Below are 72089 nucleotides of genomic sequence, written 5' to 3' on the forward strand. Positions count from 1 at the left end.
CTCCTCCACCGAATTACAGCGAGGCTCACAAGACACGACCAGAGTTGAGTATCACGCCGCCCTAGTTTCACGTCCTCATCACACGGAGCAACAACAACAACAACCACCACCACCACCACCAAAGAAACAAGCAACACGTGGCGGTGACATCACCACACAGCGCTTTGTGCCAGGCTAGGTGCAGGAGGAGGTCACGGGGCAGACCCGGGCGCCACGGATTGACTTGCTGTGCCAGGCTAGGTGCAGGAGGAGGTCACGGGGCATACCCGGGCGCCCACGGATTGACTTGCTGTGCCAGGCTAGGTGCAGGAGCAGGTCACGGGACAGACCCGGGCGTCACGGATTGACTTGCTGTGCCAGGCTAGGTGCAGGAGGAGGTCACGGGGCATACCCGGGCGCCACGGATTGACTTGCTGTGCCAGGCTAGGTGCAGGAGGAGGTCACGGGGCATACCCGGGCGCCACGGATTGACTTGCTGTGCCAGGCTAGGTGCAGGAGGAGGTCACGGGGTATGACTGGCTGAGGTGGCTGGCATATGCGCCGGTTGTGACGGTGTTCTGAATTTTACCCGCCTGGCGCTCCGCTCGTTGTTGTGAGCGTCGCTCCTCCGCCCTCCGCTGTTGTTGCTGTTGTTGGAGGGCGACTGCCTCCAACTCCCCGGTAGCAGTAGCGGCGTCCTTCACGAGCCTCCTCATCCACGGAGGCCGATCTTGACACAGGCGAGTCCACTCAGCTTCACGTCCGCCTGTACCACATCAGCCCGTCTCTTCTCCAGCCCGTGCCGCGCCCGTCTAGCTCCCGTCGATCCGGACAAAACAGAAGCCGCTTGGCCATGCGGAGGTCTGGGCATGCGGGCTCCGTGACACAGCCAACGCAGCTTCGCCTGCCAGAGGAGCTCACTGGTGATGGGAATGTGACCAGTTCTTACTTGGATTTGTGTGATCCTCGCACAAAGTAGCGTTCATCGCGAGCCTCCTCCTCTTCCTCCTCCAACTCACTGTGTGCGCGAGTTGTGTGTACTGGGTGTCACAGAGCACACGAAGGCAGATATATCCCGGTGTCGCCTGTAACAGACTGTTGGGGCGAGCAGCACCGAGGAAGGCCGGCACGGCGCACGTGGCGGTGGGTGGCCAGCGCCACGCCCGGCCGCCTTTGTCTCCCCACGTGGCGATGATCACGCGTCGCGGATGCGCAGGACTGGTCCCTACACACACACACCCCACACACACACACCCCACACACCCCACACACACACACCCCACACTACACACACACACCCCACACTACACACACACACCCCACACTACACACACACCCCACACACACACACCCCACACACCCCACACACACACACCCCACACTACACACACACACCCCACACTACACACACACCCCACACTACACACACACACACCCCCCACACTATACACACACACACCCCACACTACACACACCCCACACTACACACTACACACACCCCACACTACACACACACACACACCCCACACTACACACACACCCCACACTACACACCTCACACTACACACACAATCTTCGCAGTCACACACACACACACCACACATTATACACACATCACATCACACGCACGCACGCACGCGACCCATACTCATTTGTGTATTTATTAATCAGCATTGTTCACCCACGAAAATCATCAACCGAGTCTCAAGACTCGCTGCCAGGAGAGGGTCTTTGTAACCTGCGTCGCAGTATCGGGGAGGGGGGGGGCGATGCTGCTACACACAGACTCATCGATGCTGCTACACACACACACATCTATGCTGCTACACACACACGCACACACACATCGCAAGCGGAGAGCGCACGTGACAGATTCCCGACTGCCCTGGAAAGAGAGATGTAGGCCCTCCGTCAAGCAGTGGATTGGCTCGGGCTGTTCGTGTTTGTCGATGAGGCTGTCAACATACAAAGACACCCCCCCCGCCTCCCCACCCCGGAAAGCCTTTGACGGACTTTTTGGGGTGCAAGTGCTGTCTGCGAGCACCTATGAAGGCGCGGCACGGCGCACGAGGGGGCTGGGTGGCCAGCAAACCACGTCCGATGTTTACACAACGCACCAGGTACTCATTTGAGGCCGAGTCGACGTAGAGGAAGCCCAGGACCGGTTCATAAGAAATCGCCGTGAGCGGGAATCGAACTCGGGCGGCGGGGTTCGTAGTGCAGCGCGCTAACCGCTACACTGCCGCTCCCCACGGACCCACTCACACACATTTCACACACTATTAGGAACGCTCACACGCACACAGACAAAGATGCCCCGGATAGGCTTCAAAGGAATGTCCGTGGGCCAAGTGCTGTTAGCGAGCGGCACCTATGAAGGACGGTACGGACACGTGGACACGGAGAACACGGAGACACACACGAGACACGTGGACACGGAGAACACGCGGACGTGGGGACACGCGGACGTGGGGACACAGAGACACGGGAGCACACAGAGACACCGCGACGCATTGGCAAGGGAGCATGGGGACACGGGGAGACACGGGGGGACACGGGGAGGAGGGGAAGCCAAAGTTTGAATAGGGAGCGAATTAAGAGTGGGGGTTGGGATGTGGGAGAGTGGAAGGAGAAGGGATTAAAGTGCTGAGGGTGCGTGTGTGTCTGTGTGTGTGTCTGTGTGTGTGTCGGTGTGGGGAGCGGTGGTGTAGCGGTTAGCGCTACGCTGCGCTGCGAACCCGGCGACCCGGGTTCGAATTCCCGCTCACGGCCACCGACACCAGTGACGATTATCTGAACCGGTCCTGGGCCTCCGCTAGGGTATGTGAACATCGCCACTGGGGAGACAAAGGCGGTCGGACGTGGTGCTGGCCACCCACCCCCTCGTGTGCCGTGGCGGCCTTCATAGGTGGTCGCTAACAGCACTTGCCCCAACAGTCTGTTGAGTCTGTCTTTGTCTTTGTATGTATGAATGCAACCGATTAGGGGAGCGGTGGCGCAGTGGTTAGCGTGCTGCGCTACCAACCCTGCGACCCCGGTTTCGATGCTTACACATCTTACCAGGTACTCATTTGAGGCCGAGTCGACCTAGGCGAGGCACACATACACGGCGTACGCAAACACAACATCGCCCTTCTCTCTATCTCCCATGCGCCTCTGCAGTCACATGGGGGTTGTTGTTGTTTTTAACCATACTTCACCATGCTGGTCAAGCGGGTGCTTTCTTGCAAGGTGTTGGAGGTTGTTTTGAAGCGGAGTGCGCTAACAACACCGCCACCGCTCCTTTGCGCCTCCCCAAAAACTAAATAATTACAACACATTCGTCCATACACAGTGGGCGCGGGGTGGCGTTTAAGGGAGATAAAAAAAAATCGACGTTTCGGGCAATGACCCTTCATCAACACAGAGATACGCCTCTGCATTTTAGGCCACGGTGCTATGGAGTTTGTTGTTGTTTTTTTTGCACCACTGCCAAACGCAGCAGCAATTACCCAAATAATTAATGCATGTGTAACAGGTGTGCGCGCGCGCGTGTACCGTGTGCACGAAGAGCTTTGGAGCGGTGGCGCAGTGGTTAGCGCGCTGCGTGCGCCAAGTTAAAAAAAAAACACAGCGCCTCGAGTTCGATTGCCATTCACGGCCACGACCAAACAACCAGCGGCGATCGCTCCGAACCGGTCCTGGGACACCTCCTAGGTCGACTCAGCCTCAAATTGAGAACTGTGCCCGGGTGCCGGTGTGTAGCAAACATCGTCACTGGGCGAGACAAAGGCGGCCGGGGCCTGGTGCTGGCCACCCACCCGCTCGTGTGCCTTGCCGGCCTTCACAGGTGGTACTCGCTAACAGCACTTGCCTCTACAGTCTGTTACAGGCTACCCGGGGTATCTTTGTACAGGTGTGTGTGTGTGGCTGAATGCAGAGGGGGGAGGGGGCGGGATGAGGGGAGGGGGTGGATTCATGTTTGGGGGAGGGGTGATGGAGATAAAGGCAAGGGCGTGTGTGTGTGTACGCGTGTGCGTGTGCACGCGTGCGTGTACTTGTGTGTGTGTGAATGTGCGTACTTGTGTGTGTGTGAATGTGTGTACTTGTGTGTGTGTGAATGTGTGTACTTGTGTGTGTGAATGTGTGTACTTGTGTGTGTGAATGTGTGTACTTGTGTGTGTGAATGTGTGTACTTGTGTGTGTGCGTGTGTGTACTTGTGTGTGTGCGTGTGTGTACTTGTGTGTACTTGTGTGTGTGAATGTGTGTACTTGTGTGTGTGAATGTGTGTACTTGTGTGTGTGAATGTGTGTACTTGTGTGTGTGAATGTGTGTACTTGTGTGTGTGCGTGTGTGTACTTGTGTGTGTGTGAATGTGTGTACTTGTGTGTGTGTACGTGTGTGTACTTGTGTGTGTGAATGTGTGTACTTGTGTGTGTGAATGTGTGTACTTGTGTGTGTGAATGTGTGTACTTGTGTGTGTGTGAATGTGTGTACTTGTGTGTGTGAATGTGTGTACTCGTGTGTGTGAATGTGTGTACACGTGTGTGTGTACTTGTGTGTGTACTCGTGTGTGTGAATGTGTGTACACGTGTGTGTGTGTGTACTTGTGAGTGTTCGCATGTGGCTGTGTGTATGTTGGTTGGGTGTTTCCAAAGGCACCGGTTTGGCAGCGGAGGTCTCACTCCTAATCAGTCGAGCGGCATTATCTCTTCATCGGATGCGTAACGCTGCGTGGAAGCTACCTGGCCTGTCGCTCCGCACGAAGGCTCCGGGTCTTTTCGGCCACAGTCATTCCCCCCCCCCCTCCCCTCCTCTCTGCTTGCGAAACGTGGAGCCCTTTCAAAGGAACATCTGCGCCGGTTTGAAACATCCAGGCTGGGTTGCCTCTGATCCATTTTGGGTTTAACCACACCGGATTGTGTGACGAGATCACAGATCATTGGAAGATCTGGACACGGTCCCATCATCAGTGAGCTTCCTTCGGAAGGCGAGGCTGCATTGGGCTGGGTCATGGAGCCCGTAGACGCAGCCACTGCATGGCCAAGCAGTTTTTGTTTGTCCGGATAGATGGGGGCTAAACGGGCTCGGCACGGGCCCGAGAAGAGATGGGCTGCTGATGTGTAGAAAGAGATGGAACTGAGTAGACCTGCCGATGATCGGTACCGGTCGTGTCAAGATCGTGCTCTGTGGAGGAGGCTCGTGAAGGACGCTGCTGCTGGGCAGTTGGAGGCAGTCACCCTCCGGTAACAACAGAGGGCGGACGAGCGACGCTCACAACAACGAAAGGAGAGCCCGACGGCTAAAACGCAGCACGTTGGCACAGTGGGGAGCACAGGTGGTGCAACTGCCAGTCATCTCAGTCTGGCAACCTATGGCATCTGGGTCTGTACCGTGACCTCCTGCAAGCAGAGAGCTTTTCGAAACTTTCACGCGGCCCCAATGTGCACTTAGCCTGGCACAAGCGCAGTGGTGACATCACCGCCACTTACTGGTAAATGGCGGTTGTTGTTGTTGGTGTGTGTGTGTGTCTTATACACGTGTCCCTGTCTGCGTGTGTCTGTGTTGTTCTATGTATATCTCGTTGTGTATATCATTATGTGTCCCTAAGTGTCTGTATCTGTCGAGCGCGCTGCGCTACGAACCTGGCGACCCGAGTTCGATTCCCGCTCACAGCCACCAACACCCAGTGATTATCTGAACCTGTCATGGGCATCCCCTAAGTCGACTCAGCCTCAAATGAGTACCTGGTACGGAGTGTATACATCTCTCCACTGGGGAGACAAAGGCGTCCGGGCGTGGTGCTGACCACCCACCCCCTCGTGTTCCGTTCCAGCCTTCGTAGGTGATACTCGCTAACAGCACTTGCCCCAACAGTCCGTTAAGGCTATACGGGGAATCTTTGTCTTTGCGTGTGTTGACGTTCGTTTGTCCATCTACCCAAGTTCGAGTCCCGACAGTAGCAGCTCAGTCAATCATCGAATCGTGCGCCTAGGTCGACTCAGCCGAAAAAAATAACAATAGAGTACCGCATGTTGCAATGATGGTCGGGTCTGTTAGCGTCGAACCCTCGCAGTGCATTGGAGACAAAGGCGGTCGGGGCAATCGCAGCGACGAAGCCGCCTACGCGGATCCATCACCACCACCACCACCTTCAGCGACAATCTGAGAATATACAGAGGCGCAGCCCTGCAAACTGCCCGCTCACTCCACTGCTGGTGGCGGGATGCCCCCTCACCGCAAGGTGCCAGACGCCTAGGAAGAAGAGGGGCGAGGGGTGACCACGTGTCACCTCACGTGCAACACGTGTCACCCCACACGCAACACGTGTCACCCCACACGCAACACGCAACACGTGTCACCCCACGCGCAACACGTGTCACCCTCACGCGCAACACGTGTCACCCCCACGCGCAACACGTGTCACCCCACACGCAACACGTGTCACCCCCACGCGCAACACGTGTCACCCCACGCGCAACACGTGTCACCCCCACGCGCAACACGTGTCACCCCCACGCGCAACACGTGTCACCTCACGTGCAACACGTGTCACCCCACACGCAACACGTGTCACCCCACGCGCAACACGTGTCACCCCCACGCTCAACACGTGTCACCCCACGCGCAACACGTGTCACCCCACACGCAACACGTGTCACCCCACGCGCAACACGTGTCACCCCCACGCGCAACACGTGTCACCCCACGCGCAACACGTGTCACCCCCACGCGCAACACGTGTCACCCCACACGCAACACGTGTCACCCCACGCGCAACACGTGTCACCCCCACGCTCAACACGTGTCACCCCACGCGCAACACGTGTCACCCCACGCGCAACACGTGTCACCCCCACGCGCAACACGTGTCACCCCGCGTGCAACACGTGTCACCCCCACGCGCAACACGTGTCACCCCACGCGCAACACGTGTCACCCCCACGCGCAACACGTGTCACCCCACACGCAACACGTGTCACCCCCACGCGCAACACGTGTCACCCCACGCGCAACACGTGTCACCCCCACGCGCAACACGTGTCACCCCACACGCAACACGTGTCACCCCACACGCAACACGTGTCACCCCACGCGCAACACGTGTCACCCCACGCGCAACACGTGTCACCCCACGCGCAACACGTGTCACCCCACGCGCAACACGTGTCACCCCCACGCGCAACACGTGTCACCCCCACGCGCAACACGTGTCACCCCACGCGCAACACGTGTCACCCCCACGCGCAACACGTGTCACCCCACACGCAACACGTGTCACCCCACGCGCAACACGTGTCACCCCCACGCGCAACACGTGTCACCCCGCGTGCAACACGTGTCACCCCCACGCGCAACACGTGTCACCCCACGCGCAACACGTGTCACCCCACGCGCAACACGTGTCACCCCACGCGCAACACGTGTCACCCCGCGTGCAACACGTGTCACCCCACGCGCAACACGTGTCACCCCACGCGCAACACGTGTCACCCCACGCGCAACACGTGTCACCCCGCGTGCAACACGTGTCACCCCACACGCAACACGTGTCACCCCACGCGCAACACGTGTCACCCCACGCGCAACACGTGTCACCCCACGCGCAACACGTGTCACCCCACGCGCAACACGTGTCACCCCGCGTGCAACACGTGTCACCCCACGCGCAACACGTGTCACCCCACACGCAACACGTGTCACCCCACGCGCAACACGTGTCACCCCACGCGCAACACGTGTCACCCCACGCGCAACACGTGTCACCCCGCGTGCAACACGTGTCACCCCACGCGCAACACGTGTCACCCCACGCGCAACACGTGTCACCCCCACGCGCAACACGTGTCACCCCCACGCGCAGCACGTGTCACCCCCAGGCGCAACACGTGTCACCCCCAGGCGCAACACGTGTCACCCCACGCGCAACACCCCCGTGAAAGCGGCAATCGCAGGCGCACGCGCGCCACTAATGACCACTTGGGGTGGGTTTCTGACGGCGATTGGACGCACATCGCTTCGTGAACTTTCCTTCTGAACAGGGTGTGCGGGAATGTAATAGGAAATATTCGTCGGGTTATTCCGAGCACGGGATGCCGTAATAAATTGATGGTAACTCAGAATGTGTCGGTGGTTTTGTTGTTGTTTGTTGTTGTTGTTGTCGTTGTTGCTGGGTCTGACGCGGGACGTCGGGGTTGTTGTCGGGAGGGAGCGGTGGCGCAGCGGTTAGCGCGCTTCGCTATGGACGCGCTCTCCCCGTGGTCGACTCGGCCTCAAACGAGTACCTGGTGCGGTGTGTAAACATCGCCACCAGGGGAGACAAAGGCGGTCGGGTGTGGTGCTGACCACCCCCACCCCCCTCGTGTACCGTTCTGGCCTTCATAGGTGCTCGCCATCGGCACTTGCCCCAACAGTCTGATAAGGCTATACGGGGGATCTTTGTCTTTGTACACGTATATTATTTCGGTTGCGCTACGAAACCCGGCGACCCGAGTTCGATTCCCGCTCACCGCCAACGCGAGTGACGATTATGTGAACCGGTCCTGTGCCTCCCCAAGGTCGACTCAGCCTTAAATTTGTAAAAATCGCCACAAGGGAGACAAAGGCGGCCGGGCGTGGTGCTAGCCACCCACCCCCTCGTGTGCCGTGCCGGCATTCATAGGTGCTACACTCTACTAAACAGCACTTGCCCCAAACATCTGTTAGAGGCTACACAGGGGATATTTATATATATTTTTTGTAGATACAAACATAAGCACACGTAAGATGCCTGTGATCATTGTAAGTACGTACATACAAGTGAGAATGTATGAACTTGCGTGTTTGTATGAATCGGTATGTATGCTTGCGTATTCGTGATATGATCGTAGTGTATATGTATGTATATATTTGTGTGTGTATATAGGGAGCGGTAGTGTAGCGGTGAGCGCGCTGCGCTATGAACCTGGCGACCAAGGTTCGATTCCCGCTCACTGCCAAAACCAGTGACGATTATCTGAACCGATCCCGGGCCTACCCTAGGTCGACTCAGCCTCAAATGAGTACCTGGTGCGGTGTGTAAACATCGCTACTGGGGAGACAAAGGCGGCCGGGCGTGTTGCTGGCCACCCACCCCCTCGTGTACCGTTCCGGCCTTCATAGGTGCTCGCTAACAGCACTTGCCCCTACAGTCTGTTAAGGCTATACGGGGGATCTTTGTCTTTGTGTATATATGCGTGCACCGCCACTCGGCGTGCATGTCAATATCATCAGCAATGGTCAATCCACCGCTGGATGAAGGCGCATACGTAAACTCACGGGGCTTTTGTATTACACTCTTAAGACAAAGATTCTCCCGTGTAGCCTTCAACAAGCAGTCTGGGGCAAGTGCTGCTAGCGAAGACAAGCTGGGAAGGTGCGGTCCAGTACCCCTTTCACGGCCGCCTTTGTCTCCCCAGTGTCGATGTTCACACCTAGATGGGGAGCGCGGTGCGCTAACTGCTGCGCCACCGCTCGCCCACATTACACGCGCGCGACATTCCAGAGGTGGGAAAACAAATAAAGATCCCCCGCATCGCCTGCGCAGACTTTTGGGGCAAGTGCTGTGAGCGAGCAACTATGAAGGCGAGCGCGGCGCACGAGGGGGTGGGTGGCCAGCAACCACGCCCGGCCGCCTTTGTCTCCCCCCAGTAGTCGATGCTCACTGCACCTCGCCGCGCCGGGTACTCATTTGAAGCCGAGTCGACCTTGGGGAAGCCCAGGACGGGTTCAGAAATAGTCGTCACCTGCTGTTGGCCGCGAGCGCGAATCGAACTCGGGTCGCCCGAAGTTTTTTCGTCGCTCCCCAACAAACGCGCGCGCGCATTCTAGTGGAGCGGTGGCGCAGTGGTTAGCGCGCTGCGCTACGAACCCCGCCTACGGCCGAGTTCGATTAGCGGACCAAGGCGTTCGTTTCGCGTGGCCAACATTGGTGACCAACCTGTCCGCTGGCCAAGGTGCGAGTGTGCGCACGTAACACGAACGTCTGGGGCGGAGTGCTGGTGTAACACCGGTGCCTAACAGCAAGAAGGTAACCTGGGTTCGATTCCCGACGCCGGCTTGGTTCCAAGTGGTGTTTGTATGTTCTCTCGCCCTGTTTAGGAGAGTTGTGAGCGCGTGGTTGAGTGAGTGAGCGAGTGGGGAGCGGTGGCGCAGTGGTTAGCGCGCTGCGCTACGAACCCGGCGACCCGAATTCGATTCCCGCACACGGCCAACACCGGTAACGATCATCTAGGTCGACTCAGCCTCAAATGAGTACCTGGTGCGGTGTGTAGACATCGCCAATGGGGAGACAAAAGCGGTCTGGCGTGGTTGCTGGGCACCCGCCCCAACAGTCTGTTAAGGCTATAGACGGAGCTTTGTCTTTTTACGTATGTATATTTGTATGTGTATATGTGCGTGTCAGTGTACATATATACGTCCGTACATTCAATTATCCACACGTCCCCAATACAATTACACACACGTCAATAAGACAACGATGCCCCGTATAGCTTTAAAGACTGTTGGGGCAAGTGCCGTTAGCGAGCAGCGCCTATGTAGGCCGGCACGGCACACGAAGGGGTGGGTGACCAGTACCACGCCCGGCCGCCTTTGTCTCCCCAGTGCTTCGTAGCGCAGTGCGCTAAGCCGCTACACTACCGCTCCCCGCATACAAAGACAAAGAGCCCCCGTATAGCCTTCTGCAGACTTGTTGGGGGCAAGTGCTGTTAGCGAGCACCTATGAAAGCCGGAACAAAAAGCATGGCGATGGGTGCCCAGCACCTCGCCCGACCGCCTTTGTCTCCCTAGTGACGACGTTTCCACGCCGCACCAGGCGCTCGTTTGAGGCCGAGTTGACCTAGGGGAAGGCCCGGGACCGGTTCAGATATTCGATCACCGATATGCATCGATGTACACGCGCCTCCGATGAGCGCGGTCCGTCTACGTACGCTTTTGGTTGCGAGATAAGTTCCACGCACCTTCGAAGCGGACACGCACGGACACACGAAAGTTTCCCCCCTATCCCGTATAGGCGCACGCATGCACGCGGTTATGGCAAGTGCCGATCTGCGAGCACCTCTCCAGACGTGAACATCTCACCATCGGTGGGGGGAGGGAGGCGGGGGATGCAGCGGTGTTAGCATCCCCCGCCCGGCCGCCTTTGTCTCCCCAGTCCTGCTGCACACACACGCGCGCACACGCACGCGCAAAAATGGAAAAGTACGAGGTCATGCACCAGCAGAACTAATATATTTACATATGCGCATGCATATATATAAATCGAAGACAAAGACACCGCTACATTCCCGTGTCGCCTTCAACAACTGACTGTTGGGGTAACACACACACACGCACACTCACGCATACTCACACACATACACACATCGTCGAACGTACACACGTGGATTCATACAAAGACAAGGATCACCCGTATAGCCTCAACAGACTGTTGGGGCAAGTGTTGTTAGCGAGCACCGATTAAGGCCGGAACGGCACACGAGGGGGTGGGTGCCCAGCACCACGCCCGGCCGCCTTTGTCTCCCTAGTGGCGATGTTTTTACGCACCGCACCAGATTATGAATTTGAGGCCGAGTCGACCTTGCGGAGGCCCAGGACCGGCTCAGATAATCGTCATCGGTGTTGGCCGTGAGCGGGAATCGAACTCGGGTCGCCGGACTTAACGCTACACTACCGCTCCCCATACACACACACAGACACACATGCACACACACACTACCGCTCCCCATACACACATACATACACCCGCATCATACAGATATACACACAAATATACATAACTTCATACGCGCACACTCACTATTTAACACACATTCGAATATATACGCGCATACACACAATATACAATCAAGCGCATACACTCATGTGTGTCCACACACACACAATGTTGCACACTATATGCACACACCATTACATACACGCACGAAACACTCACGCGGAAACACGCGCGCGTTTTACACACGCACGCACACACATCCGCCCACATACACACACAAACACCCACCTATACAACCGTACAAACACACACACACCCACCCACACAAAGACAAAGATCCCCCGTATAGCGTTCAACAGGACTGTTGGGTAGGGCAAGTGCTGTTTGCGAGCAGCACCTGTGAAGGGGGTGGGTGGCTAGCACCATGCCCGACCGCCTTTGTCTCCCCAGTGGGGATGTTTACACACCGCACAAGGTACTCATTTGAGACCGAGTCGACCTAACACATAGATACACACAGACACATACATAGACAAAGATAACAAAGATCCCCCATATAGCCTTAACAGACTGTAGGGGCAAGTGCTGTTAGCGAGCACCTATGAAGGCCGGAACGGTACACGAGGGGGTGGGTGGCCAGCACCACACACAGACACACACACACACACAGACACACACATACACGCGCACACACAGACACACACATAGACACACACATACATACACACATACACACGCGCGCACACACACACTCGCGCGCACGCTCTCCCCCACACACCTGCTAGCTTCCCCATCCTTAAATTCACTCCCCACGCCATCGCTCACCTCCACCGCCTCGCCTCGCTCGCCATTGGCACTGTGGCTGAGGGGGAGGGGGGCAGAGCGGGGTGGAGGCGGTGACGTCACTCGCCACCTCCTCCACCTCCTCCCCAAACGCACAGGCAAGCGAACCTGTTTTACGGACTACAACCACGGGCTCACTGAGGTGATGGGCGGTGCCTTGACATTGTAAGAGACCAACCAACGCAACCAACGCAACCCAACCCAACCCACCATCCCACCTATCCTCCCCCCCTCTCTCGCTCATTCTCTCCACCCCCAACACCCACCCCACCCACCAACCCCACCCACCATCCCACACACCCCCCCCCCCCACCGAGGCAACTTATTTATTTAATTATTTCCCGTAAAAAAAAATTCCGACTTGCCTTCAACTCCTCGCTATGCCAGGCGCTGTCCCCATTCATTCACCCACTCACTCGCGCGCGCACGCACACACACACACGCGCGCGCACACTCACTCACTCGCTCTCTCTCTCTCTCTCTGTGTATTCATAGGAGGTGGAGGAGAGTTGCATATCGCCTCTCGCCCTTAGTTATATGGCAGGAGTCCCTTGCACGGTAGTCGAGTTCGTTAGTTTACAACGGCGGTAGTGATGCGTAAGTTGGTAACGTAGAAGTAGATTTGAGTAGATTCTGGATTTTTTCTCTCTCTCTCTCTCGTTGGTGTTGCTGTACGGAATCGTTCGTCGGAGCGTTATCGCCTTTCTCTCACGGGCTGAAACTTGACCGATAGTTGTATAGAATCTCATTGCTGTGGAAGCTATTGAAGATTTGGATAATAATAAGAGTAATTATATTTATTAGTGGAGGGAGTGTGCGGTGTGTGTGTGTGTGCGGTGTGTGTTGGGGGGGGAGGGGAGACGCGGTTGTAGTAATTTCGCCCTCAGAATAGCAAAACAAAAGGAAGAACGTGGAATCGGTTACAAAAGAATAAATTAATTTCGCCTAACTACAGGGGTCGCTTTATCTCCCACTCTCGTTTTGTCATTGCTGTTGTTGTTTGTAGATCCTTACTGTAGTTCGCGTTCGTTCAGAATCGACGAATTCTCCATGTCAGGAGGTAGTTAGTTAGTCGGAGTATAAGAACGACGACAAATCGTCTCTCGATTATTTTAGGGGGTCGCGCTTATCGATCGCGAGGAGTAACCAAAACTCCGATTTATTTTTAATTACTTTTTAGTTGTTGCGCAGGATCACGGATAAACGGCTCGGCACGGTCGCCATCGTTGAGGGTAGCTCCGAAAACAACAACAACAACAGCAGCAGCGTCACCGTCACCTTTGCCAGCTTGGCTGTGCGTTGTCGGAACTCTCTAACACAGACGGCGATCATCATCGCCTCGAACAACCACGCTTTTTTCTTCACGCCCTACCTCCGAATCGAACCGCTCTCCGTGCAGGCATCGGCAAGAAAGAAAGCATCAGCAACACAACAACAACAACAGCAACAACTACAACATCGTGGTCGTCTTCAGAAGCAGACATTCGAGTGAGTCTTAAACGACTTCGCCCCCCGTCGCCACGATGATGTACAGCATGCTCGAGAGCGACCTCAAGCAGCACGTGGCTCAGACTCACGGCAGTCTGTCCGCGAACTCCTCTCTCATCATCGGAGGAGGTGGCGTTGGTGGAGGAGGTGGCGGTGGCGGTGGTGGCGTCGGTGGAGGTGGTGGACAAGCGGGCAAGGTTGGCGGGCAACAGAGTCAGCAGATGTGCAACGACCGCGTCAAGCGGCCCATGAACGCCTTCATGGTGTGGTCGCGAGGCCAGCGGAGGAAGATGGCCCAGGAGAACCCCAAGATGCACAACTCTGAGATCTCCAAGCGTCTCGGCGCCGAGTGGAAGCTCCTCACCGAGGCCGAGAAGAGGCCCTTCATCGACGAGGCCAAGCGGCTGCGCGCCCTGCACATGAAGGAGCACCCCGACTACAAGTACCGACCGCGCCGCAAGACCAAAACCCTCCTGAAGAAGGACAAGTACTCTCTGCCCGCGGGCCTCCTGGGGTCCGGCGGCGTGTCGGTGAACAGCAACAGCCCCGTGGGCTCGGGCTCGGGCATGTCCTCGCATCGCGGCGCCATGGTGGACGGTGCCGCATACCAGGCGGCTGTCAACGGCTGGCCGGGCAGCGGCTACGCAGCGACGCTCATGCAGGATCAGCTGAGCGTGGCGGCGGCGGCCGGCTACAGTCACGGCAGCGTAGGTGGTGCGCACAGCCCCGTCGGGCAGACCATGGGCCACCACCCGCACCATCACCCGGCGCACCCGCACCACCCTGCGCACCACCACCACCACCACCAGTCGCCCCTGCATCACCCGGCGCACCCCCATCACCCGGCGCACCCCCATCACCCGGCGCACCCCCATCACCCGTCGCGCTACGAGATGGCGGGACTCCCGTACCACCACCACCACGGCCACTCGCACCACGCCGGACACTCGCACCACGCCAACGCCGTGGCCGCGGCGGCGGCGGCCGCCCACGGCTACATGAACGGGGCCGCCGTGGCAGCCGCGTACGGGATGAGCGCAGCGGCCGCAGCGTACGGCCAGACGGCCACGCTGGGCGGTGGCGGCGGTGGAGGTGGGGGTGGTGGAGGAGCAAGCGGCGCGGCGTCAGCTGTTGCGGCGGTCGCGGCCGCGGCCGCGGCTGCGGCATCCTCCGCCTCCTCGTCGTCCTCGTCGTCGTCGTCTTCCTCCTCGTCGTCGTCGTCTGCCGGATCAACGCCTTCGGCGGCTGCGCAAGCGGCGGCGGCGTCTTCGGGGGCATCGACGGGGCCGGCATCGAGCGTGGCGGCTCAGCAGGGCGGAGGAGGCGTGAGCGGGATCAAGTCGGAGTCGAGTCCATCGTCAACGCCCGTCCACCACCAGCACCATCAGCACCACCACCAGCAACAGCAGCATCAGCAGCACCAGCAACACCAGCATCAGCAGCAGCAGCAGCATCAACAGCATCAACAGCAGCAGCAGCAGCAAAGATCGCTGCTTGGGAGTGCTATGGCGGCAGGACAGGCGTGTCCGGGAGACCTCGGGGAGATGATCAGTATGTATCTACCCGTGGGAGCTGGTGCAGCTGCTGTTGCTGCTGCTGCTGGTGGTGGTGGTGGTGCTGCTGCTGGTGGTGGTGGTGGAGGTGGTGGTGGTGCTGCGTTGGTGAGCGGAGCGATTGAGAATCAAGTGAGCGGCATGGATTTGGGTCAAAGACGCCTCCACGGCCTGACCCAGCACTATCAGACATCTGGGCTTAACGGTGAGTGGAGAGCACATGCGTGTGGGATTTCCTTGTGTTTACATGTACGCGTATGCACCTAGATGTGTGTGTGTGTGTGCGTGTGTGTGTGTGAGCGGGGAGCGGTGGTGTAGCGGTTAGCGCGCTACGCTACGAACCCGGCGACCCGGGTTCGATTCCGGCTCACGGCCAGCACCGGTGACGATTAGCTGAACCTGTCCTGGGCCTCCCCTAGGTCGACTCGGCCTCAAATGAGTACCTGGTGCGGTGTGTAAACATCGCCAGCGGGGAGACAAAGGCGGCCGGGCGTGGTGTTGATCACCCACCCCCTCGTGTGCCGTGCCGGCCTTTATCGGTGCTCGCTAATAGCACTTGCCCCTACAGTCTGTTACAGGCTATACGGGGGATCTTTGTCTTTGTATGTGTGTGGCCTCAACAGTCTTAAGTGCTATACAGTGGATAATTGTCTTTAACGTTCGAAAGTGCCTTGTGTGGGCCTTTACAAAAAAAAACTAATTTCTTGAGATCTGCTGTACGTTGTGTTTAGTTTGGCCTCCTTCAACCGGCACCTCTGCTTAGCACAGTCGGCTACGTACGGTGCGAAAGAAGTTCAACATACTTTATTAGATGCTGCTCGCGAACAGCACTTGCTCCAACATTAGCGTAAAGCTATAAGGAGGATCTTTGTCTTTATGTGTATGGAGAGCACTTTTCCTAGCGATCTGTCAACCCATGGTACCTACGTCTTTGCCCGTGAACTCCTGCACCTAGCCTGGCACAGCAGTCAACCCATGGCACGTGGGTGTGTCCCCGTGACCACCTTCTGCCAGTATGCCAGCCTTCCACACTGCCCGTGACGGCCTCATAGTGCACCTAGCATGGCACAAGCGCTTTGGAAACGTGAACGCACTCGGATATACGCAAAGCGTTGACAGGCGGGGCCGGATTACGGTCCAGTAGCTGTTAAAGTTTTGTTTCACGTTAAACCCTTTACCTTTTCAACACATCCACCACCATCATCACCCCAAGCGCCTGACGAAGCGTAACGCTCCACTGCTATGCCGCCTGGGTTATTTCAGTTGCCGTTTAAAAATGCGTTAAGTACTCGTAGAGACTCACAACGCGACTCGACTCCTCTGGCGGAGAGCCACAGACTCGCACAGAGAGAGGGGCCACAGACTCGCACAGAGAGAGGGGCCACAGACTCGCACAGTAAGAGCCACAGACTCGCACAGAGACTCACAGACTCGTACAGAGGGAGACTCACAGACTCGCACAGAGAGAGAGACAGGGCCGCAGACTCGCACAGAGAGAGTCACAGACTCGCACAGAGAGGGCCACAGACGCGCACAGAGAGAGGGCCACAGACTCGCACACAGAGAGAGAGCCACAGATTCGCACAGAGAGAGACACAGACTCGCACAGAGAGAAACACAGACTCGCACAGAGACTCACAGACTCGTACAGAGAGAGCCTCACAGACTCGCACAGAGAGAGACACAGACTCGCTCAGAGAGAGGGAGACACACACAGACCAGGACAGATAGAGGGCTACAGACTCGCACAGAGACTCACGGACTCGCACAGAGAGACACAGACCCGGACAGAGGGCCACAGACTCGCACAGAGAGAGAGAGAGCCACAGACTCGCACACAGAGACTCACAGACTCGCACAGAGACTCACAGACTCGCACAGAGAGACACAGACCCGGACAGAGGGCCACAGACTCGCACAGAGAGAGGGTCACAGACTCGCACAGAGAGAGAGTCACAGACTCGCACAGAGAGAGAGTCACAGACTCGCAAAGAGAGAGCCACAGACTCGCACAGAGGCTCACAGACTCGCACAGAAACTCGCAGACTCGCACAGAGACTCACAGACTCGCACAGAGACTCACAGACTCGCACATAGACTCACAGACTCGCACAGAGACTCACAGACTCGCACAGAGAGAGTGACAGACTCGCACAGAGACAGCCACAGACTCGCACAGAGACAGCCACAGACTCGCACAGAGACTCACAGACTCGCACAGAGACTCACAGACTCGCACAGAGACTCACAGACTCGCACAGAGACTCACAGACTCGCACAGAGACTCACAGACTCGCGCAGAGACTCACAGACTCGCGCAGAGACTCACAGACTCGCGCAGAGACTCACAGACGCGCGCAGAGACTCACAGACTCGCGCAGAGACTCACAGACTCGCACACAGAGGGCCACAGACTCGCACAGAGACTCGCAGACCCGCACAGAGCCTCACAGACTCGCACAGAGACTCACAGACTCGCACAGATACTCACAGACTCGCACAGAGACTCACAGACTCGCACAGAGACTCACAGACTCGCACAGAGACTCACAGACTCGCACAGAGACTCACAGACTCGCACAGAGACTCACAGACTCGCACAGAGACTCACAGACTCGCACAGAGACACAGACTCGCACAGAGACACAGACTCGCACAGAGACTCACAGACTCGCACAGAGATCTATATAACCGGCACTGGTGTTGGCCGTGAACGGGAATCCAACTCTGATCGCCGGGTGCATAGCGCGGCGTGCAACCCGCTGCACCGATCCATTACCCGTGCATACATTCACTCACACAAGTACTCACGTAAGACACCTATACACACACATGCATACTCGCATAATACATGGCAACTTTAGTGATAGATCTACATTCAATTTTTTTTCTGGAGATGTTAAAGGGTTCACCGATGTACATTCTGACGATCTTCTATAAGGTCTAGAGAGCTGAGTGACCGATGCGATTTCTAGTGATGTTCTAGAAGGTGTTAGAGAGAGAGAGAGAGCTAAACATTGGCACAATCGTAGCCGAGTCTCGAGAAATCGGAGAATCAAAATAGTCCTAGTTTTATACCGCAGCGCAGTGTGATTGGCGTCACTCGCAGGGCAGGAGGGGCTCGTCGCGTGCCCCCAGCGCCGACGGCTAACCGAGTAATTCGCCTCCCGTGGCGGGAGTGGGACGATGAAGCCGATAAAAAGCGCCATTGGCCCCTCCACTGTATTTAATAGGAAAATCATCATACAAGGGGCAGTTATTTAAATAATGTTGGATACATTCAATCCTTACAGGTTATGGGTATGTATAACGCGTGTGTATGTATATTATAAACTTTGATGCATAAGGTAAAACTGACGTCCGTGAATTAATGGTCATTATGCTAGTGAATGTAATGTATAATTGTGCGTGCATGTGTGGTATAGGTGTGGTGAGCGCTGGCGCAGTGGCTAGGAGATGTTAACTACCTCGCCCTGGTATACACGAGGTCGTGGTTTCGATACCGACCCTGATGCCTGCTGCTGTATATTTGTAGTTTGCGCGTCTCTCTCAACATAACGCGTTTTTTTTTCATGCGAGTAATTTGGCTGCTATAAATTTCCACGTGATGATGATGATGCTGCTGATAATAAGCCCACTTGCGTCGAGGTGCTATCATCATTTGCGATAGTCCCAGGTCGCTTTTGCAACAGCGCTATACATCTCAGTGGGTCTTATCCCTTTAAAAATATAAAACAACTATTTATAGTTTCGTGTTAATATAAACGCATCGCTGTGAGTGCGCTATACGTACGAGCGTGTGCCTGTGTACATCAATGTACACATGCGTACATGTAGGTGTGTATATATATAAAATTATGAATTCAGATACGTATGATCTACACGTGTGTACATATATAAATGAAGGAAATATTTATATTTACGAGTGCACGTGTATGGTTATTGTATGATGTACATATCTGTGTGTATATGTAACTTTATGCATGCGAATATATATACATGCATGTATATACATGTATGTGTACATATACATGCACACGCTGACCTGCGTGTGGACAGGCATTCATCCAGCAGTGGATTGACTGATTTGAATGGTGTTCTAGAACGGCTACAGAGCTGTAAATATAATTACTTTTTTTTTAATATAAAGTTTTAAATTAATATCCTTAGCATGTTTTTTTTGTTTTATCGAATCACATATGACTACGGCGTTGAAAATATAAATATACACGCATAGGAATAGCAAAGAGAAAGATCCCCCTTGTAGCCTTTAACATGCTGTTGGGGCAAGTGCTGTTAGCGAGCACCAATTGAGGCTGGCAAGGGTGGACTAGTGGCTAGGCGGCTACCACCTACGACTGGCCGCCTTTCTTTCCCCAGTACTGATATTTTACAAACCGCATCCAGTCCTCATTTAAGGCTGATTCGACCTAGGGGAGGCACAGATACTCGTCATGAGTGTGGGTAGCGCAGCGCGCTAACCGCTACACCCACCGCTCCCCCATACACTGATATCACGCACAAACACATACGTAGTTGCACACTAGTGTATAATTTTTTTTTTATTATATATCATCACATATACACATCTGAGCACGAGTCAAGGCGGCTTAATTCATGATCTTATTAACAATAATAACACCAATTAAAATTACAGTCGTATCGAAGGACTTAGTTACGTAGATTTAAGGAGGGTAAATCACGAACGACAGCGATTAGCGCACACCGCCTCTCGACTTAAGTTCGTTTCCGCGCCACGGTTCGCATCAGCGGCTCGGCGCAGCTTTGGGAACCTGTGCCCGAACCTTCGCCGAATCCGCTCCATCGTCCACTGAGGGGTTGGGTCGAGCAAACCACCGGGACGACTCAAAGCGTGCTCGGTCTGAGACGCGTTCGTTGCAGCGGCAGTGAAATCGAAACGGGTTGAGGTCGGTGGGAGAAACGGGACAGACTGTTTGTGCAAGTGCTGTCAGCGAGCAACCTATTAAGGGCGGCACCGGGTACACGAGAGGGTGGGTTGGACGGTAACCACGCCCGACCGTCTTTGTCTCTCCTGTGGCGAAGTTAAATTTTGTTTTTACGCATCGCAAATAGGGCACTCATTCAAGGCTGAGTCGACCTACGGGCAGTCCCAGGACCGGTTCAGATACTCGTCAAACGGTGTTTGCCGCGAGCGGGAATCGAATTCGGGTGGCCGTGTTCGTGGGGCAGTGCGCTAACCGCTACACCACCGCTCCCCACGTCTCAAACACACACACACGCAGTTACTAACAAACACACACACAGTTACTAACAAACACACACAGTTACTAACAAACACACACACAGTTACTAACAAACACACACAGTTACTAACAAACACACACACAGTTACTAACAAACACACACACACAGTTACTAACAAACACACACACAGTTACTAACAAAAACACAGTTACTAGCAAAAACAAACAGTTACTAACACACACACACATTCAAACACGTATACATGCAGACTTTTTACGCATACACAATTTTTTGCACCCACACGTACGCACACACACACACACACGCGTGTTTACACAATTAACCCGAATTGAAGCTGACACAAAGATACACACATGTAACACAACAGCGTACGTTGTGTATACGCGCCTGGTGTGTGTGTGTGTGTGCGCACACCTGTCGTACACATGCACGCACACACGCACACTAACAATGCACACGTTTTGCAAATACATAGATGCGCGCGCGCGCACACAAACGGACATCTACACACACAAGCGCACATTTACTCAAACAAGTACATACATAGGCGCGCACGTAGCCAAAGATCCTCCGTGTAGACACCCAAACGGGCTGCGTTGGTCAGTAGCAGCAGCAGTGCGAAGGGGGCCGGCAAGGCGCACGAGGAGACGGGTGGCCAGCACCACGCCCGGCCGCCTTTGTCTCCCCGTCGGCGATGCTTACACATCGCAGCGGGTGTGTGGGGTGGGAGGGGGTGTAAACATTCAAGGCCGAGTCGACCCAGGGGGGAGAGAGGCCCATGACCGGTGTCACCCCCCCCCACGTTCACCGACACGTGGTATTGCAGCTGGCACATCGAGCCACGAATACTGTGACCTCGGTTCGATTCCCGCTCACGGTCCGCGCCAGTGGCGAGCGATGTAACCGGAGCACCACGTTCGTCAGCCCCGCATCCAGTGACCAGAGTGGTGAAGTATGGTTAAATGGCTAACGTCCAATCAAACGGGCCGATACGCGGTCGTGGTTATAGGCGAGTCGTGGATTGACCCCGATGGAAGTTAGTTGCCCGTAATTGCGTGGAAGTTTACGCGCGCGCGCATTCTTACATGTGCAACCACTGCGAAATGTTAAGCTTTGTAGAGGGTTTACATACTTGCTCAACTTTAAATTTTTGTACCTTTTTAGTAGTCATACGTGTAGTAGTTTAATTGCGCCTGTGCGTGTGTGTCGACTCAGATGATTTCCCGATGCGATGTGTAAAGATCGCCGTTGAGGGAGACAAAGGCGGCCGGGCGTGGTGCTGGCCATCTGCCCCACCGTGTGCCGTGCCGGCCTTCATTGGCGCTCGCTAACAGCACTTGCCCCAAATGTCTGTCAAAGGCTATACGGGAGCGATCTTTGTCTTTGTGTATATGTATATGCGTATACGCAGTCAACATGTATTCATCTTCATGACCTAGTTTTATATTGCCTCAAACATATGCTTTATAGTGACATCGTAAACACTACGTGCCTGTTACATTATTCTACAAGTATATATTCGTTGATGGACGTAAGATTCATATGTACAGCGTAGGAAAAAAGTTTACCTATATCACAGGCAATAATCTTGTTTTCATTTCCAGACTTTTTGTAAATCCACTGCTGGATGAATGCCTCACTTTCTACGCTCTGTCGAGCGGGGGAGTGGGGGGGGGGGGTTGACCATACTTCACCACGCTGGTCAATGCGCTCTAATGGAGAGAGGGGGGGGAAGGGCGTTTAAACAAAAAAAATAGTTTCTGGTATCATTCGCCACTGATGTTGACCGCGCTCGCGAATATCGTCTGGAACCCATGGCCATGATGCGCTAACCGCTGCGCCACCGCTCCCCTCCTAAATTTACTGAGCATTCTCACAGTAACACAATACGACTCGACGCATCTGTACATCGTACGCTGTCTTATTTTCGATATATAATTTTGTTTGTAAATTACATTGGATCGGCCCATTGGTCTAAACTACTACCTCCGTTGCGTATCTGTCTGCCTACCTACCTACACAACGACCCACGTGTACCCACTGTTGATTTCTAAACAAAATGGTACCAATTTTATCGACCGTTTAAAGCACAAAGGTTTACGTGATGTGGGTGATGGTCGTCATTGACGACGATGTTACCATGGGCACAACGGGATTGTGATGGGCGTGATGATAGTGGTGGTGATGGTGTGGTGGTTGTTATAATGGCTTTAGAAATAGGATGATGACGATCATTGAGGTTGTTTATGATCACTTATATTTTCTTATTTACATGTACATTCACACAGTAAATGTACGTATATGACAGATACTTTTTCCAGCCATTTGAATATGAAATTTCCACCACTAATTGAAGGGGCCAGTCCCATTACTCATTTGAATATCTAGAATAAATTCTCGTTATGTTATAGAAGAGCTAGAGAGCTGAGTGACTGATGCACATTCTAGTGATGTTCTAGAAGGGATAGAGAGCTGAGTGACTGATGTACAACTCTAGTGATGTTCTAGAAGGGATAGAGAGCTGAGTGACTGATGTACAACTCTAGTGATGCTCTAGAAGGGATAGAGAGCTGAGTGACTGATGTACAACTCTAGTGATGTTCTAGAAGAGCTAGAGAGCTGAGTGACTGATGTACATTCTAGTAATGTTCTAGAAGAGCTAGAGAGCTGAGTGACTGATGCACATTCTAGTGATGCTCTATAAGGGCTAGAGAGCTGAGTGACTGATGTACAACTCTAGTGATGCTCTAGAAGGGATAGAGAGCTGAGTGACTGATGTACAACTCTAGTGATGCTCTAGAAGGGATAGAGAGCTGAGTGACTGATGTACATTCTATTGATGTTCTGGAGAGCTGAAAATTGAAACAATAAAAATCCGCTAATAATTATCGGAATCGGAGAACCCCCAAAATAGTTGCAGTTTTATCCACCCAAAGCTGAGAGGAGCGCTCGGAGTGTGATTGGCGTCGCTCACAAGGGCAGGAGGGCTCCGTCTAGATTTCTGCAATCGCGCTCAGCACTCAGCGGTGAACAGAGTAATTCGCCTGCCGCCGGGAAGGGGTGTGACGATAAAGCCGATAGAAAGCAGGAAACCCCCACCGGCAGGTTTAACTGTTCGTGTGTGTGTTTGTTTAAAGGTGCTCGCTAACAGCACTTGCCCCAATAGTCTGTTAAAGCTATACGGGAGGGGGGGAAGGATCTTTGTCTTCGTACCAATAATTAGAGATCTCCCGCTAAAACTGAATTTGTTATTTAAATGCGCTTGAAATCGTATCGGCAAAACGAATAACGTTACGTTGCATACCGTATAGATGACTATCGTAATTGTGACTTATTGCAGATGTTTATAATACCAACCATCATCATCATATTTCCCCCACTTAACAACCATCACCACGAGTATCGAATTCATCATCATCAGCAGCATCAATCATCATCATCCATACAGCGTGGGTACTCAAAATCACGTGCCCACTGTGTCCTGTGGCTCGACTCGCTCCCGTCAGGCGAACGTGGAATGTCCATCAATGGCGCCATGATCCCATTAAGATGTGTAAGAGTTTTGATTTAATTGTATAAACAAAATCAAGCTAAGGGAGTTGGACAACCCCAATAGTTTTGTTAAACCTGTGGACTTGGTTATATTTTTTTCCGTGTCTAAAGTATTTCTGGAAATTCCACATTACGATACCGGGGTTTTGTACGTTTCTGTGCAGGACAACCGCTTTTGAGTTTCGAAATCTCACGAAGAGGTACTACTTTTAAAATTTGATTTAAAGCTTTCGTGACTGCAGGGATTCATATTCTTGGTTCTTTCGGTAAAGTCACGTAAAAGGGAAACAATTTTTTTTTATTGAAACAATATATGGCGAGAGAGAGACAGAGAGAGACACAGCAACAGCAAATAAAAACCAGCGCTAAAAGGGTCTACATTATCTGAAACTATATTATGAAGTATATTCTGGCATTGTTAACGTGATCCACTGTCATTTATTTGACTTTGTAATGTATCCCTCCTCCTCCCCGCTCTGGTCGTCCCACCTGATAAGGCCTCACCACCACCACCACCATTACCACCCCCCCACCTTCACTCAATCTACTCAAGACTGGAGTCGTGGCGTTATGTTGTTGTTGTTGTGATATAATTGCTGTCGTGGTGTTGATATTGTCGTAAACTTGTGGGTCCCCGCAGAGTCCATGCGTGAGCGCGATTGTTCCTCCTCGTTTTCTCAAAAGCGAGGCGACTTTAAAAGGCGGCCCTCGGGGCAAGCATCTTGGAGGGCACCTCGTCTGGGAGAGACAACATCGTTGTCGTGGTGTCGCAGGCTTTACTGAAAGTGATAAGGGCAATTTGTTAAACGAGTGTATGTACAGTATATAGGCAGGGGTATGTAGGAATCATCGGCATCAGCAGCGGCGGCATGAGCCGCGCTTAATCCACTGCTGGATGAAGGTCTCCCCCCCTCCCCCCTTTCCTCTGTCGCCACCTCTCACGACCTTGCGAGGAAGCGTTCCGCCAGCACCACCACCTGACGTCACCACCTCCACCACCACCTGACGTCACCACCACCACCACCACCATCTCCTCTACCACCTTTACCAACTCCACCACCACCTCCTCCTCTACCACCTCTACCAACTCCACCACCTCCACCACCTCTACCACCTCCTCCACCACCCCCACCACCACCACCACCTCCACCACCCCACCACCACCACCACCACCTCCTCCTCTACCACCTCTACCAACTCCATCACCACCACCACCACCACCACCACCACCTCCACCACCACCACCACCTCCTTTTTGCCGTGACGCGTCCTGACTCTTCTCCACGGATCGAATGATGACATTGACCTGCTGTGCGTCTTCTCTGATCCACGTGCTCCTCTTTCTCTCGATCCATCTCATCTCTACCTCTCCATCTCTCTCTCTCCCATACGTTTGGTTCCAAGCGTTACAATTAGTACAAAGACTAAGATCCTCCGTATAGCCTTAACAGACTGTTGGGGCAAGTGCTGTTAGCGAGCACCTAATAAAGGCACACCGCACCAGGTACCAATTTGAGGCTGAGTCGACCTAGGGGAGGCTCAGGTCCCGTACAGATAATCGTCACCGTTGTTGGCCGTGTACAGGAATCGAACCCGGGTCGCCAGGTTCGTAGCGCAGCACGCTAACCGCTGCACTACCGCTCCCCACAATACACACACACGCGTGCGCGCATTATTAATGTAATAGTTTATGCTACGATTACTCAAAGTTTAAGTTACCCACTACCACCAATAAAATGCACACCATCTTTGCACGCTCGCTAAAAGATAAAAGTAGTACCTATTCATATTCTTGGTTGTTTCGGTAAAGTCACGTTAGAAGGGGAAACAATAACCATCGAGAGAGGAGGGTGTCCAGAATTCCAAATGCAACTTTTGCACGAAAGTTTCGCTCTCAACGTCGGATGAACGTTAAACGGGTGTTCTCCTGACCCCCCCCCCCCGCCTCCCCATCACGTTACAGAGGGGAACGGAGACTCGGAGCTGACGTTGCGTTGACCGTCTCGAGCCGAGCTGGGCTTTAAACGGCTTTAAAATGATAGCGATCAGAATTGTCAACGTCGTCATCGCCACCATCACCACCATAATCATCATATTGCTCTATCATTTATGATTATAATAACCATAATTATCATCATCACCGTCGTCGTGATTGTCAACAATACGATCGTAACAACCACCATCACTCACTATTATCACCACCATCACCACTACTATCAACATCATCACCATCACCAATATCATCAACACCATCACCACCACTACCATCAACATCATTATCAGTACCATAATCCTCCTCGCCACCACCATTATATCATCACCACCACGCCGCGAATTTACTCGACGTGAATGCTTCACGATGTTTGTGGCTCTCTTCAAACAACAACCATCAACATCAATAGCCACGATCAATCCACTGTTAGATGAAGGCTCCTCCAATTTATCGCTCCGTCTCCCCGTGGAGTGCTCCCCGGGTGCACGTCCCTCCATTGGGCTGGCACTCGGCACTTCGTATCGCCCACCAATAAATCAATCAACCAATAAATCAATTGAACAATCATCATGCTGTTCTCCGCAGCCACGCACAGAGAAATGTGCCCCTTTCAAATTACTTGGGCCAATCATCTTCAATTTTTTGTGGTCGATAAAATCGGTACCCACTTTTTGTGAGATTATTATCATCAGGAGTCGACGATAGCAGTCCACGTGGTCGAAAAGTAGTCGTTTGTACAGACGTATAAAATAGTGTTTGTATGTACTCGACGATATGCGAACGCCTGTATATTTTGTTGGGTAATGTGTGTTGCGTGTTGGATCCGCGCGTATTTATCAATGTACCCACGAGGCACGTGTCAATGGTATTCGCACGTATCAAGTGATGCCAGTTCGTACGGATCGTAGACGCCTTTACGCACCAATTAGCGTGCGTATCGGACGCACGCACATTAGTCGCTTTAGACACGCGCACGTATCGGCAGTTTTTTCTCGCGTGTATCCACTGACGGACACGTCTGTTATGTAGTGTGCGTGTGTGTACACATATATAGCGCGTATGCATGCATGCATGCATCAATCGGTATGCAGGCGCGTGCATATCGCAACCCCGCGTCCGTTATCGGGGTTGTACACGCGTGTGTATCAATTGATGTTTTTCATTTCACATACCTATCCATTGAGTACGAGTTTTGCCGAGATCGCAAATGTTCCACGCGTGCGTGTGTGTACGTACGTACGTATCGATCGGTGCGCGTGCGTGTATCGGCCGTACGTATAGGTCAGTTAAATTTCGATTTAAAGCTTTATTTGGTTCTTTCGGTAAAGTCACCACGTAGAATGAGAATAGGCCAGTTGTTTTAATCTTCACTGCAGCCTTGTGTGCTCAGTCGTTATAAAGAAAAAAAGTAAAATGTTGATAAATACATGGGGGTACTCTTTGGTTCTCTCGGTAAAGTCACGTAGGCAGAAAAATAAAACAAAATAAAATATCACGACGTTTCGATCTCAACACAAGCAATCGTCCTCGGGCGGAAAAAAATAATAATGATCGGCTGAGCCGAAAAGAACCGAAGAGTGGATTACTGCAGTCACGAAAGCTTCAGATGAAGATTAAATACATAGGGGTTGTCCATAACACAGGCGTTTAAACCCGCCACCACCCGACACGGCCAACCGGTAAGGGCGGTCACGTAAACAGAACGTGCTGCCAATTCGTCACTTAGTATAGCACTAACCGGTCGTGAGTTGGAGAGCCAGAGCCACAGCGTTTGCAAGTCTTGAGCTCCGACGTTTGGCCGGCAAATTACAACGAGCTTCATCAGGCGCACGGCCAGATTTGTGGACAAGTGGAGGACAAATCTTGTGCGCTGCTCTTGCACAACGTGAGGCGGGGGGGGTGTTCATTAATCCATATATACGCATTAACATTCATGCGACGAATATCCATAATATTAGTTGTTTTGAAGGGGGGGGGGCGGGTGGGTTAGAGCGCGTAAAAAAATATAAATGTGTCGTTAAACCCGCCACCACCCGACACGGCCAATCGGCGTGAACGGAACGTGCTGCCAATTCGTCACTGGTACAGCGCTAACCGGTTGTGTGTTGGATAGCAAAGCCACAGCATTTACAATTCAGAGCAGCGACGCAGTGGGGTTTCGTGAAACAAAGTAAACTTTCCCCTTGCTTAATTTGCCTCTTCGGTGATTAACATTCTCTAAACAACGGCACAAATATCTGGCCGTGTCTCGCTACCCCCGGGGGAGGAGGGGGGGGGGGTGGGGGGTTTTGGTGCACCCCCAGGTGAAGGACTACCGGGTACACGCGTTAGCGTGCGTAATGAGTACGCGAAACGCATCGAGTGTGCGGGTAACCGTGGCCGTGCCTATCTCGCGTTAGCCCAACCAACCCGGCCCTGTGCACAGCGATGCAAAGCAGCGCATGGCCACGGCCTTTCAAGTATCACCTGGTACTTGCCAGTTCGCATGTTTGTGTGTGTGGGTTTTTTTTTGTTAAACCTTGGGGAGCGGTGGCGCAGCGGTTAGCGCGCTGCGCTACGAATCCCGGCGCTCCCGAGTTCGATTCCTGCTCACGGCCACCAGGTTCTGGGCCTGCCTTAGGTAGACTCGGCCTCGAATGAGTTGCCTGCGGTGCGGTGTGTAAACCATCGCAACTCGGGACGCACACAGGCGGCCTGGCGTGGTGCTGGTCGTGTCTGCCTTAATAGGTGCTCGCTAACAGCACTTGCCCCGACAATCTGTCGAGGCTACACTGGTGGTGTTATGTACCACCGCATTACGCATTTGACCTTCCATACCCAATGGGTCTGTACGTATCAGATTCACGCGGAGTTGTTGGCACATGTCCGTGTATCACTGGTACGCGTGTATCACTGGTACGCGTGTATCACTGGTACGCGTGTATCACTGGTACGCGTGTATCACTGGTACGCGTGTATCACTGGTACGCGTGTACGTGTGTACGTATTGGGGTTCCACGACTACTTACTCACCTCGCTCATTCACTCACCTACCACGAATGTATCTACTCGGTGGTCTACTTACTCACCTCCCCACTTACATATCTATTCACTCACCGACCCACTCGCTTATCTATTCACTCACCGACCCACTCACCTTTCCACTCATTTACCTACTCACTCACCTACTCACTCACCTATTCACATACCTAACTCATTAACCTACCCACACTCAACCGCCATTCACCGACTCACCCACTTACTCACCTACTCACCTACTCAACTACTAACTCGCCTACTCACCTACTAACTGACCTTCACACTCACTAACCCACCCACCCACTCGCTCACCCACCCACTCACTCACTCACCCACCCACTCACCAACTCGCTCACTTATTCATCCACCCACTCACCCACGATGCCCCCTCTGTGCTGTGTGGAGGAATCATCTTTCAACTTGATCACTCACCCACTGACTCACTCACTTACCAACTCAACCCGCAACAACACACACTCACCCACCCACCAACTCACCCACTCACCAACTCACCCCGCAACAACATACTCACCCACCCACACACTCACCCACCTATGCACCCACGATGCCCCATATGTGCTGTATGGAGGAATCCTCTCTCAACTCGATCACCCACCCACTCACTCACCCATCCACTCACTCACCCACTCACTCACCCACTCACTCGCCCACCCACTCACCCACCCACACTCACTCACTAACCCACCCACCCACGATGCCCCTGGTGTGCTGTATGGAGGAATCCTCTCTCAACTCGATCACCCACCCACTCACTCACCCATCCACTAACTCACCCCCACACTCACTCACTCACTCACCCACTCACTCACCCACCCCCACACTCACTCACTCACTCACCCACTCACTCACCCACCCCCACACTCACTCACTCACCCACCCACTCACCCACCCCCTCACTCACTCACTCACCCGCCCACCCACTCGCCCACCCGCTCACCCACCCACTCACCCACGATGCCCCCTGTGTGCTGTGTGGAGGAATCCTCTCTCAACTCGATCACCCACCCACTCACTCACCCATCCAGTCACTCACCCACTCACTCACCCACTCACCCACCCACCCACTCACCCACGATGCCCCCTGTATGCTGTGTGGAGGAATCCTCTCTCAACTCGATCACCCACCCACTCACTCACCCATCCAGTCACTCACCCACTCACTCACCCACCCACTCACCCACCCACTCACCCACGATGCCCCCTGTGTGCTGTGTGGAGGAATCCTCTCAACTCGAAGAGGACGCAGTTTAAGCGGCGCACGCTGGACACCCCCGGGGTGACAAACGACAACAAACTTAACTTCACGTGGTTATCAACATTACGACTACCGTATATATATCGGTACCACTCTGCGAGTGTGTATACACACCCGTGGGTGTGCACATATATACTACGTATCATCTGCACTCGTTTATCAGACGCATGCTACACCAATCACTACACGCATGTAGTATACGGATCGATCGATCGATCTGCACGCATAGGGTATGTTGTGCGCTTACTCGATGCGCGTATCGGATTTGTTTTTATATACGTACGCACATTCGCGCGTACGTATTCGTTGGTGTGTGTGTGTGTATCAGTTGATTTGTTGTATGTACATGTGTAAGGGTTCGTTAGCGCATCGGGATCTGCGCATGTATCGATGAGTTACAATAATGTGAGTATTTAATTTCACGTATATATACACACACACACATACATGCGTGCGATGTACGTATCGATACGTATATATACTGATTCATCGACGTTCGTTGATTGATTCGATACTCCAATCGCAACTGTCGGTACGTATACAAAAGTACGTGCGTATCGATTTCGTCTCGCCTTCGTCCGTTGATGCGAGCGCGTACGGCTCCGTTATGTGTCCGTCGCCACGTATCGATCTATGGCGCGCGCGTATCGATCTATGAATCGCATATTGGGGAGCGCGTTGGTAGAGACTCGAGTGCGATTCCACCAATTATCTGAGCCGGTCCTGGCCCACTTCTAGATCGACTGGGCCCTAACATGAGAACCTGGTGCACTGTGCGAGCATCGGCAGTGGGGAGACAAAGGCGGCCGAGCGTGGTGCTGGCCCACAACCCTCCCCCCCCCCCACCCCCTCGTGTGCCGTTCCGGCCTTCGTGAGTGTTCGCTCGGTGCACTTGCCCCTGCAGTCTGTCAAAGGGACATCGAAGCAGGGGTTGAGCCTGGATAGTACTCGGATGGGCGATCGGCACCATGGGTGGCCGGTGCTCGCAGCTGCTGGACTTCACTCTGTGTGCTCCTGAGAACATACTCTCTGCATGGACCGGCGTGGTGAAGTATGGCCAAAATAACCGCACAAGAACCGCGAATGTTGATGCCTTGAGCGAGCGCTGAGCAGCGCTCCTGTCCCGTTTACAACCTCGAGGCAGCGGTGGGGAATTTCATATTCCCGCGACGAGGGCGGAGGGTTAAGTCCATCCATAAAAAACAAATCAATGTCGACTTTCTAAAGAGTGGTATCAACTTTATATACTCTAAAAGGACATTGTTGGTAATGAGTGTTCTAGAAGGGATAGAGTGACTGATGCACATTCTAATTATGTTCTAGAAGGGATAGAGAGCTGAGTAACTAATGTACATTCTAGTGATGTTCTAGAAGGGATAGAGAGCTGAGTGACTGATGTAGAACTCTAGTGATGTTCTAGAAGGGATAGAGAGCTGAGTAACTGATGTACATTCTAGTGATGTTCTAGAAGGGATAGAGAGCTGAGTGACTGATGTACATTCTAATTATGTTCTAGAAGGGATAGAGAGCTGAGTAACTAATGTACATTTTAGTGATGTTCTAGAAGGGCTCGAGAGCTGAGTGGCTGATGTACAACTCTAGTGATGCTCTAGAAGGGATAGAGAGCTGAGTGGCTGATGTACAACTCTAGTGATGCTCTAGAAGGGCTAGAGAGCTGAGTGACTGATGTACAACTCTAGTGATGCTCTAGAAGGGATAGAGAGCTGAGTGACTGATGTACAACTCTAGTGATGTTCTAGAAGGGATAGAGAGCTGAGTGACTGATGTACATTCTAATGATGTTCTAGAAGAGCAAGAGAACTGAGATTGTGTTCACATCTTGGTGAAGTCGATACATTTATAACTCGAGAAGAAAAATGACAATGTTCATTTGTAGAATAATGGGCCGCAAAATCACGGCACCTCGGAAATCGACGCATTTAAAACCTCATTTGAAAATCATGAAAACTTTTTCAAACTTTCAGAAAGTTTGAAAAAAGTGGCGAAGCGTCGTGAGAATTTTATTGTTTTATATTTTTTATTATTTTATTGTTTCCCTTCTACGTGACTTTACCGAAAGAACCAAGAATATGAATCCCTGCAGTCACGAAAGCTTTAAATCAAAATTTAACTTTCAAATCTTAAGCATTTTAACTTAGAGATGCATGCTAAAGATTTGCATCCTAGAATCCGGAAAAAGGGTTGAAATACTTAATCTTAACATATATACATTAAGGCAAGCAAGTTGGTAAGCCTCGATAACATAATTTATTTAAACAAATTACTTAATAATTCATAACGTTTCCCCCGCCTACGTAAAACTTTCTGAAATTCCCACCCGTGAAATACTTTAAGAAGATCACAGCAATGTGGCCTCAATAAACCCAAACATGTGTCCGTGTGTGCGCGCGCACGCGGTCCTGTGCCTCCCCTAGGTCGACTCGGCCTCAATTGAGCACCGTGGTGCGATGTGCGAACATCGCCGCTGGTGAGACAAAGGCGGCCGGGCGCGGTGTTGCCCACCCCAACCCCCTCGTGTGCCGTGCCCGATTTTTATGCTGCACTTGCCCCAACAGTCGGTTGAGGCTATACGCGGAGGGGTGTGGGGAAACTCTGTCTTTGTGTTCGAAGAGCGGTGGTGCAGTGGTTGGCGCACCGCTCCTAACTATTCCTGGCCACGGCTAACGTCAGGAGGCGTTCGTGATTACATGAACCAGGCGGGCTGTGTGTCAAACTTTGGTGAATTGTGGGAGACAAAGGCGGCCCGGCGTTGTTTAGACCACACCATACCCACGCGCAGTCAGCCCCAACAGTCTATAACGTCATACGGGGCGAATGCTATACTGTATGAGTGTACCTGCGTATGCTGTACATGTGTGTACGTATGTATTTATGCGCGCTCATATGTACATTATTGTTATATGTGTGTACCTTAATAGGTCGTGCGGCGTGCTTCTGTATCAACGCCACATTGCCTTGTCGTGTTCTCCCCTGCGCACAACAGTCTACACCGACACGTGCGTGCATGCGCGTGTCTCTACGTATTTAAGTTTGTGTGCGCTCGCTAACTGCACTTGCCCCGACAGTCTAGTAAGGCTGCACGCGGGGGGAACCTTTGTCTCTGTGTGTGTGTCACATACCTTTTGTGTGTGGTCACAAACAACCAATATAAAGACACTCTCCCCCGGATAGGCTTAACAGACTGTTGGGGCAAGTGCTGTGAGCGAGTAGCAGCAGCACCTGTGAAGGGCGGCACTGGCGAGTGGCCAGCGCCACGCCGTGCCGCCTTTGTCTCCCCAGGGGCTACGCTTAGTACACACACCGCAACCAGCTGCTCAGTTGATGCCGAGTCGACCTAGGTAGGAGGTCCGGGACCGGTTCAAGAAAAATCCTCACTGCGCGTGTTTGGATAGAGCGCTGTAAGCTGTAGACGGACTCGGGACCCCAGGGAGCGAGGCGGTGGGGGGTGGCGGGTTCGTAACGCGCGCACGCGGCTATCGGAACCTGGGGAGCGGTGGCGCTCGCGTTACGCACGGGGAGCCCATATTGCAGTCACGACCCGAGTTCGATTCGCTCGCAAGCGTCCGACGCCCGGCGGGCTGGTGGCGGCAGAACCACCCGCCCAACCCGCGCCGACCAGCGTGGTGAAGTATGGTGAACAAGCGACGTGACGGCGAGCGGCACGGCGTGAACGGATGGAGGGGTTCAGAGAGTGAAGCGAAAACGATCGAACGCGAACGAGAACCCTCGGCAGATCTGTCCACAGCACAGGTTTGGGCCCTGAAATGGAATTAAACGGTCTCTGTAACGTGCGACGTTTCGGGAATTGAACCTTGTTCAGTGCCCGAAACGGCTCCTATTTTTTGTTAGATATATATTTACGTGCACGCACTTTTGTGCAGTTATTACGTTGGAGGCGTTTATATTTTTATTATTGACCGATTGCGTCGTCTGATATTTCGCGACTTTGTTATAATTCGCGTTCTATTACTCCCCCCCCCCTCCCTTCCTTGAAGTCTTAAGAGGCTTCGGGGGAAATCGTAACGACGGACGGATGACAAATTAACGTTCCAGCGACGTTCAGATTTGCGGTCAAGTGCAGCCTCGCTCGGGGCAAACTCGCCACAGCAGCGGCGTCACAGGAGAAGGGAGAGTGGGGTGAGTGGGTCAATTTTAGGGCAAAAGTCGTGAACGGTAACGTGAACTTATATTTTTTTTTAAACACGTAGCAGGCTTTCGCGAACCGATATCATTAGTGCTAAAGGTTTTTTTTTTTCATTTGTTTGTGGGTTAGATCGCGTAAGTATGAATGTTGTGTCGTGAACCCTCCACTGCCCGGACAACGGCCAATCGGTAAGGGATTTGTCACGCAAACAAAACGACCAATGGGTTTACCACTTCAGCCACCGGGGTGTGTTGGAGAGTAAATCCACAAACATTTACTGAATTGAGTAGGCACTGCGACGTTTCGCTGCTAATTTATTCCGAGAAACTGGAACTTTTTTTTGTATTCACGCGAGAGTGGGTAGCGGTGATTCCTGCTCACTGGGTCACAACCATCAAGCACCCAGTGACGACGATTATCGGGATCGGTTTTGGGACCCGCCCTCCTGTGCAAGGTCGACTCGGCCTCAAATGAGTACCGTGGTGTGATGTGTAAGCATTGCCACGGAGGGAGACAAAGGCGGCCGGGCGTGGTGCTGGCCACCCACCGAATCGTGTGCCGTGCCGGCATTCATATAGGCGCTACTCGCTAACAGTACTTGCCACAACAGTGTGTTAAATGCTACACGGTGGATTTTTGCTTTCGTGTGAATCTGTATGAATATATTCTTATATTAAGACTTAATGGAGGAAAAAAACATGTAATTGCCCCGTATTGATTATGTACTAATTATATCAGGTATAATAGAATTACGCAATGATGTTATTACTGATAGTGTGCGTGCGTTGGCTGCGCGTGTGAATCGTCCACGCATAGTAGATGCTTGTGACTGACCAGTGATGGACTGAAACAGATTATCGTGATGTTCCAGATGGGCGAGAGAGCTGAGTGACTGTTGCTAGTGGTTGTACGTCGTTGAACTTCTTTTGCATCGTACGTAGCCAACCGCGCTAATTGGATGTGCGAGGAATGGACAAAAAAACTGAACACAAAAAGCTTATCTAAATAATTGAGTATTCCATTTCGATGATTTAAAAGGGCACCGCTCCAGTGGCTTCGTAATACTGTATCGGAAGGAAGAACGTTCCAGACGGCCGCTGAAGTGCAGTTGGAAAGCGCGGTGGTGATGGGTGTTCTTGAAGGACTAGAGAGCTGAGTGACTGGAGTACAACTCTAGTGATGTTCTGGAAGGGATAGAGAGCTGAGTGACTGATGTACATTCTAGTGATGTTCTAGAAGGGATAGAGAGCTGAGTGACTGATGCACATTGTAGTTATGTTCTAGAAGGGATAGAGAGCTGAGTGACTGATGTACAACGCTAGTGATGTTCTAGAAGGGATAGAGAGCTGAGTGACTGATGTACATTCTAGTGATGTTCTAGAAGGGATGGAGAGCTGGGTGACTGATGTACATTCTAGTGATGTTCTAGAAGGGATGGAGAGCTGGGTGACTGATGTACATTCTAATAATGTTCTAGAAGGGATAGAGAGGTGAGTGACTGATGTACATTCTAATGATGTTCTAGAAGGGATAGTTACTGATGTACATTCTAATAATGTTCTAGAAGGGCTAGAGCCGAGTGACTGATGTACAACTCTAGTGATGTTCTAGAAGGGCTAGAGAGCTGAGTGACTGATGTACAACTCTGATGTTCTAGAAGGGATAGAGAGCTGAGTGACTGATGTACAACTCTAGTAATGTTCTAGAAGGGATAGAGAGCTGAGTGACTGATGTACATTCAAGTGATGTTCTAGATGGGCGAGAGAGCTGAGTGACTGATGTACAACTCTAGTGATGTTCTAGAAGGGATAAAGAGCTGAGTGACTGATGCACATTCAAGTGATGTTCTAGATGGGCGAGAGAGCTGACATGTGGCGCAATCCTAGCCGAGTCTCTGCCGATTATTCTCGAAATCAGAAAACCTAAAATAGTTCTAGTTTTACACCCCACCCCCCTCTCCCGAGAGGAGCGCGCGGGGTGTGATTGGTGTCACTGGCAGTGCAGGAGAAGGGCTCCGTCTCGAGTTCCCGCAACGCGAGCGCCAGCCGTGAACCGAGTAGTTCGCCTCTGGGGGGCTAGCGGTGGTGTGCGCTTGACTATAAAGCACCGTTAACAATCCCTATTAACATAATCGGCGTTGTTAGTGGGGCATTAGCGCGCGTGCATGTGTGTGTGTGTGTATTCACCGGTTATACGGGGGATCTTTATCTTTATCTTTTATTCACCGGTTAATGTTGGACTTCAGTTTTTGTATTATAGTAGTAGTTGTGGTCGGTATGTATACCTGGTCATGAATGTACCCATGGAAATGTGTGTGTGTGTGTGTGTTGGTGGACGGTGGTGTAGCGTTATTTAGCGCGCTGCGCTACGAACCTGGTGAGCCGGGTTCGATACCCGCTCACGGCCAACACCGGCGACGATTATCTGAACCGGTCCTGGGCCTCCCCTAGGTCGACTCGGCCTCAAATGAGTACCTGGTGCGATGTGTACAACATCGCCACTGGGGAGACAAAGGCGGCCGGGCGTGGTGTTGACCCACCGACACCCCCTCGTGTGCCGTGCCGGCCTTCATAGGTGCTGCTCCTCGCTAACAGCACTTGCCTCAGTAGTCCCCTGAGGCTACATGGGAGGGGGGGCTTTGTCTTTGTGTTATGGCGCAGTGGTTGACGCACTGCGAATCTCCGGTAATTCAATTCCCCGTTCACGGCCAACATCAGTGGCGATTATCTCTGAACGTGACTGTGTGTGCATTTATATTACCGTGCACGTGTGTGTGTGTACACGCGTGTGCGCGTACATGCTGAGAGTCGAATGTTCATGTTTGTGTGTGTAAGTGGGGAGCGGTGGCGCAGTGGTTAGCGCGCTGCGCTACGAACCTGACCCCCCCTACCTACCCGAGTTGGATTCCCACTCGCGGCCGCCAACACTCAGTGACGATTATTTTAACCGGTCCTGAACCTCCCCTAGGTCGACTCGCCCTCAAATGAGTAACCTGGTGCGGTGCGTAACAAAAACATCGCCACGAGGGAGACAAAGGTGGTCGGGCGTAGCGCTGGCCACCCACCCCTTCGTGTGCCGTGCCGGCCTGCATAGGTGCTGCCACTCGCTAACAGCACTTGCCCCAACAGTCTGTTAAGGTTATACCGAGGATCTTTGAATTCTATTCTATTTCCATATCCGAATTTTAGATGTGTGTGTGTGTGAGTGGTGGCGCAGTGGTTAGCGCACTCGGGCGACGAAACCCCGGGGAACAAACGCGCATTGATCATCTTGGCGAAGTATGGTTAAACCATCCAATAAGCGTCACAGCGTGAATCGACATACCTGTTGTATTTTATATATATATATTTGTACACGTGTGTGTGTGTACTATACGCGTGTGCTTCTCTGTACATTTCTTCGTGTTTTTGTGCGTGTCTGTTCGGGAATGTATTTCGCTACTGTGTGTGTGGTGTTGTGTGGGTGGTGGTGTTGTGTGGTGTTGTGTGGTGTTGTGTGTGTGTGTGGGCGTATGACTGCTTGTGTACACCGCGCCAGTGATAAAGATCTCCCAGGTAGTCTTAAACCGGCTGTTTTGGGGCAAGTGCCGTTCGCAAGCACCTCCTGAAGTGCCGGCACTGTGCAAGATGATTTGGATGGGAGGGAGGTGGCTAGCACCCACGCACAGCCGCCTTTGTCTCCCCTAGTGCTGACTTTTTACGCATTGCTCATTTGAGGCCGAGTCGATCTAGGGGGGGGGGGGGGAGAGGCCCAGGACCGGTTCGGATAACCGTCGCTGATGATGTCCGTGATCCCGAACATGTAAACAATTCACGTACTGTCGTGAAACGTAATCCCCGCGATTTCGTTGCGTTTGCGTACTTAACGTGGTAATTTGCACGTGCCTGTGCACACACACAAACCACAAAGCTTATGTACATAGGAAGACGTAAATTTTTTTTATATTGCTGCAAATATATGCAGCAATAGTTTTACGATTGTGTAATAGGCACACAAATGTTATTGCGCGCGCGCGCACACACAGGCGCATATACATACACACATAGTGCTTGCTTTGTGTACATGCGCAACGTATTACTGCAAAGACAAAGGTCCCCCGTATAGGCTTAACAGAGTGTTGGGGCAAGTGCTGTTAGCGAGTGGCAGCAGCAGCTGCTGCACCTATGCAGGCCGGAATGGGTGGAAAGCGCCACGCCCGGCCGTCTTTGTCTCCCTAGCGGGGAGACCTTTACAAATCGTGTTTAAAAAAAAAAATCGAACTCTCGCTGCCTGTGGGGTCCACCCAGCGAAAAAAAGTCATGGGTTCGTCACCGGTCTGTGGTGAGCAAATCGCTTGTGGCGATCGGGAACCGTTCCATTCATCGCTCGCTATATCAATTTCTCGTCTCGACTACTGGGGTATGGGCACCGTCGTCATCATCAGAAAATCGATTATTGCTTACTAAAGTCGCGTTGACGTCTGCCCAAGCCCGCCGAACAATCATGAACATTCTAAGAAGCGTCATCATTTTGACTTTGTTGTTAAAGTGCGACGCGACATTTGTGTAGCGTCCCTCCCAATCTACACGCGCGTGCTCCTGCTGCCTTTGTGCGACTCTCGCTGCGCTCATTCGGTACCCCCGGGGGGGGGGGGGGGTTGTGTGAGGTTGTTCCAGAGGGGTGCCAACTGGTGACGAGGTGTTAACTCCCTCGCCTGGTATGCAGGAGGTCGTGGGTTCTGATCCCGCGACCGGTAACGCCTGCTCTGTGTATTTGGAGTTTGCGTGTCTCTCTCTGTCTGTGTGTCTCTCTCCCCCCGTGGTCGCGTGGATTTTTCTCCTGGTCCTCCGGTGTTTCTTTCTCCGCATTTCGAATAGGCGTCGCGCGTGTGGAGTCTTTAGATGCTGCTGTAAATGTCCACGTGATTGAGCCGCTTTGTCGAGCTATAACTTGTGATAGCCAGGTCGCTTGAAAAAAAAAACTTTTACTACTCGGCGGGCATTAAATAGAAAGTGTTTAATGTGTGTGTTTTTTTAATAGATTGGTTTTAGTTTTGTATGTCTGGCTGACTAACGTGTCTCTCTCTCTCTCGTGTCTCTTTATCTGTGCCTGCTGTGTTGTGACCAGTTCACGACACCTACACGATATGGTGAGAAGGGAGATGGAGTGGAGGGGCAAGACGACTTGAAACGCTCTCAACAAACAACAACAACCACAACAAAAACTCACCACGCAAAATTACAATCGATTTTAATATTTTATTTTGTGAACACCCCCCCCCCCCCACCCCCACCCAATCTCCCATCCCCTTGAAGATCGATAGATTATCGATAAATGTTTTCCTCCACTAATAAACAAAAATCGCACGCACATTATAACACGACACCAACAAGTGTGGATATAGACATGCGTGCACACACACCATGATTAACGGGGGGTTGACGGATCGGGAACGAGATGGGTATATATGGGGACGAAATAACAATGAATGAGCTTAAAAAAAAAATATCAATCCGTGTCTCTCTCGGTCAATATCGACACTTAACCACACGCAGACAAATATAAAGGTACCCGCTGCCCCCGTATAGCCTTGGGCAGGATTGGGGGGGGGGAGGGGCAAGTGCTATTAGCGAGTAGCATCAATGAAGGCCGCCACAGGCAAAGGTCTATGAGAGTAACATCTGCCCGCCCCCTCCCGCGATTACCACGCCCGGCCGCCTTTGTATCGCCCCCCCCCCCGGTGCCAATGCTGTTGACACTCCGCAGCAGGCTGAGTGGATCGAGTAGGGCAGGGAAGCGTCAAATGTATTCGATACTAATAGTTATTGGGCAGGGGGAAGTGAGGGGGGGGCAGAGGGGGGCGGGGTGGGTGGGGGGCCGTGGGGGGAGGGGTTGAGCTGGGTTCATAGCGGAGCGCGGTGCGCTAACCAGTGCGCCACCACTCCCCACCAAACGCACACACGCGGCATAGCTTTCAATAAGGCAAGTTAATATCAAGTAAATATCAAGAGTAATAAAGTGAATATAAGACTACGTTGTTGTAAGGGTTATTTATAAAAAATGCCATTCTTTTAAATAAATAAAAAATACAAACCACACAAAATATGAATATGTTATTTTCCGTTCATCATTGAAAATTATTGCTATTAAAATAATATTAATTATTATAATTGACTGATTTGTGAATAGATTGTTCAACTATGTAAGCATGTCCGTTTAAGGCAATTGCTTATATATATAAAAAAAATTACGATGCGTTTTTAATGTTTGTGTATACAATGTCTCTTAATGTCTATACAAAACGAGATGATATAAATACGTAAATACATGAATAAAATAAGTTACTAGATCAGTGTAGATTTTTTTTCCTGATATGAATTGTTTTTGTTTTGGAAAGCTTCGTTAAAATAAAGTTGTATAAAAAAATATCATCGTGATTATGATCAGCAAAGTCATCGCGATCATAATCCGCAGCAGCATCATCATCATCAGCAGCAACAGCAAAATGTACATATGCGAACTAATGGCTTTGATTTAAATGATTTAAAGAAATTACGACCTCCTTTGAATTCAATGAATAAAATTTGTGGATAGAGTGAACGTCTGGAGTGAGGCTGCATTCCAATGTTCTGAGTGTGTGGGTGAGTGCGGGAAGACAAAGGCGGCCGGGCGTGGTGCTGGCCACCCACCCCCTCGTGTGACAGTGTCGGCCTTCATAGGTTGGTGCTGCCACTCGCTAACGGCACTTGGCCCTACAGTCTGAGGCTACACGGGGGGATCTTTGTCTTTGTTGCGCGCGAGTTGGAGAATGCGATGTCTTTGTCTTGTGACCTGCAGTGTTGTTGAGTGAGTGGGCGAGTAGGCGAGTGGTTGAGTTGGTGAGTGAGTGGACGAGTGGTCGAGTTGGTGGGAGTGGGCGAGTGCTTGAGTTGGTGAGAGTGGGCGAGTGCTTGAGTTGGTGAGTGAGTGGGCGAGTGCTTGAGTTGGTGAGTGAGTGAGCGAGTATATGAGTTGGTGAGTGAGTGAGCGAGTATATGAGTTGGTGAGTGAGTGGGCGAGTGGTCGAGTTGGTGAGAGTGGGCGAGTATATGAGTTGGTGAGTGAGTGAGCGAGTATATGAGTTGGTGAGTGAGTGGGCGAGTGGTCGAGTTGGTGAGAGTGGGCGAGTATATGAGTTGGTGAGTGAGTGAGCGAGTATATGAGTTGGTGAGTGAGTGGGCGAGTTGTCGAGTTTGTGAGTAAGTGGGCGAGTATATGAGTTGGTGAGTGAGTGGGCGAGTGGTTGAGTTTGTGAGTGAGTGGGCGAGTGGTTGAGTTTGTGAGTGAGTGGGTGAGTGCTTGAGTTGGTGAGTGAGTGGGCGAGTGGTCGAGTTGGTGAGAGTGGGCGAGTGCTTGAGTTGGTGAGTGAGTGGGCGAGTGGTTGAGTTGGTGAGTGAGTGAGCGAGTATATGAGTTGGTGAGTGAGTGAGCGAGTATATGAGTTGGTGAGTGAGTGAGCGAGTATATGAGTTGGTGAGTGAGTGAGCGAGTATATGAGTTGGTGAGTGAGTGGGCGAGTGGTTGAGTTGGTGAGTGAGTGGGCGAGTGGTTAAGTTGGTGAGTGAGTTGGCGAGTGGTCGAGTTTGTGAGTAAGTGGGCGAGTGGTTGAGTTTGTGAGTGAGTGGGTGAGTGGTTGAGTTTGTGAGTGAGTGGGCGAGTGGTCGAGTTGGTGAGAGTGGGCGAGTGCTTGAGTTGGTGAGTGAGTGAGCGAGTATATGAGTTGGTGAGTGAGTGAGCGAGTATATGCGTTGGTGAGTGAGTGAGCGAGTATATGAGTTGGTGAGTGAGTGAGCGAGTATATGAGTTGGTGAGTGAGTGGGCAAGTGGTTGAGTTGGTGAGTGAGTGGGCGAGTACTTGAGTTGGTGAGTGAGTGGGCGAGTGGTCGAGTTGGTGAGTGGGCGAGCATTTGAGTTGGTGAGTGAGTGGTTGAGTTGGTGAGTGAGTGGGCGAGTATTTGAGTTGGTGAGTGAGTGGGCGAGTGGTTGAGTTGAGTGACTGAGTGGGCGAGCGCTTGAGTTAGTAAATGAGTGGGCGAGTGCTTAAGTTGGTGAGTGAGTGGGCGAGTGATTGAGTTGGTGAGTGGGCGAGTGGTCGAGTTGGTGAGTGAGTGGTTGAGTTGGTGAGTGAGTGGGTATGTTGTGTTGCCACTTTTTAAACATCAATGCAGAGAGCATGTGGCAGAGAGATACACAGACAACACAAATCTCCCGTGTAAGGCGACAGTATGAGAATATTGGTGTGGCCTGCGAATGGGTCGAATTGGTGAGTTGGTGAGTTGGTGGGCGAGTATGTTGTTGCGGGGTGAGTTGGTGAGTGTGTGTGTTGGTGGGTGGGTGAGTGTTGTTGTTGCGGGGAAAGTTGGTGAGTGGGTGGGTGGGTGAGTGTTGTTGTTGCGGGGTAAGTTGGTGAGTGGGTGAGTTGGTGGGTGGGTGAGTGTTGTTGTTGCGGGGTAAGTTGGTGAGTGGGTGAGTTGGTGGGTGGGTGAGTGTTGTTGTTGCGGGGTGAGTTGGTGAGTGGGTGAGTTGGTGGGTGGATGAGTGTTGTTGTTGCGGGGTGAGTTGGTGAGTGGGTGAGTTGGTGGGTGGATGAGTGTTGTTGTTCCGGGGTGAGTTGGTGAGTGTGTGAGTTGGTGGGTGGGTGAGTGTTGTTGTTGCGGGGTGAGTTTGTGAGTGGGTGAGTTGGTGGGTGGGTGAGTGTTGTTGTTGCGGGGTGAGTTTGTGAGTGGGTGAGTTGGTGGGTGGGTGAGTGTTGTTCCGGGGTGAGTTGGTCAGGGTGTGAGTCAGTGGGTGGGCGATTGGGGAGCGGTGGCCCAGCAGAATCTTCGCGCCGCGCTACAAACCCGGCGACCTGAGTTCGATTCCCGCTCACGGCCAACACCGGTGACGATTATCTGAACAGGTCCTGGGCCTCCCCTACGTCGATTGAGCCTTAAATTATCTCTTGGTGCGGCGTGTGAAAGTCGCCACTGGGGAGACAAAGGCGGCCGGGCGTGGTGCTGGTCACCAACCCCGTCGCGTGTCGTATAGGCCTTCACAGGTGCTCGCTAACAGCACTTGCCCCAACAATCTGTTCAGGCTATACGGGGAATCTTTGTCTTTGGGTTAGTGTGTTGTTATGACGTGCACTGTTGCGTCAATCAGTGTGAGGCCACACGCTGCGATTGACAGATTTTACGTGAAAAAAAGCAATGAATAGGTGACGTTTCAGGCAACGAGCCCTTGTCAAGGCATGTAGAGAGGACAGAGAGGCAGAGCGAGTTTCCATGGCTTTTGAAAAGCATTGCGTGATAAGAAATTACGTTCGTTCCAAAGTTGATGAAAAATAAACTAAATAGTAGAGAACGTTTTACCCATCCCATCAGCCGCACGGCCTTTGGTAGAGTGCATCATTTCAGCAGCATTGATTCAAGACGAGCCGACACTCTGGAATGCCTTCAACACTCGATGTCTCATGAGCAGAAACAGGCTTTGCTGGAATCAATGATGGTGAAACTGCCAAATCTTACAGGCAAGAACGAGTTTCGAGAAACAGCGTCTCATCAGCAGGGCTAGGTTTTACTGGAATCAATGATGGTGAAACTGCCAAATCTTACAGGCAAGAACGGGTTTCGAGAAACAGCGTCTCATCAGCAGGGAACAGCTTTTGCTGGAATCAATGATGGTGAAACTGCCAAATCTGACAGGCAGGAGCGGGTTTCGAGACACAGCGTCTCATCAGCAGGGAACATGTTTTGCTGGAATCAATGATGGTGAAACTGCCAAATCTGACCGGCAGGAGCGGGTTTCGAAACTCAGTATCTCATCAGCAGAGCGAGGTTTTGCTTGAATCAACGCCGGTGTTGCATGTTAGAGTAGTTTGCGTGAATTCTGTGTTTGGGTAGGAAACGAAGGTTGTGTGCACCCAGCCTGGTACAAGCGCTGCGGTGACGTCACCACAACTGTGTGTCAAGCAGCAGCTGTTGTAGCTACGTGAGTCTGCGCGTGTGTCTATCTATTCGTGAGTGTGTGGGGAGCGGTGGTGTAGCGGTTAGCGCTACACCGCGCTACTAACCTGGCGAACCGAGTTCGATTCCCGTCTCACGGCCAACACCGGTGACGATTATCTGAACCGGTCCTGGGCCTCCCCTAGGTCGACTCAGCCTCAAGTGAGTACCTGGTGCGGTGTAGTTAAACATCGCCACTAGGGAGACAAAGGCGGCCTGGCGTGGTGTTGGCCAGCCACCCCCTCGTGTGCCGTGCCGGCCTTTATAGGTGCTCGCTAACAGCACTTGCCCCTACAGTCTGTTAAGGCTACACGGGGGATCTTTTTTTTTGTAAGCGGGGAGCGGTGGCTCAGCGGTTCGCGCACTGCGCGGAGAACCCGGCCACGACCGCGGTTCGATTCCCACTCACTCAGGCCAAAACCAGTGACGACGATTAACCTGAACCGGCCCTGTGGCTCCCTTAGGTCGACTCAGCCTCCAAATTAGTGCCCGGCGCGATCCCCGTTAAACATCGCCACGTGTAGGGAGACGAAGGCGGCCGGGCGTGCTTCTGGCCACCGACACCACCTATCGTAGGTGAGCACTTGCCCCAATCAGTCTGTACGGGGTGTGTGTGGGGGCTGGGTGATCTTTGTCTGTGTGTGTATCTGCGCGTGTGTTTGTTCCCCGTGTGTTTTCCTAGCTCTCTGGGCTCACACCTGTTGCACCTCGCTCTCTCCTCTCTCTCCTAGCCTGTGGCAGTGTCTGTATGTATAGGCCGAGCGTTTGATCTGCCTTCCCTCGTACGTTCGTTTGTGTCCGTCTGTCTGTGTCTGTCTCTGTCTATCTGTCCGTGTCTCTGGGTCTATGTGGCTGTCCGTCTGGCTATGTCTGTGTGCGTCTTGTCTGCCTGTTGTCTGTGTGTGTGTCTGGCGTGTGTGTCTGTCTGTATCTGTCCCGTCTGTCTGTGCGGCAGTGTGGCTGCTAGCGCGCTGCGCTATGAACCTGGCGACCCGAGTTCGATTCCCGCTCACGGCCACACACCGGTGACGGATTATTTGAACGGGTCCCTGGGCCTCGCCTAGGTCGACTCAGCCTCAAATGAGTACCTGGTGCGGTGTGCAAACATCGCCACTGGGGAGATAAAGGCGGTCGGGCGTGGTTATGGCCACCCACCCCCTCGGCCTTCGTAGGTTGCTACTCGCTAACAGTCTGTTCAGGCTACACGGGAGATTTTTGATGTCTATGTACCTCTCTGCTACGTGCTCTCTGGATCTATGTTCAAGAAGTGCTTGCCAACAGCCCAAGCAGTACGACAGGCAGTCTAAAACCTGTGTGCACTTACACCAGGCGATAGATGAACTGTTAGGCCACACGTATGGACTAAGGACGTCCTGACTGCAACTCCTATAACAGCAAGCGTATTACAGTACATTCGTTTTCATAAGCATTTGAAATTCAATAGTGCCAGTTGTGAAATAAAACCCGTGTTGTCTCGTGGACGTGTCTCACGTGTTAGTGCTGGCAGTACAAACAGATCTGGTGGTGGAAAAAAAAGTGGCCTGGCCAACAACGAATCGCCACCTCGCCTAATCGGAGTCTTTATATACGATATAAAATATCGCCGTTGTTTATTTAAACGTGAGACGACGCGCACACGCACAGTGAGACACGCACAGAGACACGCACGTAACAAAGAGACAAAGATCCCCCGTGTAGCCCTTAACAGACTGTTGGGGCCAGTGCCGTTAGCGAGCACCTGGGTGAACGCACAAAGATAAAGGTCCCCCGTGTAGCCCTTAATAGACTGTTGGGGCCAGTGCCGTTAGCGAGCACCTGGGTTGACACACAAAGATAAAGGTCCCCCGTGTAGCCCTTAACAGACTGTTGGGGCAAGTGTTGTTATCGAGCATCAATGAAGGCCGGAACGGCACACGAGGTGGGGGGAGGGGGGGTTGACCACACACACGCACACACACACACACACCCTGACACACGCGCACACACCCTGACACACACACCCTGACACACACACACCCTGACACACACACACACCCTGACACACGCACACACACACACCCTGACACACACCCTGACACACACACACACACGCTTGACACGCACACACACACACCCTGACACACACACACACACTGACACACGCACACACACACACACCCTGACACACGCACACACACACCCTGACACACGCACACACACATACCCTGACACACACACACCCTGACACACACACAGACCCTGCCACACACACCCTGACACACACACACGCTTGACACGCACACACACACACCCTGACACACACACACACTGACACACGCACACACACACACCCTGACACACGCACACACACACCCTGACACACGCACACACACATACCCTGACACACACACACCCTGACACACACACACCCTGACACACACACCCTGACACACACACACGCTTGACACGCACACACACACACACACGCGCTCCACAGCTATTATCGCTAACGCTCTCGTTAGCGAAATGTCCCCCCCCTACCCCCCCGAGGCCACGCGAAGGATTCTCTGGGGCTCTGGGGTAACTTGGATCACGGGCAGCGAGGCGTGACCGTGCGTTCGTGCGTTCGGGGGGGAGCGGTGGCGCAGCGGTTAGCGCTGCGCCCACGTTCGGGCGACCCCCCAGTTCGATTCCCGTTTCGCGGCCACGGACAGCAGTGACGATCATCTGAATCCGGCCCTGGGACTCTCTCCAAGGTTGACTAGGACTCAAGTGAGTAACCCGGTGCGGTTTTGGAGTAAACCTCGTCACTGGGGAGACAAAGGCGGTCGGGCGTGGTGCTGGCCACCCACCCCTGTCGTATGCACAGTGGCGGGGTTCATAGGTGCTCGCTAACAGCACTTGCCCCGAACAGTCTGTTAAGGCTGTACGGGAGATCTTTGACTTTATTTTGTTCGAGGGAGGGGGAGGGGGGGGGGAGCGGTGGGGCAGCGGTTAGCGGTGCGAACCCGTTCGGGCGACCCCCCAGTTCGATTCCCGCTCATCCGGCCACCAATACCGGAGACGATTCTCTGAACCGGACGTGGGCCTCACCTGGTTCGCACTCAGCCTCGAATGAGTCACCTGGTGCGCTGTGTGTGTGTGAGCAGTAAACATCGCCACTGGGGAGACAAAGGCGGCCGTGGCGTGGTGCTGACTGCCCCATCCCTTCGCGTGCCACCGTGCCGGACTTTAATAGGCGGGTGCTAATCGCTCACAGAACTTGCCCCAGGCATGCGTCGGAGGCTATACGGGGCATCTTCGTCAATGCGTGTTCAGAATAAGAAATACTGTACCGAATACATTCCACCTTAATGTTTTAACCATGCAATCAGCCCCTGCATCTCAAATTAAGCAAAGCACCGTGACACTGACGAAGTAAAGAAATAATTAATGCCGTAATAATTAATTATCTCACCGTTTAAAAAAAAAAGATATGCAATTAGATTTTTTTTCATGCCTCACTATGCTCCACTAGGTCAGCTCAGCCTAAATATTGCGTGAGCAAACGGGCGGGAGATACAAAGGTGGCCGGGCGTGCGTGCTTTGTGGACTCTATGCACTACTCCCCCTAACAGCACTTGCCCCATACAGCCTCCGTAGCCTATACGGGGCATCTTTATCTGTGTGTATCTCTATGCAATGGAGTGGGGTCTCTGTCTCTTAACAAGTGCTCGCTCACAAGAACTTGCCCTCACAGTAAACCACAAAGACAGAGATCCCCCGCGTAGTCCAAAGAGACTTTTGGGTCAAGTGCTGTTAAGCCGGATCAGCTCGTGCGGGAGATGATATTTGTGGCCAACAGTACCACGCCCGGCCGCCTTTGTCTCCCCAGTGGCGACGTTTACACACCGCGCACAGGTTACATATTTAAGGCTGAGTCGACCTAGGAGAAGCCCGCAAACCGGTTCAAATAATCGCCACTGCTGTTGGTGGCCCTGAGCCTGGAATCGAACTCGACTTGGGAGGGCGGTGGCGCGCTAACCACTGCGCCACCGCTCCTGCCATGTACTCACAGCCCACCCACGCGTTCAAATAACTTTGCGCTGTTTTCTCTCTCTCCTCTCTCTCTCTCCCTCGCTTTGTCAATTTGCAGATCTCGGCGCTGATCTGTCGCTGAGTGCATGCGGACGAAGCCAGAGCAACGATTTGTTAACTGGTTTAGCGAGAATCCGAACTGCGGTGACGTCCCGATATACGTCTGCAACAGCTCTCTCTCTTCTTCTTCTTCTTTTTGATTTGACGTCGTTTCGCAAGTGCGTCGTAACTGCGTCATTTTGAACATCCCACACTTACGTCGCTGCTGACAGCGTCGTGCGTCCCGTCTCGTTATCCGTCGCATTTCAGCCTTCGCATCCACTACCACCACCTGCTACTACCCTGTTCATCGCTTTCATCTTGGGTCGTTCCGATATTCGTCATCGCACTATTCAGGAACGCATCCCCGACGTTAACCGGGGTATTACTGTACCTCTAACCCTACCTCTAACCCGACCCCTAACCTTAACCCCGTCCCTTACCCTACCCTTAACTCTAACCTTAGCCACATCCCTTACCCTACCCCTTACCCTACCCCTATCACTTACCCTACCCCCAACTCTACCCTTAACCTTACCACTTACCCTACCACTTACCCTACCCCTAACTCTAACCTTAACCCTACCACTTACCCTAACTCTAACTCTAACCTTAACCCTACCACTTGCCCTACCCCTAACTCTAACCTTAACCCTACCACTTACCCTAACCCTACCACTTACCCTACCCCTAACTCTAACCTTTACCCTACCACTTACCCTAACCCTACCACTTACCCTACCCCTAACTCTAACCTTTACCCTACCCCTTACCCTACCACTTACCCTACCCCTAACTCTAACCTTAACCCTACCACTTACCCTAACTCTAACTCTAACCTTAACTCTACCACTTACCCTAACCCTAACTCTAACCTTAACCCTACCCCTTACCCTAACCTTACCACTTACCCTACCCCTACCTCTAACCTTAACCCTACCACTTACCCTACAACTACCGCTTACCTACCCCTAACTCGATCTCTAACCTTATTCCTATCCCTTACCCTGTATCCATGTATGCGTGCTGAACTTCTTTCGCACCGTATGTAGCCAACCGTGCTAATCGGAGGTGCGGGTGAAGGACAATAAACCAAACACGACAAACAATACGTTCTAAAGAAATGCCTTTGTCCAATCTAGACGACGGTGATTTAAAAGTGACGCAGATCTCATTGGCTTTCTAATGTCAGAAGGAAGAGCGTTCCAGACGGCCACTAAACCTTAACCCCTAACCCGAACGCAAGAAAAAATATGCAAACGCAAAAAAAACCCCGTCGCCAAACGGCCAGCAACAATCAGCACTCTCGAAAGTGGAATGGATAAAAGTCATTGGGCTTCACGAAGTAAGCGAGGTGATAAGAACTTGGGGTGAAGAGAAAGACGACGATGATGATAGTGGTGATGGTGATGATGATGTTGGTGGTGTTGATGGTGATGATGGTAGGAGGGAATTCCTGAGATGAGCGGTGTGAAGGAAGACCCCGAGAGAGAGAAGAGAGGTGACCTGCAGTGTGGTGAGTGGTTAGGTGAGTGGGTGAGTGGTTGAATGTGTGAGTAATGAAGTGAGTGAACGAGTGAGTGCGTGTGTCATTGAATGAGTGAGTGAGTCGGTGTGTGAATGGGTGGTTGAGTGATTGAGTCGGTGAGTGTGTGGGTGAGTGTGTTGGTGAGTGAGCGAGTCAGTAGGTGGGTGGGTGGGCCAGTGAGTGGGTGAGTGACTGTGTAGGTGAGCGAGTGATTAAATGTCATGAGTTCATGGGTAACTGAGTTAGTGAATGGTTGAGTGGGAAGCTGGTGGATTGCTTCAATATTATGGCAAATCGCCCGATGATGCTGGATGTAATTACCAGCGAAACGTCCTACTACTCAAATTGTAAATGTTGTGGATTTACTCTCTTACACACCGGTGGGCTGAAGTAGTAAACAATTTGGCGTTTTCTTTACGTGACAAATCCCTTTACTAATTGATCGTGTCGGGTGGTGGAGGGTTACGACACATTACTACTTACGCGATATAATCGAAAAAAACCTTGATTTTGAATAATAGTTGTTAAACTGGGTGAGCGAAGTTTAACTTGCTCAACGAGGTGAAAACTTACGAGAGCCGGATTAAGGAGCCTCGCTTGCGATCGTAAGGCTGGGATATCATCACCAGCCCGCTGTCAGTGGTGGGTCAAAGACTTGCCGCTACGTTCATGAAATAATCTCAACCGAGAGAAAATGTGCGGTGTACAACCTTTAAAAAGAATGCATCTCGCCATACAATGTTCCCACTCGCGAAAGACGTCACGAGGTCTTTAACGTTCCCTATGCCCAGAAGCAGCCTTACGAGTCGAATTTCTTTGTCCTGGTAACTCTTCCGCCGCAGTGGCTAGGAGATGTTAACACCCTCGCCTGGTGTACAGGAGGTCGTTTGTTCGATCCCGACCCTGACACCTGCTATAAATTTAGTGTGCGTGTCTCTCTCTCTCTCACCCTCCGTGGTGGGGTGGATTTTTCTCCGTGCCCTCCGGCCATTGTAAGTTATTCCCTCCATCGTGCAGAAGAATCAACATCGAACGCGTTGAGAGTGTTTGGCTTCTGTAAATGTCCACGTGACGGTGACGCCAACTTCGCTGAGCATGCCGTTCGAAAATTGCCAGGTCGCTTCTCCAAAAAGAGCTACGTAGCTCAGTGGGCCTTCATCTGGTGAATACAAAAAAAGAGCTGATTTTTTTTCTTTAGTGCGCTAACCACTGCAATTCCTGCTCTTCACAGCCATCATCAGTACGGGGACCTTTCGTGCAAAAGTGTCAAAATAACAAAAATCGGTTGAACCCTCTCTGGCAATGCAACAGTTGTGCTAAGATGTTAAAACACCAAACAGAATATATATATTTTTTCAAGGAACCGTGTGCTGCATTAACCACGCGTGCTTGTTGTGAACAAGCAAACCAAACAAAAAAAACATGCTCTGATGACATTGTCTTTGAAACTGATCGTGCCACATCAGAGACAGCTTTCTTGATTTGAGGCTTTCGTGACTGCAGGAATCCACACTCTTTGATTCTTTCGGTAAAGTCACGTGGGTAGGAAAATAATAGATCGCGACGTTTCGATCGCAACACAAGCAGTCGTCATCAGGTGGGACACACCACCCACGTACCGAAATGACCAAGTTGTAGAGACAGCTTTCTTTAGAGGCTAGTCTCGAACAGTGTCAGACATGTCTTACACGTAGTAGGCTTTCGCGATCAATATCCTCAATGTCAGAGGTTGTTTGTTGGGTTAGATCGTTTGAATATATAAATGTCAATATATAAATAGATTGTAAATGTTGTGGCTTGGATCTCCAACACACCGGCGTGCTGTACTAAGTGACGAATTGGCCACGTTCTGTTTTTTTGGTGACAACCCTTACTGGTTGGCTGTGTCGGGTGGTGGCGGGTTTTAACGACACATTTATTTATTTACGCGATCTATATATAAAAAAATACCTCTATTCGTGTGAGAGCAGAGAACGCCAAAAGGCGAACAGCACAAATACAATGCCACACTATCAGTGTAAAAAAAAACAACGCATATGTAATTATTATCAGAGCTTGTCTGTGTTTTTCTTTTGCTTGCATGTTCACGACTCGTACGTGATGCTAATGCGGACAGGATTCCTTGAAAAAAAAATGGTTCTGTGTGGTGCTTTAACATCTTAACGCGTGTTTCATTTCCAGAAAGGATACAACCTATCGTTATAGTCATCATCATAATCATCATCACCACAACGATCACCACCACCAACAACAACATTCAAGACGATCGTGATGATGATTCATTATATATATAAAAAAAAATTGGGTTAAATCGCGTAAGTGTAAAGTCGTCGAAACCCTTCACCACCCGACACAGCCAATCAGTCGGGGATATTTCACGTCAACAAAACGGCAACATAGTTACTCTTTGACGATGATGTCAAACTTGGTAACCGCTTATGATTGAAACAATCAGCATCATGAGAGAGTAGATGTCCCCATGCCGTCGCGTTCGATCCAACGTTTGTGTCCTTCTCGACGATGAAACGCCATTCGGCGTAAAATTATAGGGACAGTTGCTCGCCGCACACAAAGGGGCCGTCCATAAATGACGTCACGAGATTTTGGACGATTTTTTTGACCCCCCCCCAACCCCTTAAATATGACGTCACAAAGCTCCCAAATTCATATTTCCATTTTGAAAATCAAACATGCTTCAAATCGCTTTAAACTATTGTCATTGTAGTTGCGTATTTAATGTTGGCGCTGCACTCTGATGTTGTAGGAGAACACATTTATTAAAAAGTCTATTTCATTAAGTAGAACGTGCTGTCTATATTTATTAAAAGTTGCGCATTTTGATGTGACGTCACATTTCTCACTCCCCCCCTCTTCCTCCCTCGTCACACATCGTCACAAATGTCTGACTCCCCCAACCCCACCCCCAGGTGCGTGACGTCATTTATGAACGGCCCCAAAGACGAAGATCCCCATCCCCCTCCCCGTGTAGCCTTCAACATACTCTTAGGGCAAGTGCTGTTAGCGAGTAGGCCGACACGGCACACGAGGGGTGGAGGCCAACACCCGCCCGACCACCTTTGTCTCTCTCGTGGCGTTGTTTATACGTCGCAGCTGAGTCGATCTAGGGGTTGGCCCAGAACCGGTTCAGATAGTCATCAGTGGTGTTGGCCTCTGGGTTCGTAGCACAGCGCGCTAGCCACTGCTCCACTGCTCAAAAACACACAAAAAAACATAGACAAAGCTCCCCCGTGTAGCCTTGACAGACTGTTGGGGCAAGTGCTTGAAGCGAGCACCTATGAAGGCCGGCACGGCACACGAGGGGGTGGGTGGCCAGCACCACGCCCGGCCGCCTTTGTCTCCCCCAGTGGCGATGTTTTTACACACTACGCCAGGTACTCATTTGAGGCTGAGTCGACCTAGGGGAGTCCCAGGACCGGTTCAGATAATAGTCACCGGTGTTGGTGGCCGCGAGCGGGATTCAAACTCGGGTCGCCGGGTTCGTAGCGCTAACCAGTGCGCCACCGCTCTATACACAATAAAAACACACACGCTATACACAATACACACACACAACACACACGGCCGGGCCTGGTGCTGGCCACCCACCATCTCGTGTGCCGTGCCGGCCTTCATAGGTGGCTTAAGCGGTGTGTGCTTTCGATAAGTTGTCCTCACCTGAAGAAGGACGCCTGTGTTGCGCCCGAAACGTCGTGATTTTTTATTTTTTTATTTTTTGACCTACGTGACTTTACCGAAAAAAAAAACAAAGAGTATATGAATCCTTGCAGCCACGAAAACTTCAAATCTAGAATTCATAGGTGCTGCTTGCTCGCTCACAGCACTTGCCCCCCAACACACACACACATACACACGTGCGTCTGCGTGCAAGTGCTTTTTTTATGTGCTTCTGTTTTAACACAGGTGTTGTGTGAGATATCGCTCGCAGAAATCTTACACCTTCAAAAAACATTTCCCCCCCCCCTCCTTTAACTAAAAACAAAAAAAACTAAATCACTCTAATCCTGCCTTTGATGTCTAGTTCTGGGCATTCCCGAGACGCGATGAAGTCGCCTTTCTCACGCCGCTGCCGGCTGAAAAGACGTCGAGAAGTTGGGGCCCTTGGGAGCCTTTGGTCTACTCTTCCACGGTGGTGTGCGTGTGTGTGTGTGTTGTCCAATATGTAGATGATCGGAGCCGGTCCTAGGCCTCCCTTAGGTCGACTCAGCCTCGAACAAGTACTCGGTGCGGTGTGTATACAAACATCGAGATACTCGGGAGACAAAGGTGGTCTGGGCGTGGTGCTGGATCGCCCACTCCCTCGTGTGCCGGCCTTCATAGGTTGCTGCTCGCTGTTACAGCACTTGCACCCAGACGTCTGTTGAGGCTATACGGGGAGGGGTATGGTGGTGGTGGTGGTGGTGGGGGATCTTTGTCTTTGTGTGTGGCATGTGATATTTAAAACATCAGAACTGGAGGTAGGCGGATTGGCTGTGGGAGGTGAGGTTCACGGTGGCCACGTCACGGACACTGAAGACGGAAACTCGGGAGATGAAGGGTTCAAACTCTGGTCTCGGTCACGTTCCCACTTGCGACTGAAGCGGGTTCCACCCGAGGCCTGAGCGATGAATCGAGTTCAAATCGATTAATCGCAATTTGTAACGATGCGATTAGCAAATCGCAAAGGCTGCAATTTTTTTTTTAGTGATTTGAAAAGTCGTATTACTTTCTTATTGTATTTGTTTAAATGTTTTATTATTATAACTGTATTTATTTAACTTAACAATTGTTCAATCTGGATTTGAAGTTTTCGTGACTGCAGTGATCCATACTCTTTGGTTCTTTCGGTAAAGTCACGTAGGCATAAAATAAAATAAATTAAATGACGACGTTTCGGGCGCAACACCAGCGTCCGTCATCAGGTCGGACAACCACAGCACGAAACAATTGTGCTATGTCTAATTGTTCTATTTCAATAAAAAACATATTTGCATGAATACATTTTGGAAGAAATTCATATCTTCTAAATTCTCATCCATGCATTAGAATATATAGAGCGGTTCATATGTTGATGGTATCACGTGGTAATGCTGCATCACATGTTTTACATCTATTACACAGTGAATATTGAACTGAAACTTGATTTTTAAAATTAATCGCAAGTAAAATCGCAATCGCAATATCTGTCAGAAAAATCTCAATGAGATATTTTCCCCAAATCGTTCAGCCATATTACACCCTAAGGAGGAACCAGTTAGAGGTTCAAACCCAGTGGCTTCAACAGAACACCAATCGACTCGTATGGAGACCCATAACGCTTACATAAAGGTTCATAGACTCGGATAGACACCCGTCTAGTTACAACGGGACTCATAGAGATCCATAGACTTATATAGAGACTCATATACTTACACAGAGGTTCACAGATTCATATAAAGATTCACAGACTCGCATGGATTACCATAGACTCACAAAGAGACGCATAGACTCACATAGACACCCATAGACTCACACAGAAATCCGTGTAGTTACAAAGAGACTCACAGACTCTCATAGAGATCCATATACTTATATAGAGACTCATATACTTACACAGAGGTTCACAGATTCATATAAAGATTCACAGACTCGCATTGATATCCATAGACTCACACAGAGACCCATGTACTGACATAGAAACCCATAGACTCACACAGAGACCCATAGACTCACACAGAGACCCATAGACTCACACAGAGACCCATAGACTCACACAGAGACCCGTATACTAACGTAGATATCCATAGACTCACGCAGAGACCCATAGACTCACACAGAAACCCATAGACTCACATCGAGACCCAAAGACTCACGTAGACCCGGAAGGTCAAAACCGGTTCAGAGTTTTACTGCTACTAAATAATAATGGGTCTCAAACATATTTATGATTTACATGTGGGCGACACACGTTTGGCTTTTAGACAATAATTCATTTTGAGTGTAAATTATTCATCCAGGATGGTGACGTGGCGAGCAGATGTAGCGCGGTTTGCCACCCGTTCCTTGCAGATAGTCGCGGTTGGAACCAAACGGCTGACCTGGTTAATACTACAACTTAACATTTTTTTTTTTACCAGGTAAGGTCCACGAAGCTGTACCGGAGGACCAGGAGAAGAATCCACGCGACCACGGGGAGATAGGGAGAGAGAGACACGCAAACTCCAAATATGCAGAAGGCGTCAGGGATCAAACCCACGACCTCCTGCGTACCAGGCGAGGTAGTTAACATCTCGCCACAGCGGCGCCCACTGCATTACGAACCCGGACGACCCGAGGTCGAATCCCGCTCATGGCCTCCACCATCAGCATCAGTGACGATGGTCGCTGTTCGAATCCAGTTTGCCAACCTGGTGAATACGGTTGTAACCGTTATAAATACCACTCAGAGCCATAAATAAAAGCACCACTAAGTTTGGACGTTAAAGATCCCGTGACGCCACTCGCCAGGGCAGAGGACCGTATTAAAAATGCCAATTTGTATTAATTTACATCGCAAATTAATTGCGAACTTCTCCCACTGATTGTTGAACTTATTTCACACCGTCCGTAGTCAACCGTGCTAATGGGAGGAGCGAGGGAAGGACAAACTATCTCTGTGTGAGTCTATGGGTCTCTGTGTGAGTCTATGGGTTTCTGTGTGAGTCTATGGGTCCCGGTGTGAGTCTATGGGTCTCTGTGTGAGTCTATGGGTCTTTGTGTGAGTCTATGGGTCTCTGTGTGAGTCTATGGGTCTCTGTGTGAGTCTATGGGTCTCTGTATGAGTCTGTGGGTCTGTGTGTGAGTTTATGGGTTTCTGTGTGAGTCTATGGGTATCTGTGTGAGTGTATAGGTCTTTGTGTAAGTCTATAGGTCTCTGTGTGAGTCTATAGGTCTCTGTGTGAGTCTATGGGTCTCTATGTGAGTCTATGGGTTTCTGTGTGAGTCTATACGTCTCTGTGTGAGGCTATGGGCCTTTGTGTGAGTCTATGGGTTTCGGTGTGAGTCTATGGGTCTTTTCGTGAGTCTATGGGTCCCAGTGTGAGTCTATGGGTCCTAGTTTGAGTCCATGGGTCTCTGTGTGAGTAAATGGGTCCCTGTTTGTGTCTATGGGTCTCTGTGTAAGTCTATGGGTCTCTGTGTGAGTCTTTGGGTCTTTGTGTGAGTTTATGGGTCTCTCTGTGTTAGTCTATGGGTCTCTGTGTGAGTCTATGTATGTATGTATGACTTCTTTCGCACCGTACGTAACCAACCGTGCTAATCGGAGTGTGCGGGGGTAGAACGATTAAACGCACACATACAATCAGTTCTAAAGCATTGAGCTTTAAATATAAAAAAAGCAGCATCGACATCACCTGTCCCACCCCTCCACTCCCGCCCGATCTACTGAGAACACTTGGGCAAGACCCTCCTGACAATCAGCCACGGGACTCATTGAAGGAAGCTTTCCCTGGGCAAACAACCTTTAAACGACGAAGTTAAACTAAACATAATTATATATCAGCCACCCACTCGTGTGTGCACTTGCACTCAAAGCAAAAGTCAACATAGTACTCGGTTGTTTTTATGAGTTCCCCCCCCCTGCCCGTTATCTCTACCACGGGGCCCAATCATCATTGTTCACACGTGGCACCAAGACAAAGGTACCCCGGGTAGCCTCTGGGGGCTGTTGTGGGGCAAGTGCGGTAGCCACGACAAAATAAGCAAATATCGAAAGTTGGCCTGCACATTGTAAGATTTGTGACTGCCAGATCGCTTCTGAAAAAAAAGAGATATATAAAGCTCCAGTGTGCCTTGAACGTGGTTAAGCGACGTAAAATGAAACTATAGCTTAGTGGTAGTTGTAGTTTAACAAGTTAGTGTTGCAGAGGTGGAACGGAGAAGTATCTACGGTGCAGTCGGACGAATGATGATGGTGATGATGATGCCTCGTCGCGTGTTTTGTGCGTCTCAAGAAAACGATATTCGTTGGATATATCTCGAAGTGAGTTGCTGGAGAGTATGTGTGTGTGGGTGTGCGCGTGGCCTCAAGGTGCACATAGCCTGGCACAAGCGTCGTGGTAACGTCACCGCCACTTAGTAGCGAATGGCGGTTGTTGTTGTAGTTGGTGTTGTGTGTTGTGATCTCGTCCTCAGGTCGCTTCCGATACATAAGCTAATATCAAAGTTGGCTTCATCTGGTAAGATTGATAAAAAAAGATGGTTTAGTTTCACCTATATACTTTTTGTGAAGAGTTATTTGTTTAACTTTCCTAGACTTGGCGCTCCGATCGTTGTTTCTGCGTCTTTTGTCGTTGTAACCTTCTGACCCCGTGCCCCTATTGGACGTCTGTGAAAACAAGAGCTTTATAGCTCATCGGATTCCTCCTGCGGCATGAATAAATCAATACATTTGATGATTCTCATTCTGACATGGGGCCGTTAGTTCAAGTGGCTGTTGGCGAACACCGATTAGTAAGGAATTACCGTGTGGCCAGCAATAAGACACGCACGCTCGGCCGTCTTTGTCTCCTTCCCTGTGAGTCTATGAGTCTCTGTGTGAGTCTCTGTGAGGCACTGTGCGAGTCTATGAGTCTATGGGAGTCTCCGTTTGGCTCTATGAGTCTATGTGATTCTCTGTGTGAGTCTATGAGTCTATGTGAGTCTCTGTGTGAGTCTATGAGTATTAGTCTCTGTGTGAGTCTGTGAGTCTATGTGAGTCTCCGTCTGACTCTATGAGTCTATGTGATTCTCTGTGTGAGTCTATGTGTCTATGTGAGTCTCTGTGTGAATCGATGAATCTATGTGAGTCTCTGTGTGAGTCTATGAGTATTAGTCTCTGTGTGAGTCTGTGAGTCTATGTGAGTCTCCGTCTGACTCTATGAGTCTATGTGATTCTCTATGTGAGTCTAGGAGTCTATGTGTGTCTCTGTGTGATTCTATGAGTCTATCTGTAAGTCTATGCGTGAGTCTATGGGAACTCTGTGAGTCTCTGTGTGAGTCTATGAGTCTCTGTGAGTCAATGCGTCTCTCTGTGTTTCTCTGTATGCGTCTGTTTGTGAGTCTCTGTATGCGCCTCTCTATGAGTCTCTGTGTGAGTTTACGAAACTCTCTGTGAGTCTCTGTGTGAATCTATGAGTCTCTGTGATTCTATGAGTCTACCTGGCGATTCTCCGTATGAGTCTCTCTGTGAGTCTCTGTGTGAGTCAACGAGCCTCTCTGTGAGTCTCTGCCAGTCTCCGTGTGAGTCTCTGGATCTGTTTAGACGTTTGAATCTCATGGAGAGAGGAGAGAGGAGAAATGAGGAGACTTTAAGGCAGTGGTCCTCAACCCGGGGCTATGGGAACTCCTGGGGGTGCACGTGGCAATGTCCCAGGGGCGGGGGGGGTGGGCACGTACGGAGATGATTTATGAACGCGTGGAATTATATCATCAGCGAGGGTCATTGGGGAACCGCCATCGTGTGGGAATCCGCCGTTCTCAGAAAAAACTACGGCGACATTTAAAGTCCGTATGGTTCGCCTCGAACGATTTGAAAGACCTCACGGGACGCGTTGATCGATGTTGGTTTCCAAGAGGAACCGGTGAGCGAGGGCACATTGAGTCGCGCTCAGAGGAGCTCTCCGTCGACATTTGCTTTGCCGCTTCTCGATCCGTTTTCGCGCAGTTGCTTAGCAAGGTTCGGACGGGCAAAATTGGGTTTCGAAAATCGACGCTCGTTCATTGCCCGCACGTTTATTTATCTCGCTGTGTCTCTCGGAAGCAGGTTGGGAGGTCAGGCGAGGGGTTCTGGTTTAGGTGCTCGCTTTGAAAGAACGTTCGACGGTTTGGGAGGCTTTCGCGTGCATACAAATCCCACGTGGTTTTTGAAGGACCACCGCCAATGTGGACGCGCCAGACAAAGGCGACAATCCTCCTCGACCCGGAACTCGCAATGCGGGTAGCCGCCAGCACGGACGGCTGGGGGGTGATGCGTGGTGGTGGTGGTGGGGGAGAAGGGGTAGCGGCAGATCCTGACGGGGGTGATGTGAGAGGGGTGAGAGGAGGAGGAGGAGGGGGAAGTGAAGCCTGCAGGGCAGCATGGGCCAGGCCCGTGGTCTGCGGGGGTAGAAGATTATTGTCCTGATGAGACTGTTAATCTCAGAGTAAACATGCGTGAGTGAGGGCGAGAGAGGGAGAGAGAGAGAGTAGAGTCACTGAGTGATTTAATAAAGCCTGGCTTGTTTATTGAACAATTTGTAAGGGTTAGTGGCTTAGAGTGTGAGTGTGTCAATGCGCGTGCGTGTGTGTGTGTCAGTGTGGCGAGCGGTGGTGTAGCAGCAGTTAGCGCACTGCGTTTCACGAACCCGGCTACGACCCGAGTTCGATTCCCGCTTACGGCCAACACCAGTGACGATTATCTGAACCGGTCATGGGCCTCCCCTAGGTGGACTCGGCCTCAAATGAGTACCTGGTGCCGCGTGTAAACATCGCCACCGGGGAGATAAATGCGTCCGGGCGTGGTGCTGGCCACCTGCCCTTATTTTTGGCTGATATTCTCTCGCCTTGAGAAGAGGACTGTCCACTCCTCGTGATGACTGGGATCAGTCCACCAGAACCATGCCACCGACCCTCCTGCGTCTCACAGAGAGGTGGTAACCGGTCCATCTCTCGAGAGGTTAAACTAAAACGAAACTATTCAACTCTATAAATATTCGTTAAGCAGGCCCCCACTGAGCTGTATTGCTCTTTTTCACAAGCGACCTTTGACACAAATGATAGCTCAACGAAGTGGCCATTCCAAGCGGAATTTGTTTTACATAAATCGTAAAATAAACATTAAAAAAAAAATGTTTACCAGGTAAGGCCCACTGAGCTATGTATAGCTCTTTTTTTTTTAGAAGCGGCCTGGCTATCACAAGTGATAGCTCAACGAAGTGGGCTTATCATGGTGTGTACACAATTTATTGCAGCAGTCAAACACTTTGAACGCGTGGAGATGTCGATTCTCAATGTGGAAGGAGAACCCTCCTACCCCCTCCCCCCACACCCGTAAGACCCGAAGAGTAAAAACAAATCCACTGGGTGAGAGAGACAGAGACGCGCAGAACACTCAAACTCCAAATATTACAGCAGGCGTCGTCGGTCGTCGGGATAGAACCCGCCGAAGACCTCCTTTAAACCAGGCGACGTTGTTAACATCTCGTGGACACCGTCGGCCAGGTGAACGCGCAGCTTGGAATGTCGAGGTGCAGGGTGGCTCACCCATGGCCCCTTCGCACCCCGTTCAGAGTCCACGTTTGCCAACGTCGTGAACGTACGAGGAGGAGGGGGGTGGTGCAGAACCTTGCATTGGCAAACAGCTGAGCAAAAATAACCGCCTATCCCCCAATGCAATCACCACTGCAACACGGTGGCTAGGAGATGTTAACTACCTCACTAGGTATACAAGAGGTCGTGGGTTAGATCACGACCCCTGTCGCCTCCTGCTGTATATGTGAAGTTTGCGTCTCTCTCTCTCTCATCAACATCATCATCACAGTGGCTAGGAGATGTTAACTACCTCGCCAGGTATACAAAAGGTCGTGGGTTAGATCACGACCCCTGTCGCCTCCTGCTGTATATGTGAAGTTTGCGTCTCTCTCTCTCATCAACATCATCATCACGGTGGCTAGGATATGTTAACTACCTCGCCAGGTATACAAAAGGTCGTGGGTTAGATCACGACCCCTGTCGCCTCCTGCTGTATATGTGAAGTTTGCGTCTCTCTCTCTCCACGTGGTCGCGTGGATTTTCTCCGGGTCCTCCTGGGTTTTCCCCCCTCCCCCCCCGCACGTTCAGAATCGACATAACGCGTTTCAGAGTATTTGAATTGCCACGCGATGATGAGCCCTCTTCGTTGAAGCTGCTGTCATTTGTGATTGCCAGGTCGCTTCTGTACAGAGCTCAGTGGGGGCCTTACCTGGGACTATAAAATAAAATAAAGAACAGTTCACATTACATTTCGATTTAAAGCTTTCGTGACTGCAAGGATTCATCTTCTTTGTTCTTTCGGTAAAGTCACCACGTAGAATGAGAATAAAACAATAAAATTCTCACGACGCTTCGGCCACAACACAAGCAGCCTTCTTCAGGTGAAGGAAGAAGGCTACTTGTGTCGTGGCCGAAACGTCGTGAGAATTTTATCGTCTTATTTTGTTGTATTGTTTTATTCTCATTCTACGTGACTTTACCGAAATTAACCAAGAAGAATAGTTCACATTGTTGGCGGCTTTAGTTGCGGAGCAGATGAAAGGTAAAATATACAAGCGCGCTGTACATGACCCATCCGTCACGCAGAACCAATCCCTCCAAATATATATGTATTACCAAAAATAAAAAAAGTATATTTGATACAGGACTCATCAGCAGAGACAGGCTTTGCGTAAATCCATGCCTGCGAACTGGGAGCTGGGCGTTAGGCACGGAGGGGACTTTGCCATTTAGGGTCTCATCAGCAGCAGAGTCAAGAGCTGTTAGCCAAGCAACGATGGAGTTGTAGCGAGGTGGGATGGTAAGAGCCATGCCCAGCCGCCTTTGTCTCCCCAGTGGCGATGTTTTTTTTAATGCATCGCACCAGGTACTCATTGAAGGCTGAGTCGACCTAGGGGAAGCCCAGGACCGGTTCAGACACTTGTCACCGGTGTTGGCTGTGAATCGAACTAGGGTTGCCAGGTTCGTAGCGCAGCGCGTTAACCGCTACACACACACACTCCCACATACTCACACACACTCCCACACACCTCGAACACACACACACACACTCCCACACACCTCGAACACACACTCCCACATATACTCACGCAAACACACATGCACACTCCAACACAGACACTCCACACACTCGCACACACACACACACACCCGCACATACTCATATACAAACAAACATGCACACTCGCACACACTCCCACAATTACTCACACTCGCACACACTCGCGCACACACTCATATACAAACAAACATGCACAGTCAAATGCATCCACTCCACACACTCGCACACACTCTCACACACACTGGCATACAATCCCACAAACACTCATACCCACACACACTCCCACACACTCGCACACCCACACAACCACACACACATACTCACACACACTCTCGCAGGAACACACACACACTCGCACACTCACACACTCACACAACCACACACACATACTCACACGCACAAACTCGCAGAAACATTTGCATACTCACACAACCACACACACGCACATATACTCATACACACATACCACACACATAAACTCGCACACACATACTCGCACACTCACACAACCACACGCACACATACTCACACACATACTACACACACACACACAGAAACTCGCACATACACACACTCGCACACCCACACAACCACACACCCACACACTCGCACACACACACACACTCGCACACATACTCACTCGCATACCCACACACTCGCACACACACACTCGCACATACATACACACACTCGCACACATACTCACACGCACACACGCACACACCCACACACTCGCACACACACACACGCGCACCATGCACACACTCACACACTCACACACTAACACACACACTCGCGCACATACTCACACACACACACTCGCACACACACACGCTCGCACACATACTCACACACACACGGGCACCATATACACACACACTCGCACACACACTCACACACACACGCGCACATACTCACACATACACACACACGCACGCACACACGCGCGCAACATACACACATGCGTGTAACTCGCATACACACACGGGCACCATAATCACAGTCGCACACACACGCACGCACACACACACGCGCGCAACATACACACATGCGTGTAACTCGCATACACACACGGGCACCATAATCACAGTCGCACACACACGCACGCACACACACACGCGCGCAACATACACACATGCGCGTAACTCGCTCGTTCTCGGTTCGCAATTAAAATAATCTGGGCTCTGATCTTTCGCGCGGAAACTCGCATCTCGGAGACAATGGCAGGGACAGGGACTCGAACAATAGCGGCCAGAGACAGGGGGGAGGGAGGGAGAGGGGCAGAGAGAGGAGGGCTAGCGAGGAAAGTTATTATATTGATGGTCGTTTTGGGGAGAGAGAGAGGGTGATGGGAGGTTTGAAAATACATTGGAGTCACTTTCTCTTTCGGACACACACACGCACAGACTGATACACACACACATTGCACACACGGAGACTCACACACACACAGTGCACACACACATTACACACACATATTGCACACACACACAGGCACACATTGCGCGCACACAGAGTGCACATACACATTGCACACACACACACACTGCACACACACATTGCACACACACTGCACACTCACATTGCACACACACACACATTGCACACACACAATGCACACACACACATTGCACACACACACACATTGCACACACACAATGCACACACACACATTGCACACACACATTGCACACACACACACAGTGCACATACACATTGCACACACACATTGCACACACACATTGCACACACACACACATTGCACACACACATTGCACACACACATTGCACACACACATTGCACACACACACACATTGCACATACACATTGCACACACACATTGCACACACACATTGCACACACACACACATTGCACACACACATTGCACACACACATTGCACACACACACACATACACATTGCACACACACACACAGTGCACACACACAGTGCACATACACAGTGCACATACACATTGCACACACATTGCACACACACACACACACATTGCACATACACATTGCACATACACATTGCACACACACATTGCACACACACACAGTGCACATACACAGTGCACACACACAGTGCACATACACATTGCACACACAGATTGCACATACACACACATTGCACATACACATTGCACACACACACACAGTGCACATACACATTGCACACACATTGCACACACACACACACAGTGCACACACACACAGTGCACATACACATTGCACACATACATTGCACACACACACATTGCACACACACATTGCACACACACACACATACACACTGCACACACACATTGCACACACACACACACACATTGCACACACACATTGCGCACACACATTGCACACACACAAATACACATTTCACACACACACAGTGCACATACACATTGCACACACACATTGCACACACACACACATTGCACACACACACACACATTGCACACACACACACATACATTGCACACACACACAGTACACACACACATTGCACATACACATTGCACACACACACATTGCACATACACATTGCACACACACACAGTGCACACACACACAGTGCACATACACATCGCACACACACATTGCACACACACACACATTGCACATACACAGTGCACACACACACATTGCACACACACATTGCACACACACATTGCACACACACATCGCACACACAGACTCGCACACACAGACTCACACACATTGCACACACGGAGACTGACACACACATTGCACACACACACACATTGCACACACACACACACATATTGCATACACACATTGTACACACACATATTGCACACACACACACACACATATTGCATACACACACGTTGCACACACACACACATATTGCACACACACATAGTGCACATACACACTCTACACACTACACACACAGAGACTTGCACAAAGACTAATTCGCACATACACACATATGCTAACAGAGAACCATACACTCACACACACAACATTGACTCACACACAGACCCATAGACTCACACATGTTTAGATTCATACACGTAAACAAGCACGTCAAACACACACACAACACACGTTTAAACTCATACGGAGACCCATAGGCTCACACACAGATCTATAAATTCACACACCGACCCAAAGACTCATACACAACCATGGACTCACACACACACCCATACACTCACACTAAAACCCTTTGAACCACAAAATAAAATCCCCCATTTAGCCTTAACAGACCGTAGGGAAAAGTGCTGTTAGCGAGTAGCACCTATGAAGGCCGGAACGGCACACGAGGGGGTGGGTGCCCAACACCATACCCGGCCGCCTTTGTCTCCCTAGTGACGATGTTTACACATCGCACCAGGAACAAATTTGAGGCTGAGTCGACCTGGGGGAGGCCCGGGACCGGTTCAGATAATCGTCACCGGTGATGGCCGTGAGCGGGAATCGAACCCGGGTCGCCAGGTTCATAGCGCAGCGTGCTAACCCGCTACACTACCGCTCCACACATAGTACCCCGGCTCTCGCATGATATCCGTGATTCAGTCAATTTTAGTCTGTTGATGGTTGGCGATGCGCCAATTGACTGATCTCGACGAGCTGTACACGATGCACTCTTCAAAGTTGAATTTGTCGATAACGATTTTTTTTTTTTACGGTGATGTTTGGCGTTAAGGCATCGCGGAGTGTGGCACCGATTTCGGATTGATTGGTTACCCCGAGTCGCGGAGTTAAGTAACACCCCTGGGAAGAAAAAAAAATAGTGTCCCAGAAATAAAATATTTAATTGCCTCGGCCAGTTTGTATTATTTTTGCAGCCCCGGGGAACCGCCATGAGGATCATTTGTCGACTCAGCCTCAAATCAGTACCTGGTGCGTTGTGTAAACATCGACAGAGGGGAGACAAAGGCGACCGGGGGTGGTGCTGGCAACCCACCCACCCCCCTCGTGTGCCGTGCCGGCCTTCATAGACGCAACTTGCAAACAGCACTTGCCCCAACAGTCTGTTGCAGGCTATACGGGGGATCTTTGTTTTTGTTTGTGTGTGCACGAGCTTACTGTGTGATGCGTATTTGGCAAACCAGGCGAGTTCTTGCACTTGCACGCCGGCATGCGGGCGCGCTCCTCGTTCGTCTAAACGAAACTATTTTTTTAAAAAAATATATATAGTAGTTTTTTCTTATTTTGTGTATTTTACTTGGTAAAGCCCACTGAGCCTGCGTATAGGTTTTTTTTTCAGAAGCGACCTGCCCATCACGATTGATAGCGGCTCAGCGAAGTGGATTAATTATTATTATTATTATTGCCACGTGTAAAATTTTACAGCAGCAGTAGCAGCCAAAAAACAAATCCTCGAAGAGGGTGGCCGGGGTCGCGCGGGTGGGGGAGGGGGGCGTGGAAGTCGATCATTCCTAAATGTTGGGAGGGCAACACGTCGAAGGAACGGGAGAAAAATCCACGCGACCACGGGGAAAGAGAGAGAGAGAGACACGCAAACTCCAAATATACAGCAGCAGGCGTCATCAGGGTCGTGATCGAACCCACGACGTCCTGTATACCAGGCGAGGGAATTAACATCTCCTAGCCACCGTGATGATGATGATGAGAGAGACACGCAAACTCCAAATATACAGCAGCATGCGTCATCAGGGTCGTGATCGAACCCACAACCTCCTGTATACCACGCGAGGTAGTTAACATCTCCTAGCCACCTTGATGATGATGATGATGATGAGAGAGACGCAAACTCCACATTTCCAGCAGCAGGCGTCATCAGGGTCGTGATCGAACCCACGATCTCCTGTATACCAGGCGAGGTAGTTAACATCTCCTAGCCACCTTGATGATGATGATGATGAGAGAGACGCAAACTCCACATTTCCAGCAGCAGGCGTCATCAGTGTCGTGATCGAACCCACGACCTCCTGTTGTGGCTCGCCGCAGTTCGTCGCTTCGAGGAGGAGCGTCGAAGATGCCGCGGGTTGCGATTGACCGGTAGAATCCGATGAGCTGTGAAGCTCTTTTCCGCACGTGTCCAGGACATTAGACAAAGGGGGGAGGGGGGATAGAAACAGGGCGAGAGAGACAGGGAAATAGAAGGGAGGTAGAGATAGACAGGGAGATAGGTAGAGAAAGAGAGGGGGTGGGGTAGAGAGAGAGAGAGAGACCGGGAGACAGGTAGGGAGAGATAGGGAGAGAGAGACAGAGAGACAGGGAGACAGGGGGTGGGGTAGAGAGAGACAGGGAGACAGGTAGAGAGAGACAGGGAGAGAGAGAGAGACAGGGAGACAGGGGGTGGGGTAGAGAGAGACAGGGAGACAGGTAGAGAGATACAGGGAGAGAGAGAGAGACAGGGAGACAGGGAGACAGGGGGTGGGGTAGAGAGAGACAGAGAGACAGGTAGAGAGAGACAGGGAGAGAGAGACAGAGAGACAGGGAGACAGGGGGTGGGGTAGAGAGAGACAGGGAGACAGGTAGAGAAAGAGATGGGGTGGGGTAGAGAGAGAGAGAGAGACAGGGAGACAGGTAGGGAGAGACAGGGAGAGAGAGACAGGGAGACAGGGGGTGGGGTAGAGAGAGAGACAGGGAGACAGGTAGGGAGAGACAGGGAGAGAGAGACAGAGAGACAGGGAGACAGGGGGTGGGTTAGAGAGAGAGACAGGGAGACAGGTAGGGAGAGACAGGGAGAGAGAGACAGAGAGACAGGGAAACAGGGGGTGGGGTAGAGAGAGACAGGGAGATAGGTAGGGAGAGACAGGGAGAGAGAGACAGGGAGACAGGTAGGGAGAGAAAGACAGGGAGACAGGTAGGGAGAGAGAGACAGAGAGACAGGTAGGGAGAGAGAGACAGAGAGACAGGGGGTGAGGTAGAGAGAGACAGGGAGACAGGTAGGGAGAGAGAGACAGAGAGACCGGGAGTGGGGTAGAGAGAGACAGGTAGGGAGAGAGACGGGGAAACAGGTAGGGAGAGAGAGACAGGGAGAGAGAGACAGGGAGACAGGTAGGGAGAGAGACAGGGAGAGAGAGACAGGGAGAGGGGGGGGGGGGTAGAGAGAGACAGGGAGACAGGTAGGGAGAGAGACAGGGAGAGAGGGGGTTGGGTAGAGAGAGACAGAGAGACAGGGGGTTGGGTAGAGAGAGAGAGACAGGGAGAGAGGGGGGGGGTAGAGAGAAACAGGGAGAGGGGGGGTAGAGAGAGACAGGGAGAGAGGGGGGGGGGGGTAGAGAGAGACAGGGAGACAGGAGGGGGGGTAGAGAGAGACAGGGAGAGAGGGGGGGTAGAGAGAGACAGGGAGAGAGGGGGGGGGGGTAGAGAGAGACAGGGAGAGAGGGGGGGTAGAGAGAGACAGGGAGAGAGGGGGGGGTAGAGAGAGACAGGGAGAGATGGGGGGGTAGAGAGAGACAGGGAGAGAGGGGGGGGGGGGCTCGACAGCTCTGGTGAACATGCGGAGAGCGATAAAGGCGCGCAGAGGCGACCCCCGTATCGGGGTGTGGGGGGGCGGAGAGCAATTACAGCGGGAAGAGCTGGCACACAATCACACTCCTACATACACACACACATACACACACATACACTCCTACATACACACATACATACACACACATACACACATACATACACATACATACACACATACACACACATACATACACACATACACACATACACACATACACACATACATACACACATACACACTCCTACATACACTCATACATACACACACATACACACATACATACACATACATACACACATACACACATACATACACACACACACACATACACACACTCATACACACACACATACACACACACATACACACACATACACACATACACTCATACATACTCATACAAACTCATAGATAAAAACAAATATCCCCCGTATAGCCTTAGCAGACTGTAGGGGCAAGTGCTGTTAGCGAGCACCAATGAAGGCCGGAACGGCACACGAGGGGGTGAGTGGCCAGCACCACGCCCGACCGCCTTTGTCTCCCCAGTGGCGATGTTTACACACCGCACTAGGCACTCATTTGAGTGCTGAGTCGACCTAGGGAAGGCCCAGGACCGGTTCAGATAATCGTCACTGGTGTCGGTCGTGAGCGGGGATCGAACCCGGGTCGCCAGGTTCATAGCGAAGCGCGCTAACCGCTACAACACTGCTCCCCACGGACTCATACATACACACACTGACACGCACACTCATACATACACAACAACAACAACCGCCATTCGCCACTAAGTGGCGGTGACGTCACCACGACGCTTGTGCCAGGCTATATGCTCCCTGAGGCCACGTGAAGTGTCGAACGCCCGCTGGCAGGAGGTCACGGGGCAGACCCAGGTGCCACGGGTCGACTGACTGAGATGACTGGCTGATGCACCACCTGTGCCCCCTACTGTGGCAACCTGCTGTGCTTTAGCCACCCGGCGCTCCGCTCGTTGTTGTGAGCGTCGCTCCTCCGCCCTCCGTTGTTGTTGGAGGGCGACTGCCTCCAACTGCCCAGTAGCGTCCTTCACGAACCTCCTCCACAGATGCCGATCTTGACACCGCTGGTACCAGTCATCGGCAAGTCCACTCAGCTCCACGTCCTCCTGTACCACATCACTCCATCTCTTCTCTAGCCCGTGCCGCGCCCGCTTAGCCCCCTCAATCCGGCCGAACAAAAGCTGTTTCGGCATGCGGTGGCTGGGCATGCGGGCTACATGACCCAGCCATCGCAGCCTTCCCCGCCGGAGAAGCTCACCGATGGGACCTTGCCCAGATCTTTCAAGGATTTGTGAGCTCCTCACACAATCCAGGCTGGTTAAACCCAGGATGGATCGTTGGCAGGCTAGCCTAAATGTTTCTAACCGGCGAAGATGTTCCATTCGGGGGGTCCACGTTTCGCAAGCGTAGAGAAGGGAGGGAATGACCGTTGCCGAGAAGACCTGAAGCTTAGTGGGGAGCGACAGACCAGGTAGTTTCCACACAGCGTTACGCAACCGATGAAAATATAATGCCGCTCGACTGATTCGGAGTGAGACCTCTGCTATCAAACCGGATCCGGTCATGAGCACACTGCCCAGGTATGGGAAACTCTCCACGCTTTCCACAACTGCCCCATCACCAATTGGGAGTTGTGGGGGTGGAGTGTCCGATGGTACAAAATACCCAGGCAGGTGCTTAGTTTTGGTAGGGCTGATGGTAAGGCCCCATCTCTTAGTGGCACGCTCCAGTCTCAGCAGCAGTGTCTCCAACTCCTTCTCTGAGTGAGCAGCTATTACCAGATCATCGGCATACATAACATGGTTTAGCAATAGGGAGCCATCCCTTGAATGCACTCGGGCATTGATCAGCCTCCCCTTATATCTGTAGATGTTTAATAATGCGGGAGCGAGAGGACATCCCTGTCGCACCCCAAGGTGAACAGGGAATGACTCCGACTCCCGGCCACGTAGTTTTACCCTGGCCTGCTCACCATCATTAAGACCCTTAATGATTGTGAGCAGAGGGTCAGGGACTCCAAAATCACGAAGAACAACCCGCAGCCCAGGCCTACTGATGGTATCATAGGCCTTGACCAGGTCAATAAAGCAGAAACGTAGGTCTTGTTGGAATTCACTACACCTCCGCTGTAGAAAACGGACACAAAATATGGCATCTGTGCAGGACTGCACTTTCCTGAAACTACTCATACATAAAAACACTCACACACACACACACTCATACATACACACACATTCATACTCTCACAATAACACACGCTAGCAATCATACACACTCATAATGACACTCACAATCATACACACATGCATACACAATGACACATACACACTTGTACACATGGACACACAATACCACACG

General features: G+C 51.6%; 1 protein-coding gene across 1 annotated transcript; it reads left to right on the forward strand.

The window, feature by feature from the left end:
- The first annotated feature begins 12880 nt into the window (after nucleotides 1-12880).
- On the forward strand, nucleotides 12881-41407 carry LOC116954613 (uncharacterized). The gene is made up of 2 exons (XM_032975272.2): nucleotides 12881-15782; nucleotides 39935-41407. The coding sequence occupies exons 1-2, from the start codon at nucleotides 14060-14062 to the stop codon at nucleotides 39958-39960; spliced, it is 1749 nt and encodes a 582-aa protein (XP_032831163.2). The 5' UTR covers nucleotides 12881-14059; the 3' UTR covers nucleotides 39961-41407.
- Nucleotides 41408-72089: the final 30682 nt, after the last annotated feature.

The sequence above is a fragment of the Petromyzon marinus genome, chromosome 55 (genome assembly GCF_048934315.1).
Source record: "Petromyzon marinus isolate PM22_M1 ecotype Great Lakes invasive population chromosome 55, UKy_Petmar_22M1.pri1.0, whole genome shotgun sequence".
Lineage (NCBI taxonomy): Eukaryota > Metazoa > Chordata > Hyperoartia > Petromyzontiformes > Petromyzontidae > Petromyzon > Petromyzon marinus.

Excerpts from the sequence above, each read along its gene's own strand:
- LOC116954613 (XM_032975272.2), top strand. The coding sequence starts at position 14,060 with ATGATGTACAGCATGCTCGAGAGCGACCTCAAGCAGCACGTGGCTCAG. Across the intron at positions 15,783-39,934 it reads TCAGACATCTGGGCTTAACG|TTCACGACACCTACACGATA; the intron begins GTGAGTGGAGAG and ends TGTTGTGACCAG.